We start from the raw sequence: 72089 nt of genomic DNA on the forward strand, positions 1-72089 counted from the left end.
CAAAATTTTGAACTCCCGTTTCAGACCTTATGAAATTTGTGTTTGAATTATTAATCTCACGACTTTTACATTTCCGGTTAAAGCGATGTAAGCTGCTATAGCAACTTAAAGTATAAAAGAAAGTATATGAGTCGTCATAAAAAAAGTTTTTTAAAATTGGTTTTTAAGTCTTGTTCCTTAAGAAGAAACAAAAATTAAAAAAAAAAAAACTAGATTTAAATAAATTTAAAATAATCTGCAAAAACGTTTTCGATTCCAATGATCAAAATCCAAAACATCTATTTTTGTCAGACAAACGTTTGTGCATCTGTATTTACATATGTCGGCCTAACTCTAAACCACGTGGACCGATTTTCTTCATAATTGGTAGGCAGGTACGACTTCGACAGGAAATAGGATTGAAGAAGAGGAGGTGTTTTAGCGGAAATAAATTTCAAATCTTTTTTGGGTCAATTTAGCAAAAGGTTTTCTTACAAAAGTTGAAGTTTCTTTATTAAGTTCATAATTTACCAAAAGTGTTTATTAATATTCAGCCTTTCCCCAAGAAAATAACTAAAAATATATATATGCAAACACACACACACGTTTTGGCTATATATTGCTTTAGAAAAAAGGTATATTTTCTACATCAATAGGCCTTAAAACGGCTATAAAAAATATTTGCCCGTCTCACTCTAACAGTCTTCGGTTCCAAAATATATTTTTTCAATTTATATATTACCTTCTTTTTTTTGTAATTTAAATTCATTTCGCAACTTACCCATTGCATTTAAATTGTTAAAAAATCTAATCTTGTAATAGCCCTTACTGTAGTACAGGGTTATCATAAAAGAATGGTGCGGTTTTAGTAATTCATAGGAAGATTGTAGGGAAATTTCTAGATGTTATATTAATATCCCCGAAAGCCTCCAACCCAAAAGTTTGTTTATCAGCAGTTGTAACCGCAACGTCAGTTCTTGTGTTGTTGTTGCGGTGAGTTTAGCGAGTTACTATGTTCTCAGATAAAGACAAAGCAAAGTGTGTTTTATTGATGGCCGAATTAAAATCCGTAATTTTAGTTCAGCGTGCGTTTCGACGTGAATTCGGAAGAGATCCGCCATACAAAAATAACATAACACGTCGGTTCAAACGATTCGAAGAAACCGGATCGGTTAAGAAACAGAAATCAACCGGCAGACCAAGTGTACCAGACGAAACGGTTGAATTAAACAATCGGCAATTAGAAGTCCTGGGAAGTCCATCCCCCGTTGAAGCGTCGAATTAGGTATTCCAAAATCAAAAGTTCACATAAAAAACTGAAATTACACGCTCATAAAATCCAGATACTGCAGGAATTGAAACCCGATTATGGTGTAAAACGTTACAATTTCGCTGTTTGAAATGTCGGACAGAATAAGTGAAAACGAATTGTTTTTAGACGATATAATTTTTACAGAGGAAGCTATTTTCGTTGTGAATGGATGCGTTAACAGACACAATTTACGAATATGGGGCTCTGAAAACCCACACGCAATTATCGAGAAACTACGCGATTCGCCTAAAGTTAATGTTTGGTGTGGTGCGATGAAAAATCGTGTAATAGGGCCTTTCTTCTTTGCTGAAAAAAACAATTAATGGAGTCGCGTATCTTGACATGTTAACCGATTATTGCTTTCCTCAGCCAGAACTTGAAAACATTCATCGACTTCATTTCCAACAAGAAGGTGCTCCCCGGCACTTCAATGCATCGGTCACGGACGGTTTGAACGAAAAATTTGGAGATCAATGGATAGACCGGCATTTGCTATTTTTTCTTGTGGACATCAAAAGCGTTGTTTATACAGAAAAAATTCGCGACCTAAACCGCTTAAAAAACAGGATTAATGAGCAATGACAACCGTTAACGAAGAAATGTTAACTAATGTTTGGAGCGAAGTTGAGTATCGTTTGGACATTTGTCGAGCGACTAAGGGCGCACACATTGAAATTTATTAATTATGTAAAAAAATGTTTGAGACGACAAATTTGAAAAATAAAAAATATAAACTGTAAGTAATTCAGTTTTAATTTAAACCATGTTCAAAACCGAACCATTCTTTTATGATAATTCTGTATTTCTTGAAAAAAAATTTCCATAAATGTTCATTTTTCTAGAAAATTACAAAATTATTTATTTAGAAATATGGCTGTATCTTTCTACTTTTTAAATAACTTTTCTTTCATTTAATTTAAGTATTTTAATTTTATTTTTTAGCTATTTTCTTTTTATTTAATTTATTATTACCCTTTAAGGATTATTTCCTTAAAAGTTTATTTCATCCGATTGCATTTCCTTGAGTATGGAAGCCCTCAAAATAAAGAAATGTTCGCAAATTAGAATTTTTAATACTCAAAACGTATTTTATTAAACTACAAAGTCTCTAAAATAACTTAATGGAGGAAATTCCCCCCTGATGGAGGAAATTCCAAATTTGAATAAACCAAAAATTTGTTTTTTTTTTTTTAATTTTTATTTAAAATCAATCTTAGTGAATAATAATTTAATCATTAAAAAAACCTTTTGATGCATGAGCCCCCAAATTTTAAAAAAGTCGATAATTTTTCGAAATTGTGATACTAATATATTAATATTAAAAATTTTGGTTATTACTTTATCCGGTTGAGCATCTTGGCTTCAGAAACTAAAATTAAAAGATTTAAATAAAATTCACACAGTAATTTTATATTAAAAATTAAATATCAATAATAATAAAATTTATTAAAACATTTTTTAATGTCAATGAAAAAAAACTGAAGATAACTCAATTAAGCCAGTTTAATTGAACATTTTTGTTTCATATTTTGTAACATACTCATATGTTGTAAAAAGAATTCATAATTTCGTAATTGTTTTTCAATAATAAGAAATTATTTTGTTAAATATCAAAAAAACTTCAGTAGATTGAACTGAATCCAGAAAATGTTTTTCAAAAATGAACTCCTTAAATTGATCTCGTAGTCGAAAAAGTTTTGTAATTAATTTCCGGCTTTTTTTATAAGCGTTAAAATAAGAAAAAATTGTCATCCTGAGGAGTCGGAACCGTCGATAAATAATTTAAGTTAAAAGACACAGCTACGATTTTTATCAGTATTAAAATAAGTTCATTGCAAATTTTAAGAAATTCAATTTAGTCTATATCCTTGATGCTTGGACAAATAAAATTCTTACCAAATGGGATAATGGAGTAATTTGATTTAGTTTTATGTGGAGTGGAATGATGTAGCTAAAACTATGTATTCTTTGTAATCTTCAGAGTCAACTACAATTTTATTGTGAATGTAGCAGTCTGGGAAAAATTTAGCTCGGTACATTGAAAAGAGGAAAAGTGAAAGATAAATTAAAAAGAAGAGAGACTAATTTATTAATTACGTTTTATTAATATTTTTGCCAAATTTTGACCTTCTTAGAGCAACATAAAAAAAAAAAAATGTTTTATAAATATATTATAAAATTTCGACAATAAAAAAAGTAGTTAAGAATAAGAAAGCAATAAGCCAAAATTGCATTTAAAAAAAAAAAAAAACAAGAATAAACTCGATGAAATAAAAATATATTAGAAAACTGAGAAATGTCTATTTTAAATCACCAAAAGGTAACCTAATTCCCTTTAGAAAAAAATTAACTGAAGTAATAATTATTACCTGGAGATAATATTAAGGGAAATGTGTACCTCTGAAATAAATCGATGTTTTTCTATAATTTATGCACAGCATGTAGATGCAAATTATTAACGGCCGAAAAGTTTCTTTTACAAGGTTAAGTGAAGTTAGTATAGCTTAACATATAAGCACTGAGCCGTCGTTCGTCCGCGCTTGTGCAGGTGGGCGGCGGTGATGATTCACGGAGACTTCGGATTTCCCCTTGCTCTGAGGCATCTCCTGGCGCCGTGTAGTTCTTGATCGTGGATCCGGCCCCAGGATGGGGAGTTGATGAGGTGGTTAGGTTTAGTCGGTAGAGCGTAGGGTATATGCGTACATACGCATATTAATAACAAGCGGAATCTGTTGCGAGTCCTACACTTTGTTCGTAAATGGGATTCCCCCCTCATCAATGCTTATATGAAAAAAAACATATAAGCACTGCCGTCAAAGTGGGCCTGGCGGCCGCTGGCATAGCTTTTTCCTCCGCCTATGGAAAAAAAAGCCATATAAACAGAGTGCGGCAAAAGTATGGAAACCTATCAACAATTTTAAAACCGTTTCAGATAGAATACTGTAACTTTCAGGATTAGGTATCGCGGTCAACTACTTTATCTTTGACAAAGACTAGGATTTCAACCACTTTTTTAGGGGCGTTGGCCCAATGGTTCTAACTCAAATATCTTAAATGGTAATCCCCTTTGTCTGATACATCATTTTAAAAATCTCTTTTAGGCAAGAAATACTGTTGCGGTCCATGTACAAAAAATGACGACAAAATGACATAAATTTTATATTTTGCAAAAAAAAATAACATTGACATTTTAAGGGAAAGTTATCGGAAGTAAATAAATTTATAAAAATTTGATTAAATGGATATTACCGAATAAATTCATAAAAAAGAAATACTTATTAAGCATAACATTAGAATTTAATTTCCTTATTTATATACTAGCTGCAGAGACGTCCCGTAAGTATGCTTTCCACAGCTACGCCCTCCGGGTGGGTTGCCCTGGCGGGCGACGTCTCGAAATAGGATTATCACATGTCCAAAATTGATTACCTCTTGTGTAAAAATACGTTTTTTTTTTAATGATGAAAATTGATATAATGAAGTTAAATTACAAATTTAACTCTAGAAATTGATACAAACGAATCGGGTTTTCCGCTAGTGATCGGTACTTGCCGGTGCTAAGCTAATGGAGGTGGACACACACACAGAAACACATACAAACGCCCTTTAGTAGGTGGTAGGATATATATATATATGTGCCGGCCTCCGTGGGGGCGAGTGGTAGCGTCTCGGCCTTTCACCCGGAGGTCCTGGGTTCGAATCCCGGTCAGACATGGCATTTTTCACATACGCTACAAAACACTCATCTCATCTTCTGCGAAAATAATTGTTTGACTGCGGACCCGGAGTTAAACACAAAAAAATATATATATAATTTTTAAAAAATGTGTGGCTCGAAAATTTCCAAAACTACTACATTAATCTTACTGAAATTTAAATCCTGAAGTCGTGTATCGGAAATTGTGCATGTGAAAAATTTGATGAACATCGGTTGAGCCGTTCTTAAGTCACCCTCAGTTTAAGGTCGGCAACAGACAATAAAACTTTAATGTGAGTATATGTTGCCTTTTTTTGGTGAATTTTTCATACGCGTGTATGCAGTGAATCATAATGGTATGTAAGTTTAAACTCGATGCATGTGTGTTGGATCCACTCGTTATTTTTAATTATTTCATCAACTTACGGTTATAAAAAATTTATTATTTTTTTATAAACAAATAACCTATTTTAATATTAATAAATAAAAAATATACCTCTTTTAGTTTTCTCATTTAGTTTATATTTTGTATACTTTTTGCTTAAAAAATATAAAAACTATTTTACAAAATAGAATAATAAAAAATCGATCTTCTTGCGCAGAACTACGGAAGAATTTTTTCATTTCTATTTTTTTTAATTGTCATCTCATGAAATTTTCAACACTTTGAAAACAGACGGAGGAAGAAGACCTTATACTGTTTCTATTTAATAAATTACTGCTAAAAACGATGTTTAAAATTTTGTTTGTTTTAATTTCAATCATTTGAAATTAAAAAAAATTCTCTTGAGTAAAGGTTTTTCTCTAAGATAAAAAGAGACCGTTTAAAATTTTTTAATTTCTTTTATAAAGAAATTATTTTAAATTATTTTCTATCTCATTTTTTCTATTAATATCGTTTGATAAAATTTTTCTTTAGTATTATGAGTAGTAAAAAATTTTGTGCTACAAAATTTTGAACTCCCGTTTCAGACCTTATGAAATTTGTGTTTGAATTATTAATCTCACGACTTTTACATTTCCGGTTAAAGCGATGTAAGCTGCTATAGCAACTTAAAGTATAAAAGAAAGTATATGAGTCGTCATAAAAAAAGTTTTTTAAAATTGGTTTTTAAGTCTTGTTCCTTAAGAAGAAACAAAAATTAAAAAAAAAAAACTAGATTTAAATAAATTTAAAATAATCTGCAAAAACGTTTTCGATTCCAATGATCAAAATCCAAAACATCTATTTTTGTCAGACAAACGTTTGTGCATCTGTATTTACATATGTCGGCCTAACTCTAAACCACGTGGACCGATTTTCTTCATAATTGGTAGGCAGGTACGACTTCGACAGGAAATAGGATTGAAGAAGAGGAGGTGTTTTAGCGGAAATAAATTTCAAATCTTTTTTGGGTCAATTTAGCAAAAGGTTTTCTTACAAAAGTTGAAGTTTCTTTATTAAGTTCATAATTTACCAAAAGTGTTTATTAATATTCAGCCTTTCCCCAAGAAAATAACTAAAAATATATATATGCAAACACACACACACGTTTTGGCTATATATTGCTTTAGAAAAAAGGTATATTTTCTACATCAATAGGCCTTAAAACGGCTATAAAAAATATTTGCCCGTCTCACTCTAACAGTCTTCGGTTCCAAAATATATTTTTTCAATTTATATATTACCTTCTTTTTTTTGTAATTTAAATTCATTTCGCAACTTACCCATTGCATTTAAATTGTTAAAAAATCTAATCTTGTAATAGCCCTTACTGTAGTACAGGGTTATCATAAAAGAATGGTGCGGTTTTAGTAATTCATAGGAAGATTGTAGGGAAATTTCTAGATGTTATATTAATATCCCCGAAAGCCTCCAACCCAAAAGTTTGTTTATCAGCAGTTGTAACCGCAACGTCAGTTCTTGTGTTGTTGTTGCGGTGAGTTTAGCGAGTTACTATGTTCTCAGATAAAGACAAAGCAAAGTGTGTTTTATTGATGGCCGAATTAAAATCCGTAATTTTAGTTCAACGTGCGTTTCGACGTGAATTCGGAAGAGATCCGCCATACAAAAATAATATAACACGTCGGTTCAAACGATTCGAAGAAACCGGATCGGTTAAGAAACAGAAATCAACCGGCAGACCAAGTGTACCAGACGAAACGGTTGAATTAAACAATCGGCAATTAGAAGTCCTGGGAAGTCCATCCCCCGTTGAAGCGTCGAATTAGGTATTCCAAAATCAAAAGTTCACATAAAAAACTGAAATTACACGCTCATAAAATCCAGATACTGCAGGAATTGAAACCCGATTATGGTGTAAAACGTTACAATTTCGCTGTTGAAATGTCGGACAGAATAAGTGAAAACGAATCGTTTTTAGACGATATAATTTTTACAGACGAAGCTATATTCGTTGTGAATGGATGCGTTAACAGACACAATTTACGAATATGGGGCTCTGAAAACCCACACGCAATTATCGAGAAACTACGCGATTCGCCTAAAGTTAATGTTTGGTGTGGTGCGATGAAAAATCGTGTAATAGGGCCTTTCTTCTTTGCTGAAAAAAACAATTAATGGAGTCGCGTATCTTGACATGTTAACCGATTATTGCTTTTCTCAGCCAGAACTTGAAAACATTCATCGACTTCATTTCCAACAAGGCGGTGCTCCCTCGCACTTCAATGCATCGGTCACGGACGCTTTGAACGAAAAATTTGGAGATCAATGGATAGACTGGCATTTGCTATTTTTTCTTGTGGACATCAAAAGCGTTGTTTATACACAAAACATTCGCGACCTAAACCGCTTAAAAAACAGGATTAATGAGCAATGACAACCGTTAACGAAGTAATGTTAACTAATGTTTGGAGAGAAGTTGAGTATCGTTTGGACATTTGTCGAGCGACTAAGGGCGCACACATTGAAATTTATTAATTATGTAAAAAAATGTTTGAGACGGCAAATTTGAAAAATAAAAAATATAAACGGTAAGTAATTCAGTTTTAATTTAAACCATGTCCAAAACCGAACCATTCTTTTATGATAATTCTGTATTTCTTGAAAAAAAATTCACCATAAATGTTCATCATTTTTCTAGAAAATTACAAAATTATTTATTTAGAAATATGGCTGTATCTTTCTACTTTTTAAATAACTTTTCTTTCATTTAATTTAAGTATTTTAATTTTATTTTTTAAGTATTTTCTTTTTATTTAATTTATTATTACCCTTTAAGGATTATTTCCTTAAAAGTTTATTTCATCCGATTGCATTTCCTTGAGTATGGGAGCCCTCAAAATAAAGAAATATTCGCAAATTAGAATTTTTAATACTCAAAACGTATTTTATTAAACTACAAAGTCTCTAAAATAACTTAATGGAGGAAATTCCCCCCTGATGGAGGAAATTCCAAATTTAAATAAACCAAAAATTTGTTTTTTTTTTAATTTTTATTTAAAATCAATCTTAGTGAATAATAATTTAATCATTAAAAAACCTTCTGATGCATGAGCCCCCAAATTTTAAAAAAGTCTATAATTTTACGAAATTGTGATACTAATACATTAATATTAAAAATGTTGTTTATTACTTTATCCGGTTGAGCATCTTGGCTTCAAAAACTAAAATTAAAAGATTTAAATAAAATTCACACAGTAATTTTATATTAAAAATTAAATATCAATAATAATAATAATAAAATTTATTAAAACATTTTTTTTTATGTCAATGAAAAAACTGAAGATAACTCAATTAAGCCAGTTTAATTGAACATTTTTGTTTCATATTTTGTAACATACTCATATGTCGTAAAACGAATTCATAATTTCGTAATTGTTTTTCAATAATAAGAAATTATTTTGTTAAATAATCAAAAAACCTTAAGTCGATTGAACTGAATCGAAAGATTTTTTTCAAAAATGAACTGCTTAAATTGATCTCGTAGTCAAAAAAGTTTTGTAATTAATTTCTGGCTTTTTATTATAAGCGTTAAATAAGAAAAAAATGTCATCCTGAGGAGTCGGAACCCTCGATAAATAATTTAAGTTAAAAGACACAGCTACGATTTTTATCAGTATTAAAATAAGTTCATTGCAAATTTTAAGAAATTCAATTTAGTCTATATCCTTGATGCTTGGACAAATAAAATTCTTACCAAATGGGATAATGGAGTAATTTGATTTAGTTTTATGTGGAGTGGAATGATGTAGCTAAAACTATGTATTCTTAGTAATCTTCAGTCAACTACAATTTTATTGTGAATGTAGCAGTCTGGGAAAAATTTAGGTCGGTACATTGAAAAGGGGAAAAGTGAAAGATAAATTAAAAAGAAGAGAGACTAATTTATTAATTACGTTTTATTAATAATTTTGCCAAATTTTGACCTTCTTAGAGCAACATAAAAAAAAAAAATGTTTTATAAATATATTATAAAATTTCGACAATAAAAAAAGTAGTTAAGAATAAGAAAGCAATAAGCCAAAATTGCATTTTAAAAAAAAAAACAAGAATAAACTCGATGAAATAAAAATATATTAGAAAACTGAGAAATGTCTATTTTAAATCACCAAAAGGTAACCTAATTCCCTTTAGAAAAAAATTAACTGAAGTAATAATTATTACCTGGAGATAATATTAAGGGAAATGTGTACCTCTGAAATAAGTCGATGTTTTTCTATAATTTATGCACAGCATGTAGATGCAAATTATTAACGGCCCAAAAGTTTCTTTTACAAGGTTAAGTGAAGTTAGTATAGCTTAACATATAAGCACTGAGCCGTAGTTCGTCCGCGCTTGTGCAGGTGGGCGGCGGTGATGATTCACGGAGACTTCGGATTCCCCCTTGCTCTGAGGCATCTCCTGGCGCCGTGTAGTTCTTGATCGCGGATCCGGCCCCAGGATGGGGAGTTGATGAGGTGGTTAGGTTTAGTCGGTAGGGCGTAGGGTATATGTGTACTTACGCATATTAATAACAACAAGCGGAATCTGTTGCGAGTCCGACACTTTGTTCGTAAATGGGATTCCCCCCTCATCAATGCTTATATGAAAAAAAAACATATAAGCACTACCGTCAAAGTGCTATAAAAAAAAGCCATATAAACAGAGTGCGGCAAAAGTATGGAAACCTCTCAACAATTTTAAAACCGTTTCAGATAGAATACTGTAACTTTCAGGATTAGGTATCGCGGTCAACTACTTTATCTTTGACAAAGACTAGGATTTCAACCACTTTTTTAGGGGGGTTGGCCCAATGGTTCTAACTCAAATATCTTAAATGGTAATCCCCTTTGTGTGATACATCATTTTAAAAATCTCTTTTAGACAAGAAATACTGTTGCGGTCCCTGTACAAAAAATGACGACAAAATGACATAAATTTTATATTTAAAAAAAAAAATTACATTGACATTTTAAGGGAAAGTTATCGGAAGTAAATAAATTTATAAAAATTTGATTAAATGGATATTATCGAATAAATTCATAAAAAAGAAATACTTATTAAGCATAACATTTGCTTATTTACTTACATTTCATTTTAATAAAACTTCGAAATGACCTTCATCTTTTGCGTAACAGTGTGCCAGTCAATTGTAAAAGGGTTATACTGCATTATTCAATGACTCCGTTGTGATATTTTGCGTTGATTTCTCGAATTTTATTTTATAAACCATCGATATCTTGGGAATTTCTTACAATAAACAATACTTTTTAAGTGACCCGATAGAAAGTAATCCAATGGTGACAAGTCTACTGATCTCGCAGGCCATTCTATTTGATACTTTCGGCCAATCCATCTTCCAGGGAAAAAATGTATTTAAAATTTCACATACCTGAAGACCGAAATGAGGCGGGGGACCATCTTACTGAACCAAATTTTTGAACGTTTGGAATGATATGGTCGAGAAGTAAAGCCTCATATTTCACTGCTTTTAATTTCAGTCAATGAATATAGGCTCTATCAATCGTCCAACAACAATACTTGCCCGAACATTTACTTTGATTGGATACTGTGTATGTGCCTCACTATACTGCTGTGGATTACTGTCAGTCCAGTATCGACAATTATGGAAATGGTGATTTGCATTGCCATTTAAGAAAAAAATTGGCCTCATCACTAAAAATTATGTTGTTTCGTAAATTAGGATCTGCACAAATATTGTTCATCATAATTTCACAAGACTCAAGTCTCGATCGTCATCTTCATTAAGTTGTTGCATCAGATGAATTTTGAAGGGTTTGAAATTTTCACTTTTTAATGTTCGAATCGCTGAACTTTGGCTAATTTTATGGTATCATGCTGCTGTTTTAGTCAAGGAATGAGAATTCTCAATAAATTCTTGCGTAATCTCTAACGATTTATTATTATTTGTTGCAGATTTAGGCCTCCCTGGTTTTCCCTATTATTAATGCGCCCTGTCTCTTCAAATCTTTTGATGGTTTTTGACACCTGTACCTTTTGAAATAGAGTTACAATCATTAAATGATGCATTGAACAATTCACAAACTTCATTATACTGACCTAAATCTATCAGCAAAGCCACTCATCATTAAAATTGTGACCCTCTCCTGTTTAGTAAATGACATGTTTTTTAATGTTAGCAGGTAGTAAAAAAGAATTAATTCAGTAAAAAACAATTATCAAAATGGTAAAAAAGATGTTAAATAGCAAAAGCGGCTTATAAATGTGATAAATTCTCATAAAAAAATAATAATGTAGTAATGAAAAAAATTAAATGGAATATTACCGAAAAATGAATTAACAATGGCAAGACACCATCAATGATCAGCTGATCAGTATGATTAGGTGACAATATTTTTATTTATTTACTGATTAAATTGGAACAAAAACGATTTTTTAATTTTTTAACTTTTAAAAAAAAATTAATTAAATTGGATCAATTACAATTTAATTCAGTTTTAATTTCTTTTTATTTAATTTTGTTATTTGAATTTTCTAAATCTAACAATTTTCAAAATCCAAGTTTATCCTGCCCCGCCATTTTGAGTACAGATATCATATCAACTTTTTATTTATACCATTTTTTTTGGTAAAGAGACCTTTAAAATATTATCACACAAGGGGGGTTACCATTAAAAATATTTAAGTTACAGCCCCTGGGCCACGCCATAAGAAGGAGTTGTTCTCTATTTCTCGTCAAAAGGTAAAGTAATTGATCGATCCTTAACCTGAAATTTACAGTATTCTATCTAGAACTGTTTTAAAGTTATAAGAGAGTCTTAAAGATCTGACTCGCTCTGTATAAAAATATTGAACAAGAAATCATATATACGGTAAAAAATAATAATAGCAATAACAAAAGAGGAAAAAATTACAATAACAAAATACCAACTTCTACGGATTAATGAATTAATTATCCATTCAAATTATTACAACTCGCCAGCGAAACCGATAAATAAATCATAATAATAGGTTATAATATTTTTTATAGAAGAAAAAAAGGAAAAAAAAACAAGTAACCAAAAAAACTTTAACTACAAAAAAAGGCAAAATGGATAAGGAGGTAAAATTATAGTAAAAGTGAGTAAAAAATTAAACAGAAATAAAAAACAGGACAATGAACATTAAAAAATGTGTATCCTTGTCTCCCGAAACTGTGCAGCAGATATAAATATGAATTCAGCCTGTACGAATTCGTATTTATGCAGGCTCTCAATAGTTAAGGTTAAGGCATCACTGTCACTCTGACGTGAAGTCCAATTGTTACTTTATGCGTATAACAATGTACTGTAAGCTATACTTGTCTGGCGCCGATGATATGCAAATAAAAATTCTGTTGACTCTGGTAATGGCGTTTAATAACAGTAATATCATTTGTAATGCTTCACAAAATCATTCAGTTCACTGAAAGAAAGTATTTAAGTATATGGTATCCTTTTACTCTGTACGATACGATTCAGCTTTATAGTTCATTTTTATAACAATTTTAATCAGTTTATTTTCATTAATTTGAATTTATCCTTTATTTTTTGCCAACCGTCGTGATAAATAAGCTGCGAAAACCCTTTAATAGCTCTCAAAGAAAATAATCAGCAACGTATATGTAACCTTAAAACATGATAACCTTGAAATTGCTGAGACATTGCTCGGAAAGCAAGTACTGCCACAGGCATTAGTGAAAGAACAATCTTTAATGCAGTAAAGAAACACAAAATGAAAGTAAACGTGTTAGACTAGTAAGCGAGTGTAAACGATTGAACATTTGGACGATTTTACCAGAAAAAAGAATCATTTGTTTTCTTTCAATAACGAACTTCCTAGTTTGAATAAAATATTAAATGCCGAGAATACCGATTCTGAACTACCGAATTTTTCTACAAGTACATCTACATCGTGTTTTAAAATCAATTCATTTTTGTTTTGCGTCCAGAAAAAATAATTCTTTATTGATTGAACGCAAACGTATTATATTCCCTACGCATGGCGTAGGGAATATTTAAGAGAAATTAAATGATTTCGTGAAGATGGTAAGACAATTTATTCTATAGGAGAAACTCGGGTTAATGCGGGATACGTACGGGATGGATAAAGAAATAAAGGCCACAAAAGACGCTTTTATGAAAGATTTGTCTGCTGGGGTGAAAATCCTACCTGGAATAGGTAACTCACGTTGGAAATGAAAATAGGTTTTTGAACGGTGGTTTATGAATATTTGAATTTAGATCTTCCCAAGAATATCACGATGATATGAATTGCGACAATTTTATGCAGTAGTTTTAAAAAATTGTTGCTAAAGTATCCGTCAGAGTAATCGATAATAAGCCTCGTTAACATTGCCTGAAAAATGAAAAAATTCCAAACGGTTTGACCCAAAAATGGGAAATTTCTGAACGATTAAAATTACCAATCTCTCAAACACGGTTACCGCTGATATATTAATATTAAACATTATTAAAAAGTACAAATCCACTTTACCAGCGATTAGTTTTGAACATCTCAAGAAGTCCTTAGACGATAGTCAGGAAATTAAATACTATTATAAAATAAAGATAAAAAATTAAAATATTAGCAGTTATGACTGACTCCTAGTTAACAGTATACTGATAATTAGCAGTCAGTCATGACGATTAGAGGTTAGCGATTAGAGGCAAAGGCAATATGAAAATAAGGAAAAGATACGGATCCGATGAGTCGACCTGTCATGCCGGATAGGCGGGGAGTCGCAAGGACACCCCTGGGCTGAGTAATACTCGATTGTTAAGCCGGCCTTGGGAAGCAGGAGAACAAATAAACACAAAAAAAATCAGTCATGACTGCTTAATATTCTTATTTTTTAACTTTATTTTATAATAATATTTTAATCTCCTGACGATGGTATAAAAACTGAAAGATCTTGAGAAATTCAAAATTAATTGCTGGTAAGGTGGATTCGTACTTTATAAAAATATTTAATAATTGATTAAAATTAGGTACACCGAAGACATGTTAAAAGTACGAGAACTTTTAAAAATAGTAAAATCAGTTAAACAAAAATATATTTATTATTAAGTAGGTGAAATCGCAAAATCAAAAAATTGTGTCATGTCGCGTCTTCCTCCATACCATTACAATTTTAACCCAACAGGTTAAACAGGTTAAGGGTACAAGTCAAAAATTACATTGGGAGTAATAACACAACATTTACGTTAAGTGATATAAAAAATGTATTGACAGAAGGTGTTACTAGAGTAGGTGCAAAGGCTTGGAAAAATTGCAGAATCATGTAATTAAAGAAGAAGCAGATGAGCTGTGCATCTGCGGGGATATTCAGTCAAATGAACACCTTATATTTTACTACCCTGCTCTTCAGGAGGCCAGAGACTGGGCTATCCTGGATCTTAGAGGTCAAGGGGAAAATTGGTTATTCACAAGCGGCGAGTCAATGTGGCGAGAGCCGCATTGTCGGACCGTGTGGGAGTTTCTAGATGTGGTTGCTTTGTTCAACCCTCCTACAGTATTGCTGTGTGAAGCTAACCTAGACATATATATATATATATATATATATATATATGGCTGACCGCCAGCCAATTAAGGCTCCAAGCACTTTAATATGGTGGTCAGGTACTTGCTGGCATTCAGCGACCTAGGCGTGGCAGCGAATTGCTGTCCTTGAAGGAATAAATTTTAATTTATGGATGTCATATATATTTTTATAGTAGCTGAGAGGGAGCGCCTATTCATTTTATTAAATATATGACAAGTGAGCGGTTGGGTCACATGAGCCGGTGGTGTATGGCACCGCGCTTAGTCCGCTCACGCTGTTAGGTAAGCTATAGGAGCTACTTAGGAAACTGGTCGCTAAACTGTTCGAGGGTCAGTTGCCATTTGTGGCACAGACATTCGGTCTTATGCTTTATGGTGTCCGAATGGGGTAGTGGCGGGAAAAATGGTAAGCAAACCAATCATAAAAAAACACCCACGTCTAATCGAACAACAATAATAATCGTACTTTTATGTATGCACGTTTAATTTGTTACTGCTTTCATTATTTATAATTCATTATTACGTAATTAGTAATAATAATCCAATAAATAAAGATTGCGGTGTATTTTAATCTACAATTTGAAAAGTAGAATTACCAAAATATTTACAACATTTTTGGCTATCCAAAAATTTCTGTTTTAGTTTAAAATCAGAATACCATTTTTATTGTTTGGATTTAAATGTATTTAGAAACTTCTTAATTATTTTATTTAATTTTGCTTGATTTAATTTAAAAAAATATTTCTGAATTAAATTTGTAAAAAAGACTTGTTTGTTTGAAATTTAACCAACAAAATAAATTAACTCCAAATCAAAAAAGCATTATTTTTGGCGACACTTATATTTTTTTGTGATTAATTTGTTTAATAAATAATTTTTTATATACAAAAATAAAAGCCTCGTTTTACCGTTGGAGCAAAGATTTTTCGTTAAATGTAATTCAAAAACAAATCCATGTTCATACAAAATTTTTGCCAAGTTTTAATTAGGAATACACGTGGAAAGTTAAGTAGGTACTGCTTGGAACAACATATGCTGTAGTAAAGTTCAATTCAATATACGTGTATGAAAAACAAACACGCAGAACATTGTGAATATATGCACAATATAAACGTCCATTATTTTATGAATATATCATTTTCCCGTAATTTCAGGACCAAGTAATCCTTCAACTAGTTCTTACATTTCAGGTGCAAATATTAAATAGTATAAGAACAAAAACAAAAGTAATTAAACAAATAGAGAAACATTACATAAAATACTACAATACAATAAAATCTAATGCAATAGAATTAAGTCACCAAGTCATTCGTTCATTTGAACTGTGCAATACGCCCACTATATCGCTATAGATTCGGTAGCAAGACAAGATATACCACTGCTTATCCACCCTATAGACCCTAATGCTCATAATTCTTTTCTAAGCAAACGGTGGTTTTTCCCCACTTTATCACTACCATCCTTTCTTATTTACTCTTTTTTTTCTTACTTGATTTGATAGGAATTGTATTATTTTTTTCTTTTCCGTTCTTTCGCTATCTATTTCATTGCCAAGTTCTTTTATAAAACCTTTCTCATCTCTATAGCACTCTTTTTCTTTTTCCATTTTTACTATTTTCATTGAGAAGGGTTGAGTAAAAGGAACTTCGAACGGAGTGATTATGGAGTGTGTTTTTCTTATTCCGTCTACACTTTGTGTTGAAAAGTCTTCTGAAGTACTTTCTAATTTAACAAGATTTGAAAAAAAAATCTTATTCAAAAGTTTAATTTAATAAAAAATAAAGTTAAAAATAAAAATAAAATATGGTAATATGTTTTAAATATTATTATTATTATTATTATTATTATATAAATCTGTAATTTCAAACTAACTCAAGCTATTAAAAAGTGAAAAATTTAATTTAATAGTGAAAGATAGATTATAGAGAAAATGTTAAACTAAAAGCGTATTGAATTTGAAAATAAAATTATTAATATGAAATAAACTATAAAATTTTAAAAACCCACGACGAAGATAACCTTGAAAACATGAAATAATTAAATAGCTGTATTTTTACCTTATAATACTTTGTAACATCCTGATATTCTTTTCAAGACAATAAAATTTAAGATTACCGGACCCCCCAAATGTTGCATGTTGCGGAGCCTCAAGAGTTTTGATATCATTGCAGGGTTCGTGGCGAGGGTTCTTCAGGATAAGAATCGGCTGGCTCGGTGATGAGGGACAGCCCTCTGCGGAGCTGCCGTTCTCACTTGCTTGCACGAGTGGGCGGTAGCGATGAGACACGGGGACTCTCGCACCCCCGAGCAAAAAATACCGACTTCCTGCGGAGATGCCCCGCATTGGAGGCATTGGCATAAAGACCGAGCCTGGCTCCCGGAGTGGGGAGCCAAGGACGGCCTAGCCCCGGCTTTGCCGTCCCTGGGTCTTTTTTAGCTTATCGGCATAGCCGATAAGCTGAAGTGATACCTATGTAATGCAGAAAAACCGTGTTGAAATCGGTCCAGATGTTTTTGAGGAAATGGTAACAGACACACACACACACACCCACACACAAAACCTCTTATCTCAAACGCATATATCATCTCCATTCCGTCGTCGGTATAAAAATAAATCTATATTTCTATAATGTTTAGTAACTAAGAACTGTTCCTTCTAATTAGATTAGATGAAATAATTTTATTTCATGATAAACTGTTAAAATGATTAATTGCTGAACACTGTACCTATATCAGTTCACCTTGTGGTTTTTCTGAAAATAAGAATTAATGATGTTACATAAACAAACCTGTATTGAATAAACAGAATAATGTCTTTTAAATTTACATCTTGATATGAGAAACTTATTAATTCTCAGAAGGTGGATGTGGAATTTTCAGCGTGATTTATGTTAAATGATAGGGCACGTTCAATCCACTATTATTATGTAATTTAAAAACAGAGTAACAACTGTTATTATTATTTTAAATATTGTTTTACCAGTTATACTGAATTAAATAAATTTAAAAAAACATGAATGTTTTGCAAAATGTTTATGTAGGTAAAGTTATTTAGAAAAAAATTATCTACATCTTTATCAATTACTGTTTTAGGTTATAGTAAGTATTATTACTATTTACCATACTTGTCTCTTAGAAAAAGAAAATAATAGATGTTAGGGAAAAATTTCTCAATTTTTTTTTTGAAAAAATATTTTCCATTACAGGTTTTATCTGAAATTAATCTTACTCTAGGAACCATAAACCTCATTTGAGGTGAGAAAGCAGTATATCTCTAAGAAGCAGAAATTCCATATGAGACAAAAAGAGGTATATTCACTAGAAGGAAGCAATAGCCCAAGTAATTAATAAACTAATTTTATTATAAAATAAGTGATTAAGCTAGTAATTACACTATTAAACCTGCTTTATTCCTCTACTTATCATTATTATTATGAATTATCATCATTAGTCTGTAAATATAGTACGGGAAAGAAAGTTAATTTTAGCAACAAATAAGAGCGTATGAAATAATATAAAAAAACTATTTCTGCATTCAAAATATTTTCAGTAATATCGTGTACAATCATATGATTTAAAGAAATTTTTTTTCTTAATTGTTAAGAAAAAATGACTGTTACTTCTTGGGTGAATAAATTCCAGATATAAAATGATTCCCTAATTGTACAGGTAGGGGTAATCAAGAAGAGGTAATTAGAAAGTAAAATAACTATACGTTCTTCGTGTAGAAGCATGGAATGTTAAAATTTTAAACAAGGGTAGTAGTTTAAGTAATTTAGGAAGGGGAATTAATTGTTTAAGTTTAAATGTAATAGAAATTGGTAAAATAAGATAAAATGAAAAGACGCAACATGGCAGAATTTTTGTTAAACGGTTAGTTATAGGATTTAATTTAGAGATTGAAGGATATGTAGAAAGAAGCTGTAGAAGACAAAGTTCAGAACACGTAAAGTAAGTGATTAAAGTTTTACAACTGGAGTAAATGTGTTAAAATTAACAGATAGTATAGGAAAGAGAGGAACAAAGTACATCAGATTAGTTAAGAAACTCATGACAAAAAGATATTTTATTCAGTTTTCCTTATCAAATCATATTAGCGAAGAATACTTTTATCATAAAATTTCCTTATTTGTTTTCAAATTTGGAGGGAAGTTCAGACTTAATTATGCGCCACTGATTTACGTTATAAGAAACCAGACTTAAATTTAAAGTGATTTTTTTTTCTTGCTTTAGTTGTAATCAAATCTTGCAACTGAATAATCAAATCTTTTGATATATCTTATGAAAATCAATGAAATTTGGTACACCTGGGTAACTTCGATGACAATACAATACTACGGTGTAGGAATTTGGATATGACTCACCCCCACCAGTCACTCAGGCACTACCCCTACGCTAAATTCATGCATATTGTTGAAAATATTTATTTCTCATGAACTATAGTATGAAAATGATTGAAATTTGGTACACGTATGTAACTTCGATATGTAAAAATAAATATTTTTTCTTTTTAGTCTTAATAAACAAACAATAATATTCAGATATAAATATTATTAAGAATATTGTTTTTGGATGTAAATAGTTTATTGTTCATTAAGACTAAAAAGTAAAAAAAAAAAAATCAAACAAATTGCAAAAATATATTTGATTACATATAAAAAATGATTTAAAGATTGTTATAAAAACTGAGCCACGCTTTTATTTAACTAAATATTTTCATTACATTTAATTTTAAAATTTAATAATTATTACATTTATTTATTGGTTATTTATTAGATATTTATATAATTTATTTTTTACTTTTCAGTGCATTTTTATATTTGTTAATATATTATATTTTTTTGTTTAAAATTCTCAATTTGATTTAATTTTTATTTTTTACTTTTTAGAGAGTTTTTCTAATGTTTCCTTTTTTTATTAATGATAATATTAATATTAGACAAATAAAAGTTTTTTAAAAAATAATTTTTTATATGTAATCAAATATATTTTTGTAATTTTTTTGTATTTTTTTTTTTTTTTAGCTTGAAAATTAATTATATTGTAATTATCATAAAAATTTTAATTACATATGTAGGTTATAAATATATATGTAATTACATTTTTTTTTTAGTCTTGTATTTCCTTCTATGTAGGGTTGCATGATGATTACCCTACTTAAAAATTACGTGCTTAAAAAATAAGAAAAAATCTACTTTCAGGCATTTCTTAAAAATTCTTTTACTAATTATTGGCTATATTTTTAAACATACTTCAGTAACCATAAGTAACTTTACATATATATATATATATATATATATATATATATATATATATATATAATATGTATTAATATTATATAGTACTTACATTTGCAAATAACATCAATCCTTACTGTGGGAATAAATCCTTTGTGTTTTCACACTAGTATGATTATTTTTTTACCTTCCAAGTTTCGTTAAGTAGATTTAGAAATTTGATATCAGTTTTTGAATCATAGATATTTATTTGTCTTTTCTTTATTATGAAAATGATACAAAACAATTAAAAATAGTTGAATTGTATTTTATTTAATAATAAAGAAAAAAGTAAATAAAATAATTGCTATTTAAAGGATACTTTTACTTAATTTAATACTGTAATGTTTTTTTCTCTGTTGTTTAACGTTGCCAAATAACAGATAAAATCAGAAGAAATAAGAATTAAAGTCATAAGAAAACAAAATATTGTGTTCCAATTGGTCAGGCACTTACTGGACTGTTACCAGTTACTAAATGAGCAACTGAGATCGGTTGAAATATTTGGCAACCAGTTGGTTTCCAACTGGTTAAAAATTTTTATATTGTAACTGGGTAATAGAGTGTTTCTTATTCCATTTACTTCTTTACATCTTTACTCTGTCCCGCATAGTGAACAACTGTATAATAAACATTATTACTATCAGAGAAATCACCTCTGATTAATGCCTAAGATAAATTTCATTTATTATAGATTTTAAAAAACACGAATATACATAGTAAAATGTAACAAATTTATCTACTCCTTTTGTAAGAAAGTATGGATTACTCTCACTGATTTCACTCGGAATATTATAACTTATCACAGTATTAAAATTCTATATTTTGTACGATACTTTAACAGAAATAAATTAAATATAATTACAGTAAAATTGAAATAAATATAATTTTCATTATAAAATAAAAGAAATGTGCGTTAGCTACATCATGAAACATGTATTGTATAAAATTGAGGTCCACATGAATCAAGCAATGGAAATGTCCACCATTTTCCTGAAGACACGTGTGTGCAGGGTTGAGGTGTCAAAAAATATCACCATATTTGTCGACACCCTTCACAGGACATCAGGCTAAATGGAATTCATCTTTGTAGTAATGGCTCGCTCCAGGTCTTGTAGAGTACAAAGGTTTGCTCGGTATACAAAAACCTCAGAGAAAAAAATCTGGTGATGATAATTCAGGGGAATGAGGGGGACACAGACCTTTGTAGATTATGCGATCACAAAGCATTTTTTACAAATATTCCATGGTGTTTGTAGATGTACGGCAAGTTATCTTGTCTTGTTACAGTTAACGATAGCATTCATTAGAATGAAGAAGAGTTACAAATTGTATAATTATATTCCGGTATGCTGGACTGACAAGGGTTTCATAAAAAATTTGAGAAATCATGCACCAACCCCTACTTTAGTGAGTGCAACAGCGATTCACGTAAGATGTGTGGACCACTAATGTGAAAATACACCTCATCATTAAAAAACACATTATCCAGTATGCCCATCCCATTACTGGTTGACAATGGCAGTATCTTTTTCTTTTAACAGTATCTGGGGATTTCACGACATTTCCAAAACTTGCTGTAAGACATCACCAACTGTGCAAAACTACATTTCATGAATAAAATAAAATGTGAGTATCTCTATATTACATTCCATATAGTGGAATTACAGTGTATAGTATCATGATGTGCAGGATACAATTATCTAACAGTATATATATAAAGAGAAATAAGGACTACTACACAGAATAGGATAGATGTCTAAAAAGCAATTTAGAAATATATTTTTTATAAATAAATGTTACAATTATGTACATTCTCTATCGGGTATCTTGCAAGCTAGTTTGTAGTTAACTTGACTAATTCCAGCCAGTTCGTAATTATGGGAATAAGTAAGTGTCATCCTTAAAGGAGGCTGAGCCAATCTGAGATGGTTTTTTATAATCCAGTAGAAAAGTTTGTTGCAGCATATATTTTAGCATCTTATCACAAAGTGAATATACCAATAAAAACCTTTAGTAATGCGCTGCTTGTATTTTGAATAAAGATCTCCTGAGGAATTGAGAACTGGATGAATGTGTACTATTTGAAGAAGACAATGGAGCAAGTTTAGATGGTTTGTGTTTCTTGTTATTCGTGTTAGGGATAGATAATTTCTTTCTAACTATCCATGCCTTTCCCTTATTTGTATGTAACTCCTTCAATCCTGGTTCGCATTCTAGGACCTATTTGAAGATTATCTCTTCTATGTGATGGTTGTAAAAGAAAAAAAAGCCAAAAATGTTTATAATTAAAATTTTATCTCATAATACCTTCTAACAAATGCATACAACTCACTCATAATCAAAATAAAGATTAATTATAGTATAAAATTTGAAAATTATTTTTTTAATATTTTTATTCCTGTATAAAGAGCAGCAAGTGTATATTAAACTAATAGAAACTAACGTAAATAAGTAAACAGGAGAAGATTTGTAATAAAATTATGACAAATTAAAGGAAGAAAGCACACCTAATTTTTCCATACTGTAACATTTATAAGATGGGTAATTATAATCGAATCAAGTTGAAAGCAAATGTTAGCTTAAAAAAATTTATGTTTGCTTGTTTAAGCCTTGTTTTTATCTAGCTTGTTTTATTAGCTTTTGACTAAATAGGTGACTAAAATAGTATTTGTCAAATTAATTAATATTAATAAAAATAAATGCATGAAGAAACGGCGTAATTTAAAAGAAAAAAATACTTAGTTAAATAAGATAAAATGCCGTGATCTCTATTTAACAAAAACCTAATTCCACTTGACAGTATGCAAAACAACAATTAAGAAGTTCTTAAAAGGCCCGTAAAAGATAAGCATCCGCACTAATAAGTAAAGCATTAAATTAAAATTCTAGTCATGCAAGTTCAAATTTCTGGAGTTTTCATATACTGTAGCCTAATAGAGTTTTTAATTCACAATATAAATAACTTATTAATATTTATTTGTTACTTTTTAATATCTCTCTACAACTTCATCAACCAGGTAATTATAATTAACATTCTTTATTGATTATTTTATATTCTCAAAAATTGACATTAATATAATAAATAAATTTCACCATACGATTACCTATGGAGTGGAGTACGTACGGTTACGATTATGTGGAGTTTTCCACATTTATGCATATTTTACATCCGGGAAAATTACTAAAACTACCAAGAACCGATTCTCAAAAATTAAATTTCTCTCCAAATCATATTGTTAAGTAACAATTAGATGTTTTACATAACAATTATTTACATAATTTTATTAGATCCTAACTAAAAAAAAAAATTGATGTGGAACCACAATATGACTTCCTTTTTTTTCTTGTTTAACTTCCGGGACCACCGTTCCTTTCCTTCGGATGATGAGAGGCCTGTCATTTTTCACACATTTGTAGCATGTGTGAAAAATGACATGCCCGACCGGGATTCGAACCCCGGACCTGCGGATGAAAAGCCGAGACGCTACCACTCGCGCCACAGAAGCCAGCACGTGACTTCCTTGTACGCCTGTTAAATTACACATACACTTTTAAATGATTTATAAATTATTCTTTTAAATGAAAAGTACATAAAATTTTATTTCACTAATTTCGGATATTTTTTTTATATTTTTTATTGTTATTATTGACTTATTGTTATTTATCGTAAACCTTTTGTTACAATCACAAGTTAATAATTATTAATATATCAATGTATTTCAATTAAAAAAGAAGGAGATGATGTCCGATTCGAACCGATATGCCTTCCCCTTCTAAGATCCAAATATTTCATTAATTCCAATTTTATTTGGCTATAACTGTGGAACCAAGAAAAATAAGTCCACTTATGTTACATCGTTGAAAAGCTCTCAATGTGGGCTTATTACTACAGTTAAAAAAGCCCAAAATCAATTTTTTTTTAATTTTGAGCTTTTTTGGGTACTTTTGGTTCAGTCGATTGCAATCAAAAGGGGAGGGGCTCATCTAGATATTCAACAGTCCTAAATCCAAAATTTCAACATCCTACGGGTAATTGTTTTGAGTTATGCGATTTATGTGCGTACATACGCACATACGTACGTACAGACACGCCAAAACTAGTCAAAATGGATTCAGGGATGGTCAAAGTGGATATTTTCGTAGAAATTTAAAAACTGAAATTTTTCGCGATCACGATACTTCCTATACTTCGTACAAGGAACAAAAAAAAAAAACAAAATACTCATAAGAATAATTAAACTATACAAACTTATATTTTAATCAGTCCGTTTACGCAAGAAAATGTAATATATAAAGCTTTAAATATAATTCAACCGGAATTTGACAAAAACCATCTTTAAGAAATTCTAAGAAAAACTCGTCACTTTACAACAAGAATTCCTTACCTGTGCCGAAAATAACATAAATGTTTTGGAAAAGTTATGAAAAAAAAAACTAAATTTATTTTAAAATATTGATCTGAGATATGTAATTGTACGGACTCCAAGGCATTCTACCCCAGGAAACGAAAGCGCAGTCAAAGCTGCCGGAATGGCAATAGTTTGTGATATGAATATAATTCCTGTTCGAGTGACAGATATTAAAAATTGTCTAACCAACACTATCAAAAACACGTGGAGTAATGAATGGAGAAGGTTATATACGAAATTTAACGCAATTAAAACTTCTCCATATAAATGGAAGAGCGAAGTGAAACTGACTCGCCGACAACAAGCGGGAGTCACCAAACTCAGAAATGTTCACACATGAATAACAAATTCATGTTTTATACCCGGCGAAGAAAGACCTATGTGGCGGTCTAAGTCTTATAGTCAAGCATCAACTGGGACATTACCTCAGAAAGGGGTACAATCTAATAAATAATATTGCTGCCGATTTGGAAAATGATAAAGAAGAAAAGATAGTTGCTTATCTGCATGCCAGTGGACTAAGTCTGGAAGTTATTAAAATTTGTTGCTTAAGGATTCACTATACGAAGTAGTCTTTTCTACGAACATGGGTGTTATTTAATTATCTTGGTTTACTCAAAACTTTCGATTTTTATTTTTGTTTTTAATGTGTTTATTTTTTGTTTTATTTAAGAATTAGTACTCTTTCAACCCTGTAACTGTTATTAGTGTAGTATTATATTAGAGTTTAAATGTTTTCGTGTAATGTTATTTTTGTGTTTTTAAATAAAATGCAAGAGCCATATACACCCTTACGTAGCTGGTGGTGTTTTAACCCTATTTTACAAGTTGTAACGAGGGCTAATGAACGTAAAAACTATACCCGCATAAACCAAAAAAAAAATAATAATAATAATGATACAAATATGAAATGAATAACCTTATTGAACATAATAATTTGTGCTTTATAACAATATTGATTCATGGATAGGAAAATAATATTAAAAAAAATTCTTTAAATGACACAATTAAAATCAAATAAAAATTTTGCTTAGAAATTACGTCAAATAACTTTGACAATTTAAATAACAAATAAGGATGGAAATTTTATTAATACATACATATATTTTTTACTAAAAGTTAAATCGAAATAACCAATGTTTGGAAGGAAAAAATGTTTATAGATTTTTTTAATTTTATTTTATCCAGTAACTTTTAAAAAATTATTTTCGAACTAATCTTGATAAAATACAGAATTGTAAAAGAAAAAAATTTGTTGATACACAATGAAATAAGATAAGTGTACGAGGTGCGTGAGAAAATAATGAGATTGCTAACACTGCGAGCGATCTGGCAATGCTGCGTCAACCGGTCTGTGCTAGACCGGTTTTTTCATCCCTTCCATATGCTCAGTACAAGTTTCATCTCCGTTCAGCCAACACATTATTTCTGACAGCGCCATCAGTGAAGTTGTGTTTTTGTTGTGTGTTACAAAAATGGAGCATCGGAATTTAGAGCAACGTTGTGCAATCAAGTTTTGTTTAAACTTGAAAAATCCGCAAATGTGACCTTTGGAAAGTTGAAACAGGCCTATGGGAAACATTGCTTATCAAGAGCACAAGTTTTCCGCTGGCACAAAAAAATCTTTGGAATGCTGAGAACACGTTGATCAACCTCGCTCAGGAAGACATTAACTTCGAAATCTGACGAAAACGTTGAGCGTGTGAGATCAGACCGTCGTTTAACAATAAGGATGATGAGTAAACAGTTAAATTTAAACACTTTCACCGTACATCAAATTTTTATAGACGATGTGGACTTGCGAAAAGTTTGTGCAAAATTTATGCCGAAAAACCTCTCGACGAAACAGAAGGACAATCGAAGAAACGTGTACGTTGATCTTCTTGAGAGGATTGACAATGACCAACAATTCTTCAATCGTGTGATCACAGGAGTACGATCCTGGATATTGGAGTACGATCCTGAAACAAAGCGGCAAAGTGAAGAGTAGCACACTCCGTCATCTTCTCGACCGAAAAAATGTCGAATGAGCAAATCAAAGATAAAAAACCATGCTGATTAGCTTTTTTGACGGTATCGTGCATAAAGAATTTGCTCCTCCCTGACAAGCTGTCAATCAAGTGTTTTACAAAGGAGTCCTTGAAAGGTTCAGGAAAAGAGTGATTCGCGTGAGACCAGACACTGCAAACAAGTGGATTCTTCATCATGACAATGTCTCGTGTCACACGGCCATTTCCATCAGGGAACAAAACGATTTCTACGGTTCCTCAAACCCCCCCCCCTCAACCCCGGAAATGAATGTGCCAACAAGGATGTGACCTGCAATCTGGCCTCTTTAGCATTAATATTTTTAAAATTTCCGAAATATTCCAAATTTAAAATTTGAGTTTCTGAAATTATTATTTTAAAATCTACGAGAATTTACTTTTTAAAAAAATTATTCTGATAAAAATATATCAATTAAAATATTTATTTTATTTAATTTCCTTATGTTTATTAATTAATAAATTTATTTTTATTACTTAAAAATGTTTATTTCTTTATTCAAATTGGATTTAATAAAATAATTTTGTTTCAAGTTCATTTAGTAAAAACGTTTAAATCAGTACGTTTTACCGTTCACAAAAAAAAATTAATTGCCTTTTTTTAACATTCTAAATAAATTTCAACAGAAAATTCGTGGAATCATTTTTAAAAAAAACTGCCGAATAAAAATGTTTACTCTCCAGTTAGTGAACGAAATAATATAAGAAAATGTTTTATATAATAAGACTATTTTCTTCTGCTTAATTCCTTTTTAAAATCTTTGATATTTCTACAACAAATTTTTTCTTTATCAGTCACAACGATTCTCCAGATTGGAACTGAAGATAAAGGTTCGTATGAAATAACTGGTATTGTTAAGTTTGTATTTTCTTTTTTTAACATAATTAAAAAATTAAGGCTTTACAATTCTTTTTATCGATTTTAATACATAATTTTTTTTATTTTTCAACAAAAGATGAATAAAATAGGTTTTAGGTAAATTATTAAAACCAGAAAAAGAAAATAGTCACGTAAATAATTTAATGTGTATTGAATAATTGATTTAAATTTTTCAGGAAATAATAAATCAATATTAAACAAAGAGTAGATTAAAAATAAATGTAACATAAACATTTATATTTAGATAAAATGAATGTGACACTTAAAAATTAGGAATAAATACGTACAAATGAATGGATGAGATTATTTATGTGTATGAAGAAAGAACTTACACACACACACACACACACACACACACACACACACATATATATATATATATATAAGAACTAAAATAAATAAAAAATTACAGGAAAATTAAAACGTTTAAAGATAAAGGGAACAAACGAGATTAATCTTCTAGACTTTTGATGACAAGCTGGCTTTCTCAAACCACAATTAGTACACTAAGGTTGAATGTTAAGGAGAATTAATGTTCTTAAATTCATATCATCTTGCACTGAGGTGCTGACAAATACATCATTCTGAACACGTATAGAAGCATTGTTCTGTTGAAGCTAGAATACGGATCTTTCCTGAATTACTCTTCGAGAGAAAAAATTAAGAGCCTGCCAGACTCCCTGCATAATACCTACATTCGCATATAAATAGGGGCATTTGCTACTACCCGTACCGGCGGAATCCTAAGAACTCCCATTATTTTACAGGAGGAAATTCCAGGCTAGCAAATACGCTATCAGCAAGTCCCATTTCTTCAACTCACAGTAAACGACGTTCACACTCGAGGGAAAGAACTCCTTACCGCAATCGTTGAACCTCAGACTGCCTCACAATCTTCAGTAAATAGATCTGCCTGTTTCGATGATTCTCGTAAAGGAAATACGGTGCGGCGTTCCTTGGTTGCGCGCATCTCTAAAGATCGAATACTTATTATCTGGAAGTCGGTAACGGAACCCACGTTACCAATCTGATAGAAACCAATTTAGCGAGATGGCCAAGAAGTACAAAGGATATACTCACATTTATACAGAGACTCTGTCTCGGCCGACGGATGTGGCTGTTCAATTATACTCCCCGACACCGAGATAATATACTAAGTTAGTGCCTATTCCTCGAGTTCTTTTGCAAGGCCTACGCAATTTATTCCGCCTTGACAGTTATCGAAATCCGTAGTGACGACAGCTTCGTAGTAATCACCGACTCTATGAGTGCACTTGAGAGCTTCAGTTTCCGACGATCTGAATCCATCGTTCAAATAATTTATGATATCCTCTCAAGAACAAATAAGACTGTGGTATGGGTACGGATCCCGGGCCATTGCGGTATCTTTGGCACGGAACGGGCTGATGAGGCTGCCAAGATAATGGCAATATGGTCTCCGAGTAGAATTAGCGTGTGAGAGCGACTTCATGAAAACACTCCGTGTTAAACTACGTTCTCAGTGGAATAAGTTTTGGCTGCTAATTCGTCCCACGGCTTTACATGGCATCTGGAGAACGTTTTCGAAAAACATTTTACCGCAAGCAACAGAAGAGACCAAATCATCCTAACTCAGCCGTGGATTGGACACACTAGGCTTACCCACGCCCATGTATTTGGCTTTCCTCAGCCGAACTTTGAGGCGTGCATTGTAAAATGGTCCGTACACTACTTGCTCACAAATTGCCCAATATTCGGATTTATTTGACAAATTTATTCCTGGATTTAATCCAGGAATTACCTGGATTCAGATATGAAGTGTTTTGCTAAACCGTAAGAAATGTATAAAAAGACCGTTACGGTTTCTCTCTGATAGTGGGTTGAAGATCGTAATTTAGCTGTTTTGCTTAGTATCAGTTTATTGTTTTTTTGTTTTTGGTATTAAATATTTACGATCGTGCAGTTACAGTTAAGTCGCTAATGACTTTAATTGTTGATGCCACTATAAATAAAAGTATTAAAAAAATATATTTAGTTAAGTATGCGAAATTTAAAAAAAAAATGTATTATTTTTAATTTCACTAGGAAATAAATTAAAATTTAATATAAATCTAAATAATTAATTATAATTCAGATACAGCCCGCATTTAAATTTATAGTTCCGTTAAATAATAGTTACAACAAAATATATAAAAATGAAATATGAAAGGTATAAATACAATCTGGGGAGCTGTCGGATGCAGATTAACAAGTCAATTAATTATTCTTACAATCTTACCAAAACAAAAGAATAAATGAATTTTCATTTAATCTAATAACTGTATTAACTTGTTAGAAATTAACTGGGGACATAAATCATCTCTCAAAATAATAATATTTGATTGCTGGCTAAAGAAAATAAAGCTACTTACGTGACATTTCTAGATTCTGAGTAGGCATTTCATGATATGAAGCGAAATGAAATGTTACTATACTATAGATTAGGGTGTAAAAGAAGAATTATTTATGAACTGTGAAAGAATCGGATAATTATGATTAGAGTATAAGAACGAAGAAAGAAAAGCATCAATAAGAAAAAGGGTGAGAGAATTACGTGCCCCATTCGAACTGTTTTTATACTTATATTTAGAACAACCAATAAAGGAGTGTAAATAAATGTTTGACAGCAAAGTAGCAATCCAAAGAGAAGAGATTAAGATGTTATGATATTAACTAAAAACTTTTCTGATTGTTTTTTTTTTTTAATTTTTTCAGGGTAAAATTAAAAATAAACTAACGAAATTCTGAAATGTATGTATTCATTATTAGACAGAAGCATAATTTCAAATACAATAGATAAATAAATGAATTACGACATAGGGAATTAAGAGAAGTGAATATTAAAAAAAAAACTGATGTTGCACAAATTTGTTAGTAGAATATTTGCTACAGATTGATAAATTAAAGAAATATCAACAGCTTAGCACAAGAAAAGAAAGCCTATTATACAGAAAATAAATGTATTATAATTGATACGATATATGTTTCCGTACGAATTGAGAGGTTCATCGAAACTGTTTTTAAAATTGATAAATAATCAAGAGTGATATTTTATTTTCCAGTAAATTTTCAGTTTACTTCTTCTATATCTTCTACAATTTTCACAACTGAAATTCTTATTTAAAAAAAAAAAAATGAAAATAATTTAAAAAATAATATTCTAAAAATATGTATGACACCCATAAATTAAAATTTACTCTAGACAACAATTCGCTGCCATCCTAAGTCGCTGAATGCCAGCAAATACCTGTCCACCATATTAAAGCGCTTGGAGTCTTAATTGGCTGGTGATCAGCCATATATATATATATATATATATATATGTACATCTAGGTTAGCTACACACAGCAGTACAGTAGGAGTCTATTTCCTTAGGTAAACTACTGATGTCGGTTGAACAAAGCAACCCCATCAAGGAACTCCCATACGGTCCGACAATGCGGCTCTCGCCACATTGATTCGCCGCTCGTGAGTGGCCAATTTTTCCCTTGACCTCTAAGTTTCAGGGTGGTCCGATGTCTGGCCCATCTCAAGGGCGGGGCAGTCGTCAAACATCATATGTTCGTTCGACTGGACCTCCCCGCAGACGCACAGCTCATCAGCTGCCAGGCGGAACCGAAACAGATATTGGTTCAAATTAACATGGTTCTGGGCACCTGGCCACCCGTTGCCCTTAAAAACGAAGGAGAGGCATACCATCCTCCCAGATCCTGTATAATCTTATACAAGGATCTTCCCTTTGTCGTGGTGTCCCATTCCAGCTGCCAGACTGAACAAAATTTAAATTCAGTGTATTGTGATCACCGTTCCATTCCGGTACTGGCCCGGCTCAAAACCCCATCCCATATACCTCGGCCTCCCGGCCTCTTAACAATCTCCACACGGCTGCCCGAACTTTCATCACTAAATCGATTGGGAGAGCCTTTCCCAATACGGTGGTAGCCTCGTAGGAGGTTGTTTTAAAAACGCCAGTGCATACAATTAAGGCTCTCGGCTGGGCACTCCTTAAATTTTGAATAAGTGCTCTATTCATATCCAAACTATGTGCCCAAACGGGCGCCGAGTAAAAGGTCATTGGATAAGATAATGACTACTAATAGAAAAAACGATTATTATGTTGTAGATAATGATATATTTGTAAATAAAAAATTTAATTAAATATTTTGCGTCGCATGGAGCGATGTGCTATTATAAACTAACAAAAATTCACAAAAATATGATTATCTGGTATATTATCTATCTAATAAAGCACTGACATATAATGATGCAATTACCTTGTTATCTATGTTATTTTCCGTGATATTACAATACCTTTCCCTCTCTATATCAGTTATTTGAATAAAAATGTTTATTATAAATTACTATTCAATTGTTATTATTCATGTTACTGATAAAAGACTACCTTTTATATTTCTTACCTTTTTTTATGTAATCATATCTATAATTGGCCAGTAACATCCGAACTCGGCTAGATATTAATAAAATTATTTGGTGAGCATTTTAATAGATGTTTTTCATACGTGCTTAAATTGTGTAAAGTTAAAACGTAGTCAAAAAATAATTCTTTTCTTCAGTTTTCGTTCAGATTTCTAAATAAAATTTTTAGTAATGAAATAATATTGCACATGTTAATAGAAAACTATTGATAAAGAAATGGACCACCGGGTTTTTTAATTTTATGTTATTTTGCCGAGAATGACATCAAATATAATTCGGGACTTAGAAAGATTTTTTAAAAATATTTTTATGAAATTTTTAACTGAAGAGTAGTGAAACTAGACAATAGGAGAACGGGACAGAAAAATAGAGACTTTTGAAATGGTGTCTACGGTGACTATGGTGTTCCTTATAATAATATCTTGAGTTTGTCGTGTTCCAACGTTTTGACGTAAATTTCAGGTTTACTTGTACTCCTATTTCGTGATCCAGAAACTGTGTACACCGGTTGATAAATTTTCTATTGGGATATCGACTTGTTGATTAGTCAGCAATGATGTTTCTATGGTTTGAACTTTAGAAACTGCATTCTGAAAAAGTTTTGAATTATCCAACAATTGATGACGTATGCCTTGGTTGGCAAGCCCTCTGATAATTTGTGAATGCAGAAAAAGATCTGCTGCAGTCTTTTTACATTCGCATTGGAATTCACATGTTGAAATTAATTTAAGTAATTGTGTTACAAAAATCTTGGATTGGTTGATCAGACCCACGTTTTTGTGAGAGGAATTTATGTTTCTCAAATAAAACGTTATTTTTTTCAGTTAATTGATGTTCAAAGTTGTACTATTTCGTCATAAGTTAGGGTATGTAGTTCTTTGGGCGCCACTGATAACTTTAGTAGCTCCAAGTATTCGGGATCTATGCTGATTAAAAGGACTGTTTTCGATATGTTCTTATCTGCTGCTAATTCTTTCATAAGAAGAAAGTTATCGAATCGTTGTTTGTAACTATTTTCTTTAACTTTGGCGAGGGTTCTTCAAAAGAACGATCGGAGGGCTGGGAAATGAGGGAGAGCCCTCTGCGGAGCTGCCGTTCGCACATGCTTGCACGAGTGAGTGGTAGCGATGTGAAGCTCGGGGACTCTCGCACCCCCGAGCAAAAAAGACCGAGTCCCCGGCGGAGATCCCCGCTCTGGGTGTCCCCGTTAGAGGCATTGGCATAAAGACCGAGTCCCGGCTCCCGGAGTGGGGACCCAAGGACGGCATAGCCGGGAGTGTTGGATCCTACTCTGGGGGTTTGAAGTAAGATTCGACGCAAAGTAAGATTCGACCGGCAGGCCGAGACGTGGAGGCTGGTTAGAAAAAAATACACTTCCCTGGATTGTGTAATACTTAGCTGCAGGATACGGCCCGGAGGGGGAAGGTAAAAAAAAAGAAAACTTTGTCAAATTGTTCAAAATTACTTACGTTACGTTGAATAGGTGGTTGAGGATTTTGATTAGTTTTGAATTATTGAAACTTTGTTTGAAATTGTTGTTGCATTTTCAAAAATTGTGTAAATTGTTCGGCGTTCATTTTGAAGTTACGAAGGTTCGTTGATACTGATACAATTATCTTTTGAAATATTTATACACTTAAAGACTTAAAAAACAGCGCTACAATTACGAATGAATATTATGAATTAAAATTTTGAATTTGAGAGGTATAAGTAAATTTGTTGAAAAGTTTGAACATCCAAAGGAACCTGCGGGACGCCAACACTTTCGCTAACTGCTATGTACACAAACGTCTTCCTTTTTCTCCTCGTCTTTATTTGTTATATTTTTAATTAAATAAAACCACGCGTTTTTTAATTATAAATCAATATTTATTTATTAAAACATAATGAACAATTACAAAAGGAACATTGAAAATGCATATTGATAAAACTGTCCACATCATTACTCCAATCCTTGATAAGATAGTTTAGATCGATATATCGTACGATGTACTAAAGAAAGCATGATAAATACTAGAGAAGAAAGCATGACAAATACTAGAGAAGAAAGCATAGTAAAGAGCATCAAACAAGTTCACTGACTAAAATTTAATGCTTTACAGACCTACAAGCGCTTCATTTATCAGCAAAGAAGTAAATTTCTTCAACGGCAAAAAAAAACGTAAGTTTTAAGCGTAATTTCTAGACTTTATTTTTGTAAAATGTTTATTAAAAGCTAATGAGAAAAAAAGTGTTATATTTAGTTACTTTGAGCGTTCAGCTTCCGAATAACTCACCAAACAACTAAAAAATCCATCCTAATGTACATTGTCTTTTAGTAAACAAAGCAGTAAATTGATTTACCTCTCTATATCGTTTCATTTTTTTGTAACTTCAAAATTTTTATTTAATTTATTAATAACATAACATTTTTTTAATTTAAACTATCCTTTTTTACTAAAAAAAAAATAATAAACCTTTTGTTTTTATCATTCAAACAATTATGTGAAACATCAGACTTTGGAATGCGTTCCATTACATTGATTTTTATTTCATTTTTGTTATTACGTATTTAAAACTTGAAACAATATTATTCAACAACTTTTTATGGTGTGTTTTGTCCGTACGTGTCTAGAAGCGTATTTTCTATAATCAAACAGGAAATAATAAAAGAAAAATAAATATCTTTTGTTTTTGTTCAACGCACTATAAAATAAACAATTAAAAAAATACATACGAAAATTGTATGAAAATGTTATTTTCTGAACTTTTTATCAACAATAAACAAAAAAAAAATATGAATGTGCCAACAGAACGAGGAAAACAAAACGAAACAATAACGGCTTAAAAACAATATACAGATGTGTGTATCTCTTTCACTCTCTCTCGCTGTCTGTCTGTCTGTTTGTGTGTGTGTGTGTGTGTGTGTGTGTGTGTGTGTGTGTGTGTGTGTGTGTGTGTGTGTGTGTGTGTGTGTGTGTGTGTGTGTGTGTGTAGGTGTGTGTGTAGGTGTGTGTGTGTGTGTGTAGGTGTGTGTGAGTGTATAATGTAATTTTATGATTTTTTTATTTTTTAATTAGATTATTGTGATAAAATATACAAGTATTATATAATTAAAAGTATGTCTTTACAATATAATAAATATATTACAATAATTATAAAAATAGTTTTATAATATTTTATATCCATTTTTGTTATCAAATAGTTGACGGAGAAACTTTCAATAATGCAACAGAACTAATGAAATTAGAAAAAAAAAAATTATAAAAATATACAGAATGTTTCTAAAATGGTGGACTGGCTATACATTTTCGGTTTCTACTTGTATGACTAAACAAAAAACATCGTTAGGAAAAATGGCAATTTCTCCTTCATTCTCCCGCTGTCCGCCATTTTGTTATTTATATATAAAAATGTATATTTCAAGTTCGGATCGATGAATCGCATTAATATTTGGTAATCGTATTGGTATTAAAGTTTTAAAATTAGCAAAAATCAGGACTTAAATTACCTTCACAAATTACAAAATGGCGGCCATGTTTATTTTTCAATCCATTATTTCTCCATAAATATTAGTTTTATAAAAATTTGTGTTGCTAAAACCTTAAGCGCTTTATTTTGATCAGATTGACATTTTATTTTTTTAAATCGGTTAACAGTTAATTTAGTCTACTTATGGCAGGAAATTGATGTTGTAACTTTGTGTCATAATAATTATGAGGTGTTATTGTGAAAAAATTATTACTTAATTTGATACTAATTTACAATACCAGAATTAAAAATAGATAAAAACAATTAATATTTAATCAAATTGAAACATAGATGCCATTTTATAATTTTCGAAGTTATTTAAGTCCTGATCTTTTGCTAATTTAAAAAATTTATTATTTTAAGGAGCTTACCAAATAATGTGATTTATCTATGCGAACTTGAGATATAAATTATTATATAAAGATAAGCAAATGGTGGACCGGGGGAGAACGAAGGAGAAATTGTAATTTTTCTCAAGGATATTTTTTTGTTTTTACGAGTAGAAACCGAAAGAGTATAGCCAGCCCACCATTTTAGAAACACTCTGTATATTTTAAATCCTTAAAAAAAAAAAACACATTTATTCAAAGCGAGCGTATCAGTTATTACCGTAAGCTATTTTTCCAATCGTATAATTTCATTAATTCTGAGAGATAAATTAACTTGGAAATTAATTTTGATTAACGCCATACTGAACTGCCGTAAAAAGCAATACTGAAATTCATCATAAATTTACAGAGTAAATCGGAAATTATTTTTTTTTTAAACAGAATAATATTCTTTTCGTAAGTCATAAACTTGCCACTGACAGCTGAAAAAGGAATTTTAATCAAATAAAAATAGAGGTTCTGTTTGTAAAAAGTATATTTAATTAAGTTTCAATTGTAATCATAGGCTCTATTTTTTCATGACAGTTACTTTAAAACGTTTATAATTAATCAATGAAATTACGAATGATAAAATATATTTTTTAGGCAAATTTTTATTTGCCAATAAAAATAACTTTTTTATAATTTATCCTATTAACAAGTTTTAATAAAATATATTCTGTTCTCTTTATTATCGTATTATATTTGTAATGTTTATAAATAGCACCAAATCACATCACTTTTACAACTCTCTAATAAGTACTAAGTTCTGTTGCGAAACTACTTACAAAACTTTTGTCGAATGAAAGGGGATTTTTATTAGATTTTAAGCACCATTTAGAAATGTTTATGATAACCAACATTAAAATTTTTTTTTGAAAAAATATTGTAACGAAAATCATCTTATTACAGAAGTTACCGAAACTTATGTTAGTAGAATACGTGTAAAACCTTCAATTAAACAATTAAGCTTATCCCGTTTAAGTGTATCAATTGATATTTATTTGAGTATCCCGGTCATCAAAAATTATCACAGATTCAGGAGTAAATATTCTTAAAGAAAGTTTCTTCCTGAAACGAAGCGAGCGAGTATACAGAGAAAACAGTAAAGAAAAGTAGAAATAATTTTCTCAGGTCAGGTAAGATCACGGAGCTACCAAGTTTTGTAATTCATAATGCGTTATTTATATACATATTTCTTGAATATATAATCCTATTTATATACATCATTTTTTTTTTTTTTTTAATTATTTAAAATTAAATGTACAACCGATTTCATTCCACAACTATGAACGAGTCATAATATTTAATAGAAAAAAGTGTTACGTGTAAATACTAATAATGTGTGTTACTACGGCAAAAATAAATAAATATAATCGTTTATCACCAATTAATTTATAATTTCAACTTTAAATCGTAGGTTTCAGTTAGGTAAGATAGTGTAGATAACTTTTAAATGTTCACACACACACACACACACACACATTTTACGGTATAAATTACAGATGCCAGTATTCAAATTATTTAAACGACGGAAAAAGTAGGTAAAACATTTTAATATACTTTAACCTGTAACGGAGATGATTTTTATTAGATTTAAGCACCATTTAGAAATGTTTATGATAACCAACATTAAAATTTTTTTTTGAAAAAATATTGTAACGAAAATCATCTTATTACAGAAGTTACCGAAATTTATGTTAGTAGAATACGTGTAAAACCTTCAATTAAACAATTAAGCTTATCCCGTTTAAGTGTATCAATTGATATTTATTTGAGTATTCCGGTCATCAAAAATTATCACAGATTCAGGAGTAAATATTCTTAAAGAAAGTTTCTTCCTGAATCGAAGCGAGCGAGTATACAGAGAAAACAGTAAAGAAAAGTAGAAATAACTTTCTCAGGTCAGGTAAGATCACGGAGCTACCATGTTTTGTAATTCAAAATGCGTTATTTATATACATATTTCTTGAATATGTAATCCTATTTATATACATCATTTTTTTTTTTTTTTAATTATTTAAAATTAAATGTACAACCGATTTCATTCCACAACTATGAACGAGTCATAATATTTAATAGAAAAAAGTGTTACGTGTAAATACTAATAATGTGTGTTACTACGGCAAAAATAAATAAATATAATCGTTTATCATCAATTAATTTATAATTTCAACTTTAAATCGTAGGTTTCAGTTAGGTAAGATAGTGTAGATAACTTTTAAATGTTCACACACACACACACACACACACACACACACACACACACACACACACACACACACACACATTTTACGGTATAAATTACAGATGCCAGTATTCAAATTATTTAAATGACGGAAAAAGTAGGTAAAACATTTTAATATACTTTAATCTGTAACGGAGATGAAACATGTTCACTTAGTTTAATTTTTATAAAAGACTTTCCAAGGAGGAGCAGTTAGTAGTTAAAACCCGTATTTCAATGACTTATACCCATAAAAGTCAAATTTACGATAATGAATGTCTTTTAAAGTTTTTTTTTTTTTTAAGTAGGAATCGCTGGAAAAAAGAAAATATTTCTATTCTTTTGTTAAAATATTTTAAATGTTATTCTTCACGAACCCAAAAAAAATTAAACATTCATATTTTTGTCACTTTAAAAAGATAATTAATCACTTGACAATATATTTCTCTTAAAGATGATAAGGCACGCGATCATTACCAGAGAACATTTTTACTCACGCATTTTCCAAGAAAGTATTTTTTTCTCTGACCTCAAAAATATCTATAAATATTATATTATCAGAATATATTTAACGGAACAAATGCAAATAGTTGATCGAATCTTTAAAAAGAAAATAAATTCACAAACATTAAAATGTCTTTCTTTTTGATAAAAAAAATAATAATAATAATTTTTTTCATTAATTACGGTGAAACCTTTTTGCTTTTTTTAATTAGAGAGTAACGTCTAGCCTAATAAAAATTTTAATTCTGGTACAATTGAAGTGTTTCGTTTAATTATTTCTATAGCAACCAACTTCAAAAATTTATTATGTCTACAGCCGTCAAGGAAAAACTTCGGATAACATTTAACCAACTTAATATTTACTTTTGTACTTTTAATTATGTCATTATAATACTTCATCACAACTTTTCATTACAAATAATATTAAAAACAAGCAGATCAAAGTAAATGAACTTAGAAGTGAATTTAAATAGGATAATCAGATCTTGGTTATAATTTATTTTTCTAAGAAATATATATATATATATATATATATATATATATATATATATACGTAACTTTTTTATAAAACTATAAGCACCGTTCCAGAAATAAAAATTCACGGATTTAAACTAAGAAATGTTACTAAATACGAAAATATATTCAACGAAATGCAGCAAAAAGAGTTTAATTAAAAATATATATAAATAAATAAGTAAAACAATCTGGAAAGTCTATGTCGTACTTTATCATATATTTTGATTCACACATTGTAAATAATTCTTGAATAAGTTATTCAAACTTTACAAGATAAATTATCTAAGTTAATTATTTAAAATTTACAAAGGAAGAAATCCTGTAAATTAAAACTAGTACTTTAAAAATTATAATTAAAACCAGTGAATATTAAAATAAAATAGACAAATAAAATCAAATCCGTATTACAGTCCATTTCTTAAATTAAATTGACATATATAAATTTAATTGTTAAAATAACAAATTATTTTATTATTTAAATAGGTGAATAACTAAACAATAAAATTATTGATCGTGAAATTTTCTAGACTGGTAATAATTGTTAGGCTAGATAAGTCTCATAAATACTAAGTGTTACATTTAAAGCTTATTACATTATTTTTAAGGGAAAAAATGTCATACATATACCCGAATATATGACTTTTTTGTAGTCGATGAATCCGGCTCAGTAGGAAAGTCGATCGGCTTAGAGATTTTACTGATGTCCTTTTGAAGGGTGTAAGGATGGGGTCTTTACTTTAAATCCAAAATGGCCACTTCCATCTTGGCCCAACATCCGAGTTAATCTCGTTTAAAGATTTTCGAATTCTTCCTGTAATTTAATTGTAAATATACAATAAATTGTAAATTTAGTCACAACAGTGGTAACAGCAAAATGGCAAGCCTTACGGTCTCATAAGTTAGAAGTTTCGGGTTGGTGTCTTCCGTGTCTCTATTTTTAAAAACTTTTATTACTTTCCTAGTTAAGGCGATATATACTGTTATTTTGCTGATACATATTGTTATGTTGCTGCTGTAGCAGTTGTAGTTATAATAGGAAAGTATATAGTTCAATAAAAAAAATAAAAAAATTAATGGGTTTTTGTATCTTAAGAAGGGATTTAAAAACATTTACTAACAGAAATATATTTAAACAGATTATACGTTTTTACGTTTTGTACGTTTTTACGAATATAAGTATGTATGTTGAGCTGTATTCCTTCTTTTAACTCTGTAACCCGTAAATAGATTTTCTTCGAACTTGGTAAACATGTACTACCTTCGGAGGGAATGAATATATTATATTTTTGCAAAAATTTGAAAGAGTAGGGGGGTATTTTGGCGAAAATAAAATTAAAAATTTTTCTGGATACTTTAGCAAACAATTATAAAAGTTGAAGTTTTTTTAATCAAGACCACAAACTACTAGAACGTTTTTATTTAATATTTATCCCCTCCCAAAAAATGACATACGTATATTTTTCTTAAATTTTTTAAATGACATACATTTTTCTTTTGTTTAGTAGCTATATCATCCTTCAAAAAAGGTTTTAATGGGAGTTTCTTCCATCTATATTTTCTACATCAAAAGGCCTTCCAAAAACTATAATTTTTTTGCTCATCTAATGGAAATGGTCTTATATAATAAAAAGTATTGTTTGATTTAAAAAAAATTACATTAAATTTAAATCCATCTTGCAAGTAATACACTGCATTTAAAATGTAAAAATCTTTATTTTTTAATAGCCAGTCCCCTTCAGTATTACTTGAAAAAAAAAATGGTTAAAAATATTCACCTCTTTTCTAGAAAATTACAAAAATGTTTATTTAGAATTACGAATTTTTTAACAGCTTTAAAAGATTCTTTCTTTAAATTTATTGTTGCCATTTAGGGGTTTTTTCTTAAAAATTAATTTTACCCAAATGCTTCCACTTGACTATGGGAGCCCCAATATATATATATATATTTTTTATAGCTTTTTTTAGTTTAAATACGTATTGCATAACCTGACCGGCGTAACCGGAGAAGTTATGCAATTCATTGCCCGATCTTTTTTCTTACAAATACATTAAAGCAAATTTTTTTTTATTATAAAGAAAGTATTTATAATAATAGTAATATAAATAATAATACTTATAAAATCTGGAAAATACACTCTATATGTTGTGCCAAAACCCAAATGGTATTTTCAGTAACCACAACACAATAAAATACAAACTTTCATCACTATAATCTACACTTCCCTCTGTTCATCGCAGAAATTGGGTGTACAGATAACATAATTATTCGCGGATAAAGCAATGCAGACTAAAAGCTAATAGTTTTTCACGTTCGTTATAGGCATCAAAAAAAATAATAAGATTGAGATATATATTATAAAATAACAAAGTAATATATTTCTTTTGAACAGAAAGGACGAATTTTATGCATCACCTCTGTTTAATAGAGATATACTGTACACTCCAAAATATTGCATTGAATGACATTTACCGAACAATATCATCGTGATGATATTATTTTACATTAAGTTGCATACATTTTTTTCTTATATTAGTAAAAAAATTGCCAACTTCTGTAATGTAGTGGGAGGGATTCAGCCTTTCATTCAGAGGGACTCTAGTTCAAGCTTAGTACTTTCATACTCTAAGAAATTTTCTTTACATCACTTAAAAATATCAGGAAAACTTTTTTTTTAACTTCCGGGACCCCCATTAGGTATTGCTTCAGAGGATGAGATGAATGACAATAGCGTGTGTAAATGCTATGCCTGACCGGGATTCGAACCCGGGACCTCCGGATGAAAGACCGAAACACTACTACTCGCGCCACGGAGACCGGCAAGAAAACATTCTCTACTGCTTTCTCAATCTTCGTATGTAATAAAAATGGAGGAATTGGGATTTTTCAGATTACATTGATCGAATATTATCGATCAAAAAGTGAATCGTTATTGTTGTTTTCTTTGTACCGCATCATAACCAAGTCGCTTTCATAATACCTGACATTTTTTATATATGAGGATAATTTATTCAGCTTTGATAAACAAAAAGTATGTCAGTATCTCAAAGCAAAAATACTAAGAAAAGTGAAGAAATGAACAACTACTTCTCGTTGTTTTCGGTTAGCGAATTGAATATACTGTTATACATCAGAATGCTAATACTACCAAAGTGTAAATTGGTATTAGCTCTAAAGTAGAATTTTCAGTTTACTACTAGGACTGGTTCTACAATGAGCATCATTATTATCATAAAGAGACAGATAGTGAGGGAGGGGGAGAGAGAGAGAGAGAACGAGGGAAGAGAAAAAGAGAGAGAAAGCGCGAGCGTTAATCAGGATAATTTCTATTTGTCCTTAATTTTCTTTTTTTATCATATATCCAAAATAATTATCGAAAGAAATAGGATAAGTAACAGTATCTCTTTCATTCGTAAAAATTATGGATTATCTACCAACAAATACGCTGCCCATATTCAGGAGGCAGTAGGTTACGGATCAATAAATTATTTTTAATACGACGTTAAACTTGTACGATATCATTTTTTTTTCCTGTAAGTAGAACAGAATGACAACACTCGAACAGTGTGACAAATTCTAATCTATATTCTATGAATTATTAATTCATACAAAGAAAGAACTGCTTCATCAATAAATAGCAAGTGTTTCTTAAAAAATTAATATTGTAACCCATTAACAGCATCGATTATTTTTTCAATAAATAAGTAAATATTGTCATATCGAATAAAGTAATATTATATTAAGGTAAATATACGCTGATGAAAATTAAATAAAAAATTCAGGATCATTGATATAAGAAAACGTACTCAAAAATAACGACAATAAAATATAAACGGTTTAGCGAGCACCAAAAAGAATTGGTCAAGAGTGACATCATTCAAGATAAATGAAAAAAAGTGTAAAATACGATTGAATTGTATATAAAATTGATAAAATTTTATTTTATTTGCATACGTTCATATTCAATATTACTAACAGTTTTAGTTTCAGGTCGTGCTTTGATACCTCCACCCAGGGTTTGAGGCAAGCAATGAGAAGATCTACCCGGCGGGCTGACCCATCAGACTACACTTATGGTCGCGGACGGGGAGGCCTGTTTGAGTAGACACCCCCTGGGCTGCGGTTTGCTTCGTTATGGATCCGGCTCGGGGGTTAGGGTGAGAAAAAAAAACAGTTTCAGAAAATCAGTAACTATTTAAGAAAATCTTTTATTCTTTTATTTTTAACTCAATTAATAACTTTTATTTACCGATACAAAAAAAAATTGTAATATTATTATTCCATTATTTATTCAGAGAAATAAATAAATAAATAAATAATAGTAAATAAGTAAAGTAATTTATTCAAAGTATTATTTAAATTAACAATTTTTCTTTAACAATAAATAAAAATCTGATGTGGATATCACATGACTTCCTTGTACGCCTATTAAATTACGTATATAATTTTTTTTTAAATGAAAAGTACATAAAATATTATTTCATTAATATCTTCTGATATGTAATCATTTTTTCTTTTTAATTGTTATTGAATTATTATTTATTGATTTTTTTTTATCATCAAAGATTTATAATTATTAATAAATCAATATATTTAAATTTAAAAAAAAAGTTAAAAAAAGGAGATGAAGGCAGATTCGAACCGATGTGCTTTCTCCCCTTCTAAGGTGTAAATACATCATTAATTAAAATTTTATTTGGCTATAACTCTGGAACCAATGAAAATAAGCACCACTTCAAATACATTGTTGGAAAGCACTCAGTGAGGGCTTATTACTGCAGTTAAGAAAAATTTGTAAGCCCAAAATTTAATTTCTTTTGATTTTGAGCTTTTTATGAACACTTTTGGACTAGTTTATTGCAACCAAAAGTGAATGTGCACAACGAGATGTTACAACAGTTTTAAATGAAAACTTTCAACATCATACGGCTAATCGTTTTTGAGTTATGCGAGATACATAGTGTTTGACTAAATATGGATGTTTCACAATTCGAATAGCGTGAAATAAACAAAGAAACAATGCTCATAATTCAGTCAAGATGTATATTTATAAAAACAATGAGTGGACTGTAAATAGATTAGAATACGAATTTATACATGTCATAAAAAGACTTGAGTGAAATGATAATAAGTTACATAAAATAAAACAAATAAGATATAAGATTGTTAATAATGCCGCATGACGGGCGAGTTGCTTACACGGCTGATCTTGCGCGAGAACTCAAGAGACAGCAGTCTAGCGTGTATACCCCCACTACTAAAGTGACGTATGAGCGCAAACACATAGCACATACATACGTACAGACGTCACGCTGAAACTAGTCAAAATGGATTCAGGAGTGGTCAAAATGGATATTTCCACTGAAATCTTAAAACCGAAATTTTTCGCGATATCAATACTTCCTTTACAAGGAAGTATTTTTACAAAAATAATTTTGTAAAATTTTATTTTTTAAAAATAAAATAATTAAATATCGATAAAGCCTTACGAAAAATTGATATAACGCCTTATATTTAAAAGCCGAGTAAAGTTTTCTTTAAGTGATGCTCAATTTCTCATTGTAAGGGTAATATTTCATACCTTTTGTAGTTCTATACGTGAGACTAATTTGAAAAAAAATTGGGTTACAGTCCAAACGTTAATTATAGAATTTCTCTTTTTTTATATGATTTACAGACCTGTAGCATGTTTAGCGTATTTGCGATTCCTCCAACTGGAAAAAAATTTTTTTTTTCTTTTTTCACTTATTCTATCAAATTCAGGCGGCAATATAAAACGTAATTATATTATTTGAAATCTAATAAAAGCTGAGGGCTGTGTTTTATCAATGCGGAAGAAGTGCTGTAATTTCAACAGATGGCTAATCAACGTTATTCAAAAATATCAACAGTTTACTATCCTGAACGTAAGCAGATTGAACGCCCTTTTAAAAATTAAACGATAGGTTCCGTGTGGAGTTGTTAGTCTCCATCAGGCGCCTCCCCAGGTTGCGAGTAGGGGAATGAGTACCGGGGAAATAAAATAACCGGGGTGGTCTAAACTAACACTACTCTAGATAAATATCTAAAAACAATTTTTGCTTTTTTTTTTAATTACGAATTGCGCCCGGCGGCTTAATCAATACAGTGAATGCTACTGTAATTGTATGCGCTAAGCAACTAACTACACCTGCTTCCGCTTTCTTGACTAAAAATATAAAATAAAAACATTTGAAAAAAATGAGAAAAGAAGTTCTGTTACCTCCTAATGGTGTTTTCCGGGTAACGCAAAGAACCGGTAAAATACGTTTTTACCCGTAGGAAGAACCGGTAACCAGAATTAACTACTATTTTTTAAGATGAAGACCAACTATTTTTAAACCCGCATTCTTCTGATCACTCAAAGGTTCGAGTCCTGTACTGATCAAACTGTTGCTATGAAGAATTTACAGTACGCTGATATTTTTTTTATTAATTTCACAAAGTTTAATTTTTATTTATCATTATTATTCTCACTAGCATGAGTTTAATAAACATAACAGGATCTAGGGGCTTTTCTACAGCCCTGAACCAGCTAAACATCCCCTGACCGCAACGGGAAACACAGGTAATCATATAGCTCGGGCAAAGCCGTGATGGGGATGCTAGTTTATTAATAAATTTAATATTATCATACACAAAAAAGGTTTAATCACGTAGATCTATTAATTTCATTATTTCAATTAGTAATCTTTTGTTAGCTGTGATGAGATTTCAGCGAAAACTATATCATCAATTTCTGAAATAACTCGTTGTTTGTTAACCGATCAAAAAATATTATAATATATATATAATCAAAAATAAGAAGTTATTTTTTCTTCATAACGAATTTTGCCCAACATTTTTCTAATAAAAGGTATTTGGATGAAACTTACGTATAAAATATTAAACATGTATAAATTGACGTGGCCGCCAATTTGAAATGTATGATTAAATTTAAACAATAATTTTTTATTTTTGTTTGTGTACCAGAAATTATAACGATTCGTTTATCCATCCTGAAATATAGATATTCCTTTAGATAAATGAAATGGGGAATAGAAGCAAGACAAAAGGAAAAATCCCCATTTTTTCTGTAGAATCTGATATGTATAGTATCACTTTGATGAACGTTTAGAAAACCATGGACATCGGATTGCTAGGTATCCATCTTACAATCCTGATATGATTCCAAATGAGATTTTACAGCTGTAAAAAGACATAAAACTAGTCACAACGCGATGCTAAAATTAATTTAAAATAAAATCAGTGCAATGAATAAAGATGAGTGGAAACCTCATTCGGTGGCTGGGGGTTGAAAGGGTGTATGCACGGAGCACCGAGTGAGGCTTTAGAAAAGGTAAACAAATCGGTGAAGTAGGATCGGATGTCTTGATTAAGAAGAAGAAGAAAGCACATGAGAGGTGATTGGCTAGCAAATATATAGAGGATAGAAAAGCGTATGCAAGAATTAATAGGGAAGTAAAGAAGGCAGTGACGAAGGGAGAAAGTGATGTGTGGGAAAATAGATGTGAAAGAATCGAGATGTGTGTGGGCGGCAATCAGACTAGGGGGGCATGGAAGGTTGTAAGGAGCATAGGGAGAATACCCGTGAAAAAATAAATATGTCAGTTGTTAAAATGGATAAATGGTAAAGACAATATAAGGAATTTCTGAAAGAGATCCATGAGGTGTTTGCTGGGGATGTAAGGTTGTATGGTATTGAGGGTAGAAGGTAGGAGATGGTGGGATGGTGAGTGGAGTAACAAAAAAGAAATTTATAAGACACTAAATCAGACAAAAAACGGGAAATTACCAGAAACATTCCAATGCAACTCGTAGGTTTGGAATGTGTAACTGAAGTATTGCAGATTATTTTTATTGAATGTCTTATTGATGGGCAGGAAATGCCAAAGAAATTGAAACTGGCAAATATTACTTCAAAATGCTAAAGTAGGAACTTTACAGGGATAAATGTCACGACGTCTATTGGAAAGTTGTATGGACATTATAAAAATAAGTATAGAGTGGGAGATAGTTATTGGAGAGGAACAGGCTGGTTTTACAGCAGGAAGGTCATGTGTGGATAATATTTTCTGAGACAACATTTAAGGAAAAGGATGATAGTTAGAAGTTTGACGACCCACATTGTTTTCATAGATCTTTCTTTCTTTTTCCTGTTTAGCCTCCGGTAATTACCTTTCAGATAATACTTCAGAGGATGAATGAGGATGATATGTATGAGTGTAAATGAAGTGAAGTCTTGTACAGTCTCAGTTCGACTATTCCTGAGATGTGTGGTTAATTGAAACCCAACCACCAAAGAGCACCAGTATGCATGACCTAGTATTCAAATACGTGTAAAAATAACTGACTTTACTAGGACTTGTACGCTAGAACTCTCTACTTCCAAATCAGCTGATTTGGGAAGACGCGTTCACCACTAGACCAACCCTGTGGGTTGGTTTTCATAGACCTAGAAAAAAACTTATGACACGGTGGCGGTTAAGAAACTGTTCGAAGTTGCGTGTGATTGTAGCCTTCATCCGATGTATGTAGGAGCAATTTTATAGGATTTTAAGAGGACTTTTATAGAAATCAAATAGGTGCTATTAAGAAGGAGAAGATATTGGAAGAATCGCGGAATAAATATAGAAGGATGAAAGTGGAGATGGATGGTTTGTGTGTATGTTTGTGTGTGTATTCGTTGTTGTTTGCAGATGATCAGGTCATCATACCATCAGATTGGTTTGATATTAGTTATATGATAAGAAAATTGACGAAAACCTTGATTAAGTGGGGGGTTGAAGATAAATTTTAGTAAGACAAAGTATGTAGTGGCTGGTGCAAAGGGAGATGACTTGAGTATGGATGGGAATATCATACTGTCATCGAGGCATGTGAAGAATTTAAGCACTTTGGCTCTATATTATCACAGGAAGGAAATAGTGTAAAAGATGTAAGTAATCGTCTAGCTTTGGGGCGGATGGCTATTCAGATGTGCAGTTCTTTGTGGTAGTGTGAAGTGATATGGAAAGCAACTACGTATACATTGTACAATAGTGTTATTCAGAGTATTTTGTTGTACGAAGCTTGGGAAATTAGAAAAAGAGATGAGGGAAGGATGTCGGCTGTGGAAGTGGATGTGCTATGCAAGAGTTGTGGAGTTTCTAGTATATATTTCATGAGAAATGAAGAGATCAGAAGAAGAATAGGGGCAACCGGTACAGTAATTGATGTTTTGAAGCGAAGAAAACTACAATGGTACGGCCATGTTTGGAAAATGGAGGAGTATAGACGGCCTAGGAGGATGGAATGATCTTCAAGAGAGAGGAGGAAAGGTGGACGATCTCTAAAGCAGTGGATGTTTGGAGGCGATGGAAAGAAGAAATTTGAGGGAGGAAATTTGGCGGGATAGAAAAGTTTGGTGGTTGGGATGCAACAGACGGCTTTTATAGCTGTAAACACTCGTCTAGAAAAAGAAGAAGAAGAAGGTGATAGCTATCAGAGTGATGTCAGATAAAAGTTCGTTGGTAAGTGACTGGAATAATCAAGTTAATGCACAGAAGTGTGAGAAGGTAGACAGCTATCGACTAACAGCAAAAGAGAACTTATTAATCCGCAACTTACAAGTTATAGCTAGCGATTCGGTTTAAGGGCTCAGAGGTGTGATAAAAGTGCAGTTTAAATAATATTTATCTTTTAATTTTAAAAATCAAAACAACTACTTTAGAAAAATAAATAAATCAACCGTTGTCATAAGATTAAAAGTTGTAATGCCAATAACTTTATTGATTATAGAGATAGAAGTGTGATATAATTTTTAATAGAAATATAGAAAAGGAGTAAGAGAGAGATAAGTGAAAGATAAAATATTTCTACGTTTACATCAGTTATTAAAAAGTAAAGTGCTGTATTTTGCTAATACTAAGCTGTGATGATAAAATGACGATAAAATTCTTACTCATTAAAAAAGAGTTTAAAAAAATACAGAAAAATATATCTATCATTATCTAAATTGTAACATTTTTTTTTGGCGGATTTAAAAAAAATATATATAAATTTATACTTATTTATTATTTTTATTTTTACCTTTACCTTGCTTTACAATTTTCTTTATTTTAATTCATATTTTAAAGGTATGTTGATGTAATGTAACGCAATAAAATCACTACTTTTTTGTATTGCTTTAATAAGAAATAAAGAATTTTTTTTTTGAGAAATTTTTTTCTCAAAGGTCTGTAAAATGTGTATTATATTTTATAAAGATTTATTTGGGTATCAGTATTCAATTCAAATATGATCAACATTGTTTGCTTTCTATTTAATATACATAATATATGCTTTTATTTTTTGTAATTACACAAACGTACAATATATATGTATATACATACATACATAAAACACTTTCTTCATTTCATCAGAAATATATATGAATAAAATAAATATTCCGATATTACTTCGTCCTTATTTATACATTTTTGTATAATTATAAATCAAACTGTCTTTAAATATGTTCGTACTAATGTCCTTTATTAACTCAAGAACTTCTAGACGGATTTGAATCATTTTTTTTATTAATACTTTCAATGAATGTAAAACAATTTACCAGGCGTAAATCCTTTTCCTTGGTCCAAATTCACACAATCTTTCATTTCTACCTACAAAATTTTTGTAACTACAAAATCTGTTTTTGTAATCTTTTATCAGACTACAAAAAAAAAACCTCAATTTGTATTATTATTCTTTGTTTCAGCCATAAAATAACAAAATATTATTTGACGTTCTCATCTTAACAAATTTTTCCCATGGCTTTCATAGAACAACCGTTCCCAAGAGATGTCTTCTTATTTTTGTTTTTGTTATAGAGATGGAGGAACCCCATTTACGAGCGCCGAAGCAGTGTCGGACTCGCTTACAAGTTCCGCAAGAAGTTAATAAGTGCATATGTGTTCCTGCTCACTACCGACTAAACCTTCACTTCTAGGTTTCCGCCCCTCCTGGGATCGCTTTGCAGGATTACTTCAGAAAGGAGGGAAACGCCCGCACACACAATCGGTCACCGCAATCACAACTGAAACATCCAAACACACATCAACGCAACACCAAGTCATGCAACACCAAGGACAACACCAACAAAGGAGTAAAAAATCACTCACACATCACAACAAGGAAAAAACAGGAAATTTTTTTTCTCCATACTGTGAACACTCATGGTAACACATACTCGCGCCGTTTAACCCACGCAACCACAATAACCGACACCAAGAGTAAAAAATCACACAAACAGACTCACAACACAGAACTTACCAGCCCAGTAATTACCAAGTGACAACTGTCTTCCATAGCAACGAGAACGCCATCGAGCACCAGAAACAGAGTGCCCACGACTTCACCGCACCAAGGCGACCCCCAGACGCTCAGGAGACTCCCGAGGCGCTCGGCCGATGACCTGTCCGCCCCGGCACCCTCCGACGTCTCCTTCGGGCTACTTCTGCAGCTCTTATCTCTTCCATTATGTACTTATTGAATCTTGCTATTGCCGTCCACTGCTGTTCTCCTATTAAAATGATGCGCTGGAGTTCCTACTATGTGAACATATCCTAACGGTCCAGTACATCCAAATGCCGTCGAGCACCCTCAAATCGCACACAAGAAAAGAATAGATGGTGCGCCGTTACCTCCTCGTCATCACAGACCGAACAACGGTACGAGTGGTCCAGGGCAAACCTATAAAATTACGCCCTGTAACCCCCGTCTTCCGCCAAAAGCTGCGTAAAGAAGATGTCTTCTTACTGGAACAAGACTTTCAGAGGTTATATTTACACGGCAGATTATAAATCAGTTTTTAATAATCCTTTGTATGAGCTAACTCTATTCCATAAACCCCTTAATGTTAATTAAACCTTATATCATTAACTTTTTTCATAACTCGGTATTAATTTTTTTTAACATAAGAACATATTGAGTAATTAAACCAGTTGTAGGCAATTTCTAAAATCTTTATATGGCCCAGTTATCGCCTCTACATAAGGTAAGAGGATAAAAGAAGGTCTGTGAAATCAATGCTCCCAAGCCTGCAGATTATCTCCCAAAGATTTTTTCATCAATTATTCTGTTGAGAATTATTTCCTCCTCCGCCTTTTGAGGGAAATGAAGGAAATTAGTACTAGTAAAATAAATAAGTTAAAAATAAAATTTAGACTAAAAATTTCAACCCAGTAGTAATGAAACATCGATGATATCTAAAGAACGTAAGTTCAGTCTGGAGAGAAGGATGCATCGTGGTAACGAGTATGAAAGTTGTTCAATGTTTCAAAATTTATGCCGATCTATAACGATACATAGAGCGAAGTATTGAAACCAATAACGAGAGAATTCAAACGATGTTGATCGAACATAAATTTGATGTAAAAACAAAACAAACTTTGCTTTTGATCAGCACTACGATCAACAGCCATCTCATTTTCTCCTCTTCATATTATCATACAAATATCGTTACTTACATTGCTCTGGGATGCTCTACTTTTTTTAAAAATATCGTCAGCCGTTTGTGTGGTTTGTTAACATTTTCCATACCAAAATTACAGAATTCTACAACTTTCATATTATTATGATATCTTATCTTAGTATTCCATTCATCACATTATCTTCCTTTCTATCAATTTTTTTACGTTTTATTTTCAAACAGAACTTTACCTTTAGACGTAATCTACTCAAAGCAGAATTAATTTAATTAATTCATTTTTGGATTTTCCTCCCCCCTCCCACAAAAAAGTAATATCAGGGATTTTTAATAGTTATTATTTTTAGTTGAATAATTACTCTTAAATTTTTACTTAAATTCTTCTCCTATTAAAAACTTTAAAAATAACGGGAACACTCCTTTTTTGTTTCACTCCTTTGTTTCACTCCTTTTTCAGAATCAAAGTTTGATTACTTATTTTAGTCCCGGGTTCGAATCCCGGTCAGGCATGGCATTTTCACACACGCTACAAATCATTCATCTCATCCTCTGAAGTAATGCTTAACTGTGGACTCGGAGGTTAAACGAAAAAAAAAAAGTCTCCTTTCCCTACATTTCAGCCAAATTTTCTTTAAAATTTTAAACATTTTGATTTATTGTAAATCTATAAATGCTTTATTAGAGCGTAGAGGAATCCGACTTAGGCATTCTAGAATTACGTTTTATTAATTCAGTTTCGTTAAATATAAAAAACTCAAATTATTTAATTAATTATATAAATAAATTTACGTGTATTTAAATAAATTGTAGTTGTGTTGCGTGGTTATAAAGGTTTAATATGTAAAAAAGTGTAGAGATCAAACGAGTTAAACAAACAAAGATTCTAAAAATATATTCCCGGATTTCATTTTATGTACAGAAACGAAAAATATATACTTTAAAGTATGTACTAAACATCTATTGAAGACGAGATATAAAACTACCACTTTAAGAACAAAAATAATAATATGTAGAACAAACAGTTAAGTGTTTTTAAATAGAACACAGTTAAGTGTACAACATAAGCTTAATATTGTATGAACCTCATGACTATTATTAACTTTTCTAAAGAATTTTATAAAGGAACGTTTATTTGAAAAATAATCTACCACTTTCATACATTAAGAAATATAAACATGTGCGGTTTGCATTTTCAAAAGAAATTGCTGGACGTATGCATTTTACGTTTATAAAAATAAAAAACCACTAATTGTTCATTCTTCTTAACTAATAATAACTAACTCATGAAGTGTAAATCCATTTATTTTACGCGTTATTTCTTGAGTATTAATTTTGTATAATCAAGGATTTTTTGTTTTCTTTCATTTAACAAAAAAGTCCTTTATCTGTAGAATTTAGATTATAAAATTTTCTGCATAAAAATAAATCGTAATTAGAGTAATCAAAGTAATAGGTGTAAAAATGTTTATACACATATCTACAACAAAATTTTATCATCTGAGAACCTTTGTTATCGTATTGAATTTAAAATAAAATCCTTTTTATATGAACTTAATCGGAACGATTTTTTAAAATTCATTTTGAAGAAAGCGGCTAATTAAAACTGAATTAATATTTTTAACATTTTGAAAAATAGATAAATATAAATCAATGATAATAACAACAATAATAGTAGTAGTAATAATAATATCCTCCTTTTAGTCAGCTTCCTTTTTGGAGAACAACAACGCAAATGTTTTCTGGAACCAAGGAAATGTAACAGCAAAACCCATCAATTGTAATAAGCCAGATATGGTAGTAGTTGACAAAATGGAAAAAGAAACTTACCTAATAGATGTCGCCATCCCATCAAGTAATAACATCAACACTAAATACAACGAGAAGCTGCAGAAATAAACAGATCTTGTTTTTGAAATTAAAGAAATGTGGAATCAAAAATAAATCTATGTAATCCCAATAATTATATCTGCGGAGGAAATAATACCATCTAGTTTGCACTACAGTCTTGAAAAACTGAAGATCCAGTGGAAAACCCACGCGGTAAAGCAAAGAGCAGGATAATTGACACCTTCCATGTTACCCTGAAGAAACTTAGTCAACAATAGCAAGCCTAATCTCGTTGGTATAGGTTATTCTTTTTTTTTCCTTTTTTACCAAATTTAGGGAATGTCACCGGGAAAAATAAAAACTGTGAAAGTGTGAAATAATAAGCGGAGTTGGGTTGCAGATCTTTTGAAGGGGGTTAAGCGTACAGTGACGCAGGAGGAAGTAGGTGAGTTGCTGTCCTTCCGTCGGGACGCGTCCGATGAACTGTGTATGCGGGTAAAGCTGAGGAGTTGTCGGCTGCCCTACGAGTCAAATCACCGGACATAATGTTGATATAAAGTCTCGGAGCACTAAACGGACCGTTGTGCATGTTAAGGACGTTGATGTGAATACAACTGACCGGGAGATACACAAAGCTGTAGCAGCTGTTATTGGAACGACTGACGGCTTCCGGGTGAAGTACATTCATCCCGCTTGTGTAGAAACTAAAAACGTTACGATTATTACAACGTACTGACCAGCTAAACGTATGGGGAAAGGGAGGATCAAAATCAGATGGGTCCATTGTAGGGCGTTATCCGGGAGAATGAGAACAGATGTTATCAGTGCTGGGCCGTGGGACACGTTTCGGCGACCTGCACGGGGACCGACAGGTCACACCTCTGTTACAACTGCGGGAGGCTAGGACACCGGCGGGCGGGTTGTACGGCGCCTGCGGCGTGCGTGATATGTGGCATGGAGAGCCGCTGGACTGAGGGGTGTGTGCCGTCACAATGAGAATCTCTGAGAGTCGTCACGAGGGAGTGATGGTGGAACGAGGAAGTGATGGACAGTTATCTGCGGAGCCACCGTTTGTCAGTGCTTGTGCGGGTTGGCGGAGTGATGAAGCACGGGGACTCCAACACTCCCGCGCTGAAAAAGACCGAGCCCAGGCCGGACTGCCCCTTCCGGGGTGTCCCCGTCAGAAACATTGACGGAAAGACCGAGTCTTGGTTTCGGGGGTGGGGCCCAAGAACGATATTGTCGGGGACTTTACTCTGGGGGTTACTGCCAAGCACGGAGGAAAGATCCACCGGCGGTCCGACCTGTCATGCCGGATATAATCGGTAGGCAGTATATGGACGCTCCCGTAAGATGTATTATACTTAATTGCAAATATCCGTGCCCGGGGTGAGGGAAAAAAATAATATTATTCTTGATATTAATAACTATATTATATTTTTATTATTACTATTATTATTGTTTTTATTATTACGGTATTATTAGGTTCGTGCCCAACCTCAACTAGATCTATAATTGGGTGAATATCAGGGTGGATTTAGGAAAAATAAATCTTGCGAAGAATAAGTCTTTAATCTCAAAAATATTATAGAATATTGTAATTTATATTTTAACTTTTATTGATTTTCAAAAATCACACGATTGTTCTATCTAGATAGAACATCACTTTTTTCAACAATAACCTAATTCAGAATTAAGTTAAGATGAAAAAACCGCAAACATAATCAAAGCAAAATTAATTGACACATACTCTAAAATAAAATTTCTGGGAGCATTAAGTGATTCTTTTCCCTTCAAAACTGGAGTAAGACCAGGAAATGGACTTTCTTCACTAATTTTTCTCTTCAAAAGGCAGTTAGAGAATGGAACAAAAATATAGAAAAAAGAAAAATGGAATTAGACTGGGAATTAAAGGACTAAAAATTAACTGTTTAGTTTTCGCCGATGATATGCATTATTAGCTAAAAACTGAAAAGAAGCTGAACAACAAATTAAAGAAAAACAAGCTGCTAACATGGAACTAAAAATCGAGTTTGAGAAAACGAAAATTTTGAGTAATGATAAAAACTTCCCGAATTTCCTTATTATAAATAACAAAAAAATACAGAAAGTGGATATTTTTCAAATATCTCGGAAAATGGATCAGTTGGAATTCTTTACAGAAAAAAAGCGTTAACAGTAAGAGCTAATAAAATGGAAGTAACTTTCCAGCTAACGAAAAACACATATAATAAACATTCTTAATCATGGAACTCAAAATTTCGACACTATAAAACTGTAATATAGCCGGAAGCACTGCGGTATAGCCGGAAGCGGTAGAAATCCTAAGATTGTGCAGCAAAGGTATAGTAGATAATCTATAAAAAGAGAAAGGAAAATTATAAGAAAAACTTTAGGTCCTAAATTTCAAAATAATCAGGTAAAATTAATTCCAAATAACAAAAGTTATACTAAACTTGAAAAACTGTCGGACACGATAAGGAAACGACAAAATGCATTTTATTCCTATTTATTTAAAATGAATAACAGTAGACTGATTTTTTCCAAAGTAAAAAAACTCAAGGCAAATGGTTCATATAAATCCAAAAAGACCTAACATAACTGAAAAAAATTATAAGAGAAAGAGAAATTTTAAAGGGAATATTAAAAGATGAAAATAAAAGATTCCTAGAAGCGCCAAAACGCAGGAATAACAGTACTGAACTTTCTGAAGAACAAAGGAAAGAGATATAAGAAAAATAATAAGATGTTCTGGGCAGATAGAAAAACAAAAAAAAAAAGAAACATCGCAAATAAATAAATGAACTAACGTGTTTCAGGGTGAATTATTCGTAGAAAAAAGAGTAATAATGATCCATTAATAAATTAATTAATAATAACTTTATTAATTAAACTTAATAATAATTTGTTTTAATTTATAAAACAAATTACAAAATAAATTATTTTTCTCTATTACAATTACGATTCCTACATTAAACATTTGAACCCAAAAATAAAAAAAAGATGTCATCGTTAACTACAAATATTGTTAATACGAAATTTGGACAAAATGCCACAAATAAAAATACGTGGAAATATTTCAAGAAAGAAAGCACCAATAATGCAAAAAACTTGGCACTTTACTGAATTAATTTAACACGTGTAGGTAATGTAAGTAAACTAAATTATTCTTAGGAAAGAAGAGGAAAGGCAAATCGTATAATTACTGGAGGCGAAATTATCTATGCAACAAAAAAATGAATTCTTTTAGAAATACTAAGCATGATTAATATTTTGTTTTATTTTTACAATTTGCCACTACTCAGTGTCTAAACTTCATACGAAGAAGCGTATAAACTTTATTTAGGCTATTAAATTAAAAAAATTATTATTTTTTTTTAAATATTCCTTTTCTTTCACTTTATGTGCGTACATTATTAAATGTCTGAAATCATGATGGGAAATTTTAATTTTGTCTACAGCTGATCGGAATGAAGGAATGGTTGACCCAGGAAAATACTAAATTAAAACCTTCAACCGTATGATTCATTCTGGACGCCGGTTTACCATGATTTTCTATTGAAGTATGCAATAGAAAGCCGATACTTCTTGCCATCACTTGTGCAAAGCTTTAACAATCTTAGCCTCTGTGATAGTAAACAACACTTGAGTACATCCTTATTGCCGACCCTATCACTCCAACTAACCTTAAGCAATCAATATATGCTCACTTCAAAGACATTAATTCTCTTCTTATGTTCTCTTTTACGTATTCTATTAATATCGTTATAAGTTTTATATACTAGGTGTCTCGTGAAGAAACAGAAAGTTTCAGGACATGAAAATTCGTGAAAATAATGAAAAACGGTTCTTATATGACAGGTCTAGAAATGATTTGTTTTCGAGTTATGGCTAGCCCGGATTTCGCCCGGATTTCAACTCTCCTACTTTAATTTTTGGAAACCAAAATGGAGTAAATTTGGTGGTTTTTAAGTAATTTGAGCAGCCGGCCTCCGTGGCTCGAATGGTAGCGTGTCGGCCTTTCATCCGGAGATCCCGGGTTCGAATCCCGGTCAGGCATGGAATTTTCACACACGCTACAAATCATTCATCTCATCCTCTGAAGCAATACCTAACGGTTGTCCCGGAGGTTAAAAAAAATGAAAAAAATAATTTGAGCTAGTAAATAGGATAAAACAGTTCCCAGAACTGTAACTCCAGTAGTTTTTTTTAAGATATCCGACATAAAGCATAAAATTCGGTGTCAATAACAATTTTTTTTTTTTTTTAGGTTTATAGTATAAAAGCATTGTTAAATGACTAATTGGCAACCCTGACACTAAATTATTATGACTGTTGTCCAACCAGTTGTGCAATAGTTACGCCTTACTATAACTGCTTCTTATTATTGCCTTGAGAACTATTATTCTATAAAATACTTAAAGAGGTATTCGCAAAGTAATTTTAATAATTTGATAAACTACACATGTATTTTCATGTTTCTTAATATCAGTTCTTATAATTAATTAGAAATTAGTATTAATTTAAATAACAAAATATTTTAATCAGTTAGTATTTATTTTTATCCTCCGGGACCACTGTTAGGTATTACTTCAGAGGAAGAGATGAATGACGATTTTTGTGAAAATGCCATGTTTGACCGGGATTCGAACCCGCGACCTTCGGATGAAAGGATGAAAGGCCGAGACGCTACCACTCGCGCCACGGAGGCCGGCAATTAATTAGTACTTAAATAATAAAATTTCCACTGGAGAGATTTGAATCACTACAAATTAATTCTTCAATATGTAATTAATTTAGAGACAACCATATACCGTACTTGTATGCTGAAATAAAAGCCAAAGTGAAAAGTTACTAATTTTCATTGTTGTAACGTAATAAAAATTGCACTGTTGTAAAGCTGATTTTCTACTCTAAATTTGAAATACTTTTTTTTAAATTTCAAAATTGTTTTAATATTTTTCAAAATTTATTACATAATAAAATTGTATTAAGTAATTTTTCATCGAAAAAAATAACTGGCTTTTAAAATTAAACATTTTGTTAATTAACGTAAATAATATCCAGTTGACCTTTTTCTTTCTTTTTCCTGTTTAGCCTCCGGTAACTACCGTTTAGATGATACTTCAGAGGATGAATGAGGTGATATGTATGAGTGTAAATGAAGTGTAGTCTTGTACATTCTCAGTTCGACCATTCCTGAGATGAGTGGTTAATTGAAAACCCAACCACCAAAGAACACCGGTATCCACGATCTAGTATTCAAATCCGTGTAAAAATAACTGGCTTTACTAGGACTTGAACGCTGTAACTCTCGACTTCCAAATCAGCTGATTTGGGAAGACGCGTTAACCACTAGACCAACCCGGTGGGTAATATCAGTTGACCTAGCCATTTAATTAATAGTAGTGTTGGAAATTACTAGTTATTGTTTGTTTATTCATAATATCATAATTACTGTTATTTAGTTTGAATAATTAATTTCAATATTAACTATTTAAACGTTTTTATTTGATGCAATTGTGATGGAAAAATAAAACAAAAAAGTTACTGTGGAGCGTTTTAACTCGTTTTACTAACATGATTTTTCCGATTTTGCAAATTTGATTACTTATAACTCGAAAAGGAAGGTGTTTATCGAGAAACAATTTTCAACATAGTTTTTCTCGTAAGATTTTACATTAAAATCATGTATCATATGCCTTCCTCTTAAAAAGAAATGTGACGGTCCCAAGGAGGACAAAAATTTCAAACTTATCGTAAATTAGTAATTTTGTAACTATGTAGATTCGCACTTGTTTCTACCTCCTAGATCCCCCTCAGTTTTGAAATATGAACCTGTTTTTATACTTTAATATTACTCTGTATGTAATTTATTTATGCCACATATTTCATCTAAAAAGAACCTTTCATAACTTATAACGAGTTTCACCAGTCAGTTGAGTAATTCTCATTAGCAAGTGGGCTTAAAAACAAAGTTTATTCCTAATTGTTTTTTTAATACGAAAAACTTTACTATTGATTTAAAATAAATTATAACGCTGCTTATGCTGTTATTAAAATAACAATAATAATTTTTTTGATAAAAAAAGTAAATATTCTTTATAAGAATGGTAAATAGAAAATCTCAAAATATCTTCAGAAACATTTACAAACTAATAATTGTTCAAGCTTATAAAAATGACGAAAGAGAAAATAAAAAAAAACTTTTTAAATATAGAATATAAGTAAAATTAGAATCAATTACTTTTAAAAAAACACTAATTTTGTGACAAAACATCAACCTAACTACAATTAATTAACAAAGAAAATTCAAAAAAGATGATAAATATAGGGAAATCATACATTCCTAATTTTAAAGTTTGCAATCGATCTTTTAAAATATATTCAACAATATGGCAACAAACACCTAGTACCATCACCTATTAGAAGATTTTAAGAGAAATTAAGTTATTTATTCTAATCCAATGATAGATATAATATTTAACATACAAATATTAATTATATTTAACAGAATATTAATTATATTTATATTACCAATTAAATTTCGTATATAATATTTAACTTCTTTCAATGCCTTTCTTATATCCGGTCGAGCGAGCGAAATGAGCCCCGACCGACTATATTAACAAAATTGTATCCTGCAGATTTGAAAGCAATTGATCAGTTGGTTTTCACTTGAAGCAAGAACAAACAAACTTTCGATTTTCCAAAAGAAACAGAGATTTAACGGAATACGGTAAATAAAAATAACAAGAAAAAAAAGATAAATAATAATCTTTTAATTTTTATTCAAATAATTATATTCTATTGATAGTATACAACTAGCTATGCTCTCTCTCTTTCTTTCATATACCCTTCCTTTCTCATCCGCCCTTAGTACATGAGAAAATAAACTCGATAATGAGAAATATATTAATAAGTGCAAATTTATTTTTACGTCTTGATCTTGACAACGAATAGATAATTTCTATAAAGAAGATTTTTTAGTCGTACATTAGTTTAAAATATTACACAGCAGTCAGTTTTTAATTTCGTCATTATTTACGTTACTGATATTTTAGTACATTATTTTTTTAATTAATTTTTCCCAGTTTATTTTTAATGGTTAAAAAGTTGGTAAAAAAACAAAAAAAAGAAAAATAATCAAGTTAATAAATACAGAACCAGGTAAAAACAAAAATGCGCCGGTTTACTTTATATTCATATCACAGAGATCCGGAATGGGAGATGTTAACTTAGTATAAAAATTAAAACAGTTTTAATTAACTGTTTAATTATTTATCATATTAATTTACTATAACACGTTTATTATGCAGAACGTTAATTAAATTACGCGAAATTATCTACGGGTCAGTTACTTTTTTAATACATAAATAAAATAAATTGACAAAAAAGAGTAAACAGATAAAAGGGTAAACAAAGCACAAACTGAAAATAAAATGAAATTCAATTTAAAATATATGCATTTTATTTTATTCCAAAAAAAATTACACTTAAAACTCGATGTCCAAAAAAACAACGTAATTAATAAAATTAAATTGCTTTATAAATGGAATTTTCTCATGTAGTAAGGTAATTTAATAGGAGGATTTTTTTTTTTCGAGAGTTTATTTACAATCGGTTACATTTATACAAACATTGAGTAACTAGGTTCATATTTATCATTCAATCGCACGATAAGGAGTTCTCACCGAATTTTCTATAAAATTATACACTAGTATTATAAAGAACTTTTTTCGAACACTTAATCTAACAGTAAAAGAAGAGAAAACAAAGTAAAAGAAATCACAAATAGCAAGAAAAACGATGAAACAATGAAAAGAAAATGCAAGATATTTCTAAATAAAAATCGAAGAAATAATACACAGCACACAATACACAGGTGAATTTACACTTGAGAACTCTAAAGATTCACTAAGGTTCAAAAGGTGTAGCTGTATCTATCTTCTAATGTCATGCCCGTTGTCAAGGAGGTTCACGACTAAGTAATTCTCTTGGTTGTTAAGTTGCAGTTTATACCTGAAAAGTTATATTTTCTCCCGGACATATCATAAACCTAAATATTCGTGTATTTCACTGTATTTTTTTTTTTTAACAAAATAAAGAGCTTCCGTTAAACATCTCGCAACTTTATTTTGAAATCTCTTTTAGAATTCGATATTACTCTTGCTCGCAGTACCCCAGAGTTAAATCCCATATGCCCAGATCGGTTTTAAAATTTGTGTATATACCAGCAACTTATTAGGTAAAGATAATTGAGAACTTTTGTTTAAAAACCAGAACTTTTCCTTGAACTTTATGTTCAAGTTGTTTTCTTTTTTCTCGTATATGAAGTTTCCACATTAGACAACGATCCAGATGTATTCCTAGGTATCTCAGTGTGTGAAAGTAATTTCCAGATGGATTTGTGATTAGCACCTTCCAATAAGAGAAATGATCCCAATAAATTCTTCATTATCAAAATATTATTTAGGTTATAATACAACTAAGAAAATACATCATAATCAGCGCGTTTTAAATATAAAAAAAAATTAATACGTTCCTCGTATTAAAAATAAGCTGAAAATTTAAATAAAGCATGTTTCATATAGACATACGAGGTGCGTGAGAAAAATAATGAGATTGGTAACGCTGCGAGCGATCTGGCAACGCTGTGTCTACCGGTCTGTGTTAAACCGGTTTGTTCATCCCTTCCACATGCTCAGTACGAGTTTCAACACCGTTCAGCCAACACTTTATTTTTGACAGCGTCATCAGTGAAGTTGTGTGTTACGAAAATGGAGCATCGGAATTTAGAGCAACGTTGTGCAATCAAGATTTTTGTTAAACTTGAGTAATCCGCAAATGTGACCATTGAAAAGTTGAAACAAGCCTATGGGGAACATTGCTTATAAAGAGCACAAGTTTTCCGCTGGCACAAATCATTTTTGGAAGGCCGAGAACACGTTGAAGATCAACCTCGCTTAAAGAAACCTTCGACTTCAATATCTGACGAAAACGTTGAGCGTGAGAGGGTTCTTGTGAGATCAGACCGTCGTTTAACAATAAGAATGATGAGTGAACAGTTAAAGTTAAACACTTTCACCGTACATCAAACTTTGACACACGATGTGGACATGCGAAAGGTTTGTGCGAAATCGGTGCCGAGAAACCTAACAAAGGAACAGAAGGACAATCAAAGAAACATGTGCGTTGATCTTCTTGAGAGGATTGACAATGACCAACAATTCTTCAATCGTGTGATCACAGGTGATGAATCCTGGATATTGGAGTACGAAGCTGAAACAAGGCGGCAATAAGTGGCACACTTCGTCATCTCGTCGACCGAAAAAATGTCGAATGATCAAATCAAAGATCAAAAACCGTGCTGATTTGCTTTTTTGACAGTAGGGGTATCATGCATAAAGAATTTGTTCATCCAGGAAAAACCAAGTGTTTTACAAAGGTCTCCTTGAAAGGCTCAAGAAAAGAGTGATTCACCTGAGACCAGACATTGCAGACAGGATGCTTCATCATGACAATGCCCCGTGCCACACGGCCATTTCCATCACGGAAATTTTTACCTCAAAACGCATTCCTACGGTTCCTCAACCCCACTATTCTCCTGATTTGAGTCCTCGTGACTTTTTCCTTTTCCCGAAATTGAAACATCTTAAAAGAACGTCATTTTGGAACTCTAGAGAACATTCAAAAGACTGTGACCGACCAGTTAAAAGCCTTACCAGTTCCCACTCCTGGTATCAGCCTTCCAGCGCTGATACCAGGAGTGGGAACAACTACTCCGCCGGTGTATAGCTGCCCAAGGGAATTACTTTGAAGCGAATGATATTGTTGTTTGAAAAAGATAAAAACTTTGGTATGTAAAAAGTCAGTTTCATTACATTTCTTACACACCCCGTAATTTGTTGCATTACTCTATAAGTCTCGGTCTTTCTGTGACTGTACTACATGTAAATCAGCTGAATTTTAACGTTAGGCGTATTGATATGTAACAGTATATCCATGTCAGTGAAAACAACAAATAACCACATCTCTTCTAATTTTTGTTGGTAAGCTTGACATTGGATGGTGCTATCATGGAGAAAGCAAGAGTAGCAAATTTTAGAGATTATGGTGACAAACGCTGGGCGTCAATGCTTGACCCTGAAAAACAACCTCCACTGACTTTACCTAGAACGGTAGCAGTGGCATGTTTAAGGCTAGCCACTGGACACGATTATTTGCGACACCATCTAAACAGAATAGGAGTGGCTGAGACTGTTAATATGACGGCTGTATATGGGCTGTGCGGAATAAAATGTCACACAAATGCCTACTCCGACATAGAAAAAAAAACATTGGATTTGTTAGTCATGAGTATGAACATGCTGTTAGCAAAAGTAATTTGCTAACAACCGTTACAGTTTAGTGTATAATTTTACTTCTATAATTATGTATAAAAACTACAAAGTCCTTTGAAAAAATATATAAAATTTCTCGTTCTGACCCTCATGGTATCCTTCAAAAAATTTAATGGAATTCTTTGCTTTCTCTGGGTATTTTAGCCTAAATAACAAATATTTTAAACATCGTATAAAGATCCATACTTTTTCAAAATATATTTAATTAAAATTTGATCCATTACAGATTTCGGACCCCCCTACCTCTTAGGCAGCTAAGTTCCCCATTCGATTAGAGAAATATAAAAAATTTAATCTGAATTGTACCATTTTCTACCTCATTAACAACTCCACAGTTATATTTAATTCTTTCTTCTTTTAAATTAAAATATTAACATATTCCAACCGTTTTTTTTTTTTCAGTATTCTGATCTTAATGGCTAATAAAAACGGAAATATTTATATAATTTTCGTGCACCCTTGTTCCTCTAAATAATCACTTTTTCAAAAAAAAAGTACTGCTTTTGAGTGGGAGTGAATAAAACCTCTAATGACATTGATAAGTTTGAGTCCCTTTGTCTACCAGATGTCCAAAGCACTCTCTCTCCACGTAATTGTTGAACAATATCATGGGACGCTTTTAATTCTGTCGTAGAGATAAGTACCCATTCGTAAAATGTTCTATTAATAAAAATTCAATTATGGTGATATTCAAATTATCTTTGTTAAAGTATTCTGCTTTTAACGATAAATATAAAAATCAATTGAGCGGTCAAGATTTCCTTTGTTTTTTCAGGTTCCCTTCATTTATTTTAATCTGAAGGGCATCACGATTAACTGTACGTTAAATGAAGTAAAAATTAATATATAATAAAATCTGAACACGCTGAACAAAACGAATGTAGAATAGCATCAAACAGTCAAATGAATGAAGAAAAATAGTAAATAGGAAAAAATAATGTCTAACATTTACATTACATTATTTTAAAGATAGTAATATTAAAGACGGTATAATTTTTTTAAATGAAGCAAAACAACTTAACTATACTGAGAAAAGAAATCTGATTGTGACTGGAAAAAAATTTAAGGATAAAAAGTAAAAATATAAATGATGTTATCGAGGAGAGGAAACTACATTAGAAGTCAAGCCAACTGGCCTGACACTAACTAGTGTCTTAGCATCCTCACTCCCCTGTTTACCTCGGATTCAATCCTTAACAAAGTTCCAAAATCTATTCACCTAAAATTTCAATTATTATAATTACCCAATTAAATACCCGTAGATATATATCCGAATATAATAAAATAAAAACTATATTAATGTATTCAAACGTGTTAAATATTATTCGTGCAGTGGAGACCAGGATAAACTCTTCATAATAAAATTGGATCCCCTCACCCATCACTTAGTTCTGAGGAAATCAGAGAGTTTCCTTAAAAATTTCTGCCTTTTTTTAATTGGTTTTTTACTATTCGAAGGAAAAGAAATGCATTATATCATATATTTAAGTTGGTTGGCTCTATATTGTTGATCAGTAATATGTTGCTTCTATCCTTGGTGAAATTTTTAGGAATTATAGTCCGGTTGATTATTGGTAAAACAGTGCCTCAGGTATAAATTCAAAAATAAAAATAGACATTGAGAGAATATAATTAAGGAACATCAAATTTTTTAACTAATATTTCATTTAACTCCCTTATTAAGATTTTTAAAGAGTCCTAGCAAATAAAGTATGTATACAAAGATTTCGAAAAAATTTCATTACAACCAAGTTTTTTCTGAAATAATATTTTTAAAAGTTCGTTGATTTCTTCTTGTTTTATCCATAAGTAGGTGAACTTATAGAAAATACAAGCTGTAAGAAAATAATCCTTCAAAAAATTTGTTCCATGTATTGCTTTCTTAGATCCTTAGTCATCAAGCTAATCATAAAAAACTAGCAAAATAATTATTTCATGAGGTAAAGGTCAAATAATGGAAAAAATAGAAAATATCATAACTGTAACCTTAAGTCAAGCTCAAAAACAAATTTCAAGTAATTCTGTAGACTTTAATGACTACCTTAATAATATTTATTGTTAAAAGCAATTTTTTAGATATTTAAATCAAATCCTTTTTTCTAGAGGTTATTCTACCATTTATAGACAAGCCTATTCGGTATGATTTTTTTTTTTGTCTTTAGTCATTTGACTGGTTTGATGCAGCTCTCCAAGATTCCCTATCTAGTGCTAGTCGTTTCATTTCAGTATACCCTCTACATCCTACATCCCCAACAATTTGTTTTACATACTCCAAACGTGGCCTGCCTACACAATTTTTCCCTTCTACCTGTCCTTCCAATATTAAAGCGACTATTCCAGGATGCCTTAGTATGTGACCTATAAGTCTGTCTCTTCTTTTAACTATATTTTTCCAAATGCTTCTTTCTTCATCTATATGCCGCAATACCTCTTCATTTGTCACTTTATCCACCCATCTGATTTTTAACATTCTCCTATAGCACCACATTTCAAAATCTTCTAATCTTTTCTTCTCAGATACTCCGATTGTCCAAGTTTCACTTCCATATAAAGCGACACTCCAAACATACACTTTCAAAAATCTTTTCCTGAGATTTAAATTAATTTTTTTCGGTATGATTAGGAAAATTATAATAAGAGGGTAAAGCTAAACGTGTCAAACCAAACCATCAACGATTTTATAATGTTCTCTTATTACACCCTCTTTGAATTATTATTCGCTTGTTAAAAAGTATTGAGCGTTTGGAGGCCAAAATTGGGAATTCATTTTTTATTATTATTAGAATATAACATTATGAGATCAATATGCACCATTTTTTTCGATGATCATCTGTCATCTTTTCTGCAACACCCATAATTCCATCGCTGTAGAAGGTTTCTCATCAAAAAATTTGACGTTGTTTTCACAGGCCTTTTTTGAAACTAACTTAATACCATTCAGGGAGTTTTGCAGAGACCGAAACAAATGATATTTTGGCGGTGCTAGGTCCGGTGTATATAGTAGATGCATTAAAACCTCTCAATCAATTTCTCTCGATTTCTGACGTGTTGTTAAAGATGAATTTAGTCTGGCGTTGTCAGCGTGATATACAACACTCTTTCTGTTGACCAGCTCAGACCGTTTATTATGAATTTTTAGGTGCATTCGCGCTAATTCTTGACCCACAGGCCAGAGTTTTTTGTTTTGCCAAGCGGCAGCAGCTCGTGATGAACCAAACCCTTCCAAACCCACCAAACGCAAAGGATAACCTTTCTGGGCGTCAGCGTGGACTTTTCCACTAACTGTGGAGGTTCTCCTCGCTTTGACCACGATATTTTTCTCACATTGTTGTTATGGATTATACACTTTTCATTATTCGTGATCAACGGTTTCAAAAATGACTCGATTTTGTTACGTTTCAGTAGAGATTCGCAGATAGAAATTCGATGGAATACATTTTTTCTGAGTCAGATCATTTTCGTAAGTCAGATCAATTTTGAAACTCAAACGTCGAACTTATTTTTGTAGCAGGTTTCTCAAAATGGTTTGATACTGTTTGATGATGGATGTTGAGGTCTTTGGCGATGTCATGATTGCTTACATTCCGGTTTTCTCTACTTTTGCCAGAATATGTTAACGCCATCGCGTGCCCAAAAGGCTCAATACATTTTAGACTACCTATTATTATTTGACTAAAAGGGAAGTTTCTTTGTTTCACGATTTGTCCCGTCATCAAACCAGGAAAATGTAACATTTTCCTGGTTTCACGAACGTAGCTTAACAAAAGAAATTCTTTGCCTCTTTTTTGCTATAGTGTTATCTGTATAAACCTCTTTCAATGGTTGAGATTTTCATCGGATAAAACAGAAATATTAAATATTTTATGTTGAATGCATACATAACCTTATTTTAAATAGTTCTACATTGCTTTAACATCAACCGAAATAGGTACAAATTATAACAAAATGATGCATTTTCATTAATCAGGATATGATGTGATAAACTCATCGAAGATCAATAACTATTGTTAATCATACAATTTTCATTAAAAATACCAAAATATAAAAACAATATTTTAATAATACTGATTTTTATTAGATTAAATAAAAATATTTAGTGGGGCTTATATAAATATGTAAATAATAAAAAGAAATATGCATATGTAAATAATTAAAATAAAAATGTAAAATTCAGTCATATCCAACGTTCTAAAAACATTATATATTTTTCACTTCACAGATCATTTAACAAAAATATTAATATTAAGTAATGGTCATTCAAATAAATACGCAATAAACGAGTTTAATGAAAAAAAAAAATTAATTAATTTGAGCAATAATAATATACCTATTTTATATTCACCGAGATGAAAATGGTAACTTAATTAAAGCTAGAATTAATTTATTTAAATTATTATTTTAGTTACTGCAGAAGAATTAAATTAACAAAATAAAATTAGAAAAATAAAAAACTACACGTCACAATGAAAACTGACATTTATAATCGTATTTGTAGGTTCATACGAATATAATTATTATCATCTGAACAACTTAACTCTCTCTTTCTCTCTCTCTTACACTCACACACACACACACACACACACACACACACACACACACACACACACACACACACACACACACACACACACACACACACACACACACACACACACACACACACACACACACACACACACACACACACACACACACACACACACACACACACACACTTTTTCACTCTGGAGATAGATTAAGCCAACAAAATTGTTGACTGACATATAAAAGTTTTACAGCTTTTATATTATATTATTACGACTGTAACAATAATTTAAAGCTATAAAAGGCACACTTCTAGCGTCTATAATGGTTTTACTCATAATGTGAACAATATATCATTAGAAATATAACATTCGACTATCAAAAATCAGCGGCATTGAAAATTTACCGATGAATTCGAAGCTAAATAATTCGTTCCATAACATTGGTGAAAAATTAAGAGTTGGCTTATCATATTCCCTAATTTTTTTACTCTTAGAATGCGATTTTTTTTTAAATTTTATTAACTAATTTAAAAAAAAGAACGAGACTTAGAAAAAAACCTTTCATGACTATTTTATAACCTAAATAGACTGAATATTCTTAGGAAAGTTGAAGAAATATGTCTAAAGTTATCTTATAAACTTCCTAATACAAATATTTTTTTTCATTTTCTTCATTCATTTCGGACGTGTTTCAATCAATGGCTAATTAAGTTATGTTTAAGTAATAGCTTTCAATCAGATTTGATTACTTTAAAAACTAAAAAAAGCTACATGTTTGTTTTGATCAGCTAAATAAGAAAATGTGTTAAAAAAAAAAAAACATTATTTATATGAGGAGTACTGGTACTTTAAAGAAAATCTTTAAAAGTAAGTACTGAGCATTTATTGCTGCATAGATGAAGTAACTTAATGAGTATTTAATAATTTACTTGACGTAATTGATATTTTAAAACTTTATACTTTAGAAATGGAACCGGTTTGCTCTTTTTTGTGCGAAAGTTACTGTAAATGTTTTGGATAGACGGGTGATTGAAACGGTACAAATTTATAAAACTTCATAGAACTGATTCTTATGGGATGGGAAGACTATTTTTAAAAACTTTTTCAACATTACTATTTTCAGTACTTTCGTCGTTAGATAACATAAAATCACAGACTTATAAAATTTTTCATATATCTCATCCCTTGAACGATGTTTCTCCCTTACAATAAATCTCTTAGATTTCTTTCCTATAAATGAAATCAATCCAATATAATATCAAATTTTATTATTCTAAAATCGATTTATGATAGAAAAACAATTAAAAACACGTGAATATTTTTGTAGTTTGAACGTAACAAACCAAAATATTATGAATAATAAAAAGCCCACGGGCGGTTTTTATTGACAACGATTCCTTACTACTGTTATAACGGATGAGCAAGCAGGGTAAAACTGCATTATTGTGTGTCACCTGTCACCTTTAACGCTATAACCGCCGTTGTTACTACTACCTCCACTATTGGTTGTGTATGTTAATACACTCGTCTATTGTTGTCAGTTGTAAACTTTTGTATTTCAGTGTAGTACAGTTTCGTTTTTTACAGTTGCGTTTTTCTAAAATGTCTAATTTGTTCGAGGAATGGGTGGCTAAAATAGAAGCTTATGTGCGTTATGGATCCTTTTATGATCTGATTAAAAATGACGTGCAAAGGTGTCGGTTTTAAACTCAAAACGAAACAGATAACCTTCCACCAAAACTCTAGACATCATAGTTGATATTCAAAGAAAAATTTCTACCGGACCAAAAAAATCTGTATACGAGTTATCATAAAAAAATGATGTAAATTACATACATTGCCGTAAGATTCTTCTAAATTTAAATTTAAAACCGTTCGTGTAACAAATGTGCAACATCTTAAAATAAAATAAAACTGAAAATTTTAATTATTGCTACTGGCTTTCCAGAAACACTGTCGATGGATAAATTCACTCAGTGCTGTATTTCATATCAGAGGCGTGGTTTCATTTATGTGGGTATGTTAATTCGCATAACACCAGATACTGGATCACTAAAAATCCTCATCGGTTGTTTGAGCGCCACGCATGATGAGAAAATCGATGTATGGCGTGCTGTTTCTGGTAATTATTCAGTGGAGCCAACATTTTTTTTACCGAACTAACAAACGTGGATGTGTACCGTACAATTTTTGAAGAATTGTACTCTAAATAAACGGATCTTTAAAAAAAATTACGGTTTCTTCTAACAAGACGGAGCAACGTGTCTCAGATCAAACGAATCATTAGCACGGCTGCTACAGTAAAAAGGAATTATCAGCAGTGGGCGATAGCTTACGTCTTTTTCAGATTTGTCTAGATGTGAATTTTTATTTGGGATCTTTTAAAGGATATAGTTAATGAATCAAATGCCTACATTATCGATGAACTAAAGACAAACATTAAACAAAAAATCGACGGTATCGGCAATAACGTTTTGAGTCAAATGACTCACAATATAATCACTACAGAGGGTGCTCACCTAAAACGTTTTTGTAAAAATGTGGTAAATATGTAAACTGTTGCTAAAGTAAACACAAAATTTAATTTACTTTTTCATTTTTTTCCGTTCCAATCATAAAATGTCACGTGTCGCAGCTACGCTTAACCACTATACCGATTAAATAAATAATTCAATATTTTTTTTTTTAAATTACAAAGAAATAGAATAATTCTGAGTCAGAATTATTATCCCTTATGTTAATGAAGAGATGAGCACTTCAATAATTATACTCTAGAGTAACAAACGTAAATTAATGAAAGATTAGATTTAGTTTTAGAAAATGTAACTTAACATGCGAGTACATTTACTGTGATAAGTCTAAGTTTTGAAATCATAGTTGACTGGTACGTAGTGATTTTCCTTACTTCTCCGGATATTGTTTGTGTTTGTAGGCAGGTGAAGTTGGAGCTTATAAGATGGGAAGGGGAATGAACCGATATACGGCATACGTCATCGTTCAATCTTTCGCAAATATTTCTCTCTACTCTGGTACGGCAATAGTACAATTTCTTCACCAGCATCTAAAATACAAATTCCAATCTGCAGGAAAACTTTGCTTACAAAACTTAAAACTCTCTGTACTGTACATAATCAGCTCTAAAGAAGTGAGCGTTGAAAAAAAAAACAATGAGCTTTCTCAATTGATTGTGATGATGTCACATATTCTTTGTATTTTTCGAAGATATTGAAATATCTATTTTAATAATTAAAGTATTCTTATAGTTTATAAAGATAATTTTATGGAGGTGACATACCACATTAGCGCAACAATAACTTGCAACAATCAATGTAAACGTTGACAGTTCAGTAAATGCCGAATGTTAAATATTTCTGTAAAAATGAACCGGTGTCGAATAATTTATTATTTTAAATTACGTAATTCGAAGAAGAAATGGAACATGGCACTATGAAATATTTTCAGGCTTTTGATTAACAATTAACGCTTTCTTTGTACCCTACTTCGTTTTACATTTGACTTTAAATTTACTGATGATGGAAATATATCTAATGTTAATTAAAAGTTTAAAAACCTACTTATACAGAAAGTAATACTAACAAATTTGTCACACTAAAATATTCTATTATAATAGTATTATATTTCAAATAAATTATTGTCGTTAAATGATTAATGTGGATGATAGTCGTAAAAGGAATAAATTTCTCATTAAGTTGAGTAATTTCTAAGA

This window comes from Lycorma delicatula, chromosome 3 (genome assembly GCF_047948215.1).
Source record: "Lycorma delicatula isolate Av1 chromosome 3, ASM4794821v1, whole genome shotgun sequence".
Classification (NCBI taxonomy): Eukaryota; Metazoa; Arthropoda; class Insecta; order Hemiptera; family Fulgoridae; genus Lycorma; species Lycorma delicatula.